This window comes from Chiroxiphia lanceolata, chromosome 5 (genome assembly GCF_009829145.1).
Source record: "Chiroxiphia lanceolata isolate bChiLan1 chromosome 5, bChiLan1.pri, whole genome shotgun sequence".
Classification (NCBI taxonomy): Eukaryota; Metazoa; Chordata; class Aves; order Passeriformes; family Pipridae; genus Chiroxiphia; species Chiroxiphia lanceolata.
Window position 1 is genome coordinate 56,390,426 of NC_045641.1, and position 71,064 is coordinate 56,461,489.

Genomic DNA, 71,064 nt, shown 5'->3' on the forward strand with positions numbered 1-71,064 from the left:
ACACTGGGTACTAAAGGGACTGCTAGGTACAGGTTTCCCAAAGGATTATTGATAGAAGGCACTCTTCTTGACTCATGATTGTTTTTTGTAGGGCACTATGTTCTGTTCACAGTCATATACAGAAACTGTGATAATTGACATTTTTTAATGCACACTCAGTAGAGAATTCAACAGTTCAGTGGAGAATTCTGTATGGCAGAGAAGGCTAGTAACACTCTTTGCCCATTGCTCTTTCACAAACACATACGGTTGTTAGGGGATGCTTTTTTCCTTAAATACTTGGAAAAAAACCCCCAAATCTTGCCACTACATGACAGCTATTTAAATTTTCTGGTTTTCCCTGATCAAACTGCAAAATTTGCTAACACTATGAAAACATCCAAATAAGGCAGCCCATCAAGGGCATGAATTTGTTATAGTGCTTCTAAAAAAAGTCAATGCTTAATCTGACTGTGATTAATATGGGTAGCCTTTTTATATAGACTCTGACTGTATTGGCAAAAATAATTTTCTGCCTTTTGGGAGAGAGTATTTGTATTTACCAATGGAGAAAAATAGATCTGATTCAGGTTTTACTAGTTTTTATGATTCTTTTCTCCATGTAAGGCTAATAAAATCATCTGAAATTGTAAAACAGAATTGAAATTAGGAAGCAGAAGTGATTTTTACACTTAACCAAAAAAAAATGGGTTTTCTATTTGTAAAGAGACTATCACTTTGGCCTAATGCCCAATATATGTTGATACAGATGGTACATTTCCCTTACCTTGCAAGAGCAGTATCCACCAAGGTCAAGGTCTTCTCTGCATTCGTATAAACAGTGACAACCGATGCTCTCCCTACAGGCATTTTGAAGAGCTCTATAATCCTGAGTGATCCTTATAGCACTCTGTCAATCCACCTGCTTCATAGGCAATGCCTTTGTGCTTTGACTGAACTAGAGGAAACCTCAGCAGATATGTGGCATCTGTTCCAGGTAGCTAAATTTCTTGTAGTCGCCTCATCCGGTAGTATCAAGGATACTCACAAACCATGCCTGGGATGACCAGTGACAGGGCAGAATAATTACTTCTGGGCAATAGGTTCACGTCCTTCCTTGGAGCCTCCTGCTTCTTTCCTCATTCCTCTCCAAAGCTGTTAGTCATGACTAATAAGAACATACAGTCACAGAAAGATCAATGGCAATGTTGGAGGGCAGCAGTGAGAAGGCTCCTTTGTGAAAAGCAGCATGATGAGTCGCAGAGTGTTTACAGTCTAGAGCAAAGAAGGGAGTAAGTATCCTCACAAGAGGTGCCTGTATCCCAAGGACATCCTGTGAACATAAATGGATGGTGTAGTTGAAAATCATGGGATATTCATTGTAGTCTTGTATATGTCCTCTGATTGAGATATCTTTACTGGGGAGATCCTCTGGAACAATGTAGAGGAGTACATAACTGTAGGACCCATAAATAACTTCCTTCCTTTCTTGAGCTTGTCCTAGCGCAGGAGAGCTTCTGGGCCATCATACTGTTTCCTAATTTATGCAGGAAGGAAAAGTCTTAGAAAAAGGTGCTTCTTACAGCCTGCTGTAATGACTAAAGATATTTTCCAGCTACTACTGCAACACAGAGATACATGCATAAGGTTTCACCACCTTCAAAGTTCCAGATTATTTTCTTTCCTGAAGATATAACCTTCAAGGTCAATGTTTATTTAACATCACTAACAAGCCTGGACATGTCTAACATAAGCCTAGTAAAATGTACCCGTCTTATCGATGTGGCATTGAATGTTAAGTTTATCTTGGAGGAAACTTTGAAACGTAAGCAACTAATAAATTTATTTTTTTTGTTAATATAGGTCACCTAATCTTACAGTTTATCAAAAGTCAGTCATTTAATGGTATGCTTGAATCTGTGTGTGGTTTGCTTTCTTTTTTTTCTTTTGATACTTTTGGTATTAGCTCAGAGTTCCTACAAATTTACTGTAAAAGATCTGTTTGACAATGAGAGAAGAAGCTGCCAGCCATGCCAATTACAGTGATTTTGTGGTGTGGGACTTTAGACCACTGGGAACTAAAGACCCATGCCAGCAAAAAAAAAAAGCTTTTCTAGGCATCTATATTTCTTTCACAATTGTATTCACATTGCCAATTCAACCTATGGCTCACTAGTATGTTATCTAAAGAAAGAGATTAGGTTTACACTAGGACTTTTCTGAGTACTTGATATTAAACAGGGGCATAGAAGAAATTTTTTAAATATTTTTTTTTTCCCTTTTTTCCTAGGAAAGTAACATCTGGAACAAATAGAGTCTTTAACTGATTATCATTAACACAATTGTGTTGTGTTCTCGAAAAGCTATTAAAACGTGTTAACATGGTTACATCATGAACTTCAGCTGGTTCTTATAACACATAATCAACTCAAACCAGACGTGTTCACATAAAGCATATTTAAAATACTGTATTGTAAAATATGATTTTGAGAACATTTTCATTAATATTAGAATTACTTACCAGTTCAAGCAGTTATTTTGAGGACAGATTTCACTACCCATGACGCACTGAACAGTATTTAATGTACATTTAAGTACAAATGTAAATGTGTTTACAGTTCTGTAGGTAGTAAGGAAGCCAGCAACCAGTTTGGACAGAAAAGACAAAACCTATTTTTTTTTTCTTTTTATCAAACCATTCTATCTCACCTGTTATTCAAACAGCACCTTTAAAAAAGAGGCACACATGATCAAAATCAAATACAGACTTCATTAGTTTTGAAATCAATTGATTAATAGTCATAATCAGTATGTGCCTATAAGAATGTTAAAAATATCTCCCAGTCTAGAACTCAAGTGGAACATGACAACTGTCTTTTCGCTGGGTATGGCATGGTGTACCAGTGCAAGACAGGAAGGAAAGAAACTGCAAGAATAATAGTGGGGACCTATTACCTGCCATTAACACCTGCTAAAGCTTTCTCTTTTGGCATCAGTGTATGCCTTCACATCTTTAGGGAGAATAATACTATTGGTTAAGCCATTTTTTTAGCAAACCTTCTTGACAGAGCTTCCCAACCAAATCCTGAGAACACCTTTGTCAGTTTGTCATAAATAGTAGTGTGATAGCCAAAGGCTATGTGCTCGTTAAGCAACAAAAGGATTTCATGTGTTTGGAATGAAGATTGCTCTAGACTTCCCAACTCACCTGACAGCCAAGAAAACCTAGTAGTAATTAGCAAGTACAAGTAATTAGTACACAGTGCATCGGCATCATATCAGATCTTCCTGTGTGCAAGGTCATGTAATGGTTTCCTCCAGGAAGACTGAGCCACATAAAAATTACAGGAGGCTGTTTCACAGGCAATATTTAGTCATCAGGGTCTCTCTGACTGCGCATGGACAGGGAAACCAAGAAGCACATCTAAGTTCTCCAGCTGAAATGCACATTTTGAGCCTTGAGTCAGGACCTGAGCATGCACCCTTCTCTGCTGTGCTTCCAAAGAAAGGTAGGACCTAGGTTACTTGCTCAATGAAGTATAGACACAGACTCCAAAACCAACATTGCTGGTAAGTAAGGCACTGATCACAACAATATAGGCCAGTTTTCCAATCTTTGGGCACTACATGCCATGTGCAGCCACAGAGCAGCAATAATATTTTTACCATTAACTAAATAATATTTAGTTAATGAGATACCACTTTTGTGGCAGGAGGAGTAAAGTAAGAAGAAAGAGAGTGATTTCCATGCTCGAAGCCCAAGAAATGGCATGTTTGCTATTCAGATGGATCTTTTACAAGACTGAAAAGTGGTCTTGGAGATGACAAATATGTGGTCACTCAAGTAGCCTTGAGTCCATCATTTTATTAACCTGTAATTACATGACCACAGAGTATTTCCCCCCAAAAATTCCTTTTTCATTCAGGGAAGAAACTGAAGGCACAGTGGGGGCTGATAACAGGGTTCAGGTACAAATGTATCTTATTTTTCCGTATCATGTGTTTGATTTTTCAACCATAAAATCCCCTTGTTTAATTTAGAAGGAAGGGGATGTTATTTTTATACAGCAGCAATGTTATAGATTCTTCTGATTAAAGGAATACTGGCAAAATAGACAGATGTTGTTCCAGTAATAAACTGAACAGTAAGTTTACATGTATTTCAATATGACTAGAAAAATATATACCTATCACAACAAAAAGTAGACATAAAAGCATCTTTTTGTTTTCATGTAAACACTATATGTTTGTAGAATAAGAATACAAGAAAATGACAAAAATTATCAGTAAAGACTGGAATAAAAGAAACAGAAACTGAATGCACCTATCAGAGTACTGTAATCTTCTATAAAGAGATTAAAAGATAATTTTAGAATTTAAAAAGGGCAACTGATTCTAATCCAGTGTGTTCCATGGACTTGATAGAGGCTATGGTTCAATGATTAGTACTGAATTTTAGGGCTTCTAATGCTAGATAAAAATATTCCAAGCATACATGACACAAAGCTTCAAACAAAACTCACTGTGCCTATTAAAATTTGCTGAAGTTTTGACAGGTTAATTTTGTACCTGAATTCTTTATGCTGGCTCACATAACAATTTCTTTCACCCCTATAATGGTATGAAGAATAAAATAACATGCCTCCTTCTGCATCCAGCATGAGAACCACATCAACACTGAATTCTGCTCTGCTTTATTAGATGAAATGTGATCTTGTGTTCACAGCTGATCTGACTCAGACTTGTGCTTCTGAATGACCTAGTACCATGCAGATCCGGTATTAATTATTATAGACACATAAACCAGATCCATTAAAAATATGAATCATTTACCAAAACAACCCCAAGGAAATACAAACATTGCAAAGTATAGGTAGATACCATGTTTGCATATATATTTTAAATCAAAAGACAAAAGAATAGAAGCAGAAATTTATAAAGAATGAGAAACCTTTAAAATCAAACACTAAGCAAAGATTTTTTTCTCCACTGATAAAATCTGCTACACAACCTGCTATGCTTTTCAAATCTCAGATTGTTTTGAAACACAGATGATGTTTGAAACCATCTCAAAACAGCACCAATATTCAGTTCTTTACCATAATGCTGATGCTGTTGCCCATAAAAAAGAAAGCTTTTAAATGGTATCATTTTTCTAAAGAAGCAACAGTAATCTTTTATATAGAAAATATCCTGTGGAAAAAAAAGCTTACAAGAAAAATAAAGATTTAGCAAACTAAAGATGTGATAGCTGTAAAAGTAGACATAGAAACAGGAAAGTCCTGTTTAAATATATAACACAAAATATGAAGTAAATATGTTCTCTTTCTCCTAATCTTTTCTGAGAGAACCTAAAATTCTAAACAATGAAATGAAATAGCTTGAGACTCTTATTTCTCTTCATCATCTATATTTCTAGCCCATGACACTTCTCACAGGACTCGCCCTTCCTTAACAAAGATAAAGCATGTTTTCTTAGTTCTTACTGGGTTTTTTTGTGTGACAAAGCATTTCATATTCATGATTTTTTATTTCATTTTCTAAAAAGATCCAAAATTCTACATAACACTGAAGGAAAAGAGGTGGAGCTATTACAGAAAGGGTACAGAGATTTAAAATTATCTTGCCAATCTTAAATGATGTTTACCACCTATTAGCACCAAAAGAAGTCAAGTCAGCACTGCAGGTGCTCATTACCACTGAAAAGCAACCCAGACAGTAGCCCCTTTGCCAGCAGGGTTTTTCCTTCTGCACAGAGGCATGGCTCAACCCATAGGCAGGTTCAGAGACTGGAAAAAATGTCATGCTAATGAGTCTGCTTGTGGAACCAGGACCCTACTCTATAAACGAGCCATGTGTACGTATTCAAACTAAGGATTATTTATTAAATAGTCCTCTTACATCCCAAGTAATACATAGCTAGCCACTGGTGTCTCCAACTTGATGGGATGCAACTCCCTTAACTGTTATATTTCACTGTTTTCAGCGATGTTACTCCTCACTTACCCAAGTTTAAATAAAAGCCTTATTTTCTTAAGCAGCAAAGACACATAAACTTTTATCATACTTCAATATTAGTATTGTACAAAGAACAATCATTCCAGAAACAGTTTTGTGAAGAAGGCCTTCGACAGGAACACTTGAGAATGGTGCAATAGAAAAAAGTAAGAAAATAAGTAAAAGGAAGCATCTGTTGGGAATTCTTCCAGCTATGCTTAACACATTTGGAAGATGACAGAGACATAATATGCGCAAGGCTAACACAGTAGCTTGTCACTTCTTATAAACATACTGAGGTGTTTTTTGGGCCATGATAATGTTTTGAAAAAAATACATGATATAGCTTGCTCTGCTTTTCCTCTACGAGTCTCAATGTACCTAGAGTAACTACTATTCCTGTTTCACAGACAGGAAAATATGGAACTGATTGGAGAAATTACTCAAGTGGCTCATGGTAATACAGTAATTCAAAGGTAGAAATTATAATAAGACCCAAGTTCAATGCAATTATATATAAGTTCTGTTAGAGATCAAAGATAAATTTTTGTTTGTTCTAATGCATTTACATGGAGGATGCCCTGAAACCCAGAACCATAGATTTGCAAAATCGGTTTCAATGGCTTAAACTGCCACCACCTTTCAGAAAAAACCTAAAAACATATCTAACAACAAAATAACATTATCAAAGCAAAGAGATAAAAATAAATGGTGTAAAATACATCAAGCTTACTAAGCAGATATCAGATATCAGAACCAGAAAATTTGTGCATGAGTCCTTCTACTTTGCTAAACATGGAGTCTCATTCTGCTATAGTTCAACAAACTTCATATTTTAAGATTAAAATACGGAAAGGAAATCAGATTTGGTCATTTGATCAGATGATACTGTTTAAAATGACAGTTGAAGAGGTGGTTGCTATGTCCTAGGGATACAGTATAGATTGAACTCTGAGCTTTAATTGACATGGTGAAGTCTATTACAGAAAAGCACTCACGAATCAGAATCAATACAGCTTTTATTTGGGGCACCTTTGTAATTCTGTGGGTTCTTTTTAGTACTTAAATTATTCAGTAGTTTCTTAATGAAAGAGCAGTTGACCAAAATCTAAAAATTATAATTAGGTGAGGTTGTTTATGGGAGGGAGCTCAGTATTTGAAGGTGCAGAACCTACCAGCTTCAGTCCACTAAACACTGCATAAATTTTATCAGATAAGCTCCTTCTGTGTAGTAAATCATGAGAGTGAAATGAATCCAGAATAGTCCCAAGACATACAGTAAGAACCAGATTAATTGTAAATTAAAGAAATTAAAAATGGCCAAAGCAGAGACTCTATTTTGTTTTAAAACATCTTATTTCATCTCCAGATAGAGTTCGCTTATAAGTTTAATAAGGAATACTTTCTGAAGTCTGTAACTCATGCAAGAACTCTTCAGGCCAAGATAAAACAGATAGGCATTTTTGCCACGTGCTCACATTGTTTGCTTTGTCTATATCCTGCTTGTGATAAAATTTCCAGTATTCAGTTCTCTTTACAGTTTTTTCTGAGTCATCAATTAAAAAAAACCAAAAACAAAATCACACATAGACATTGGCATTCCTGTGTCTAATTTATGGAAAAAGCAAAATACCATTAAACATATCTACTAGACATTATTTTATAAAAAATCTATGATCACAGATTTAGCCTTGAGATGACTCAGGAAAAAAAAAAAAAGAATATTTCTCTACATTTCACCTAAATGTGGAAGAAACAGTTAAGGAAATTAAAGGAATATCTAAGGCCATGCATTTCACTTCCTATGATCTTCCTCATCTGCCAGGAAGATATACACATATATGTAAATTGCTGCCCATCACAATTCCCACTTATTTTACCTTCTTTCTATACATGCAAGCACAGAGCTTATGCAGTCACATCTCCTAATTTTCTTCCTTTATTAATTCTGACTTTTTTACTGCTTTTAGGAATAAGAAAGAAAGCAACTTTTTTTGGACCAAAGATCATCTATTCAGGGCTTAACATTGGGAAAGTGAGAGCAAGACTACAAACAGCTAAAACTGGGAATTTCCAGTTTAATGGAAAATTCTGGTATTTTGATTATTCTGAATCAGAACAAACTATTTCAAAATTTCCCACAAAGAAGAAATTAAAAACAAAAAACACTTAAAAAATGCTTTCAGAAATGTTGAAACATTTTGTTTGAGCTTTTTAGTTTTGTTTATTTAATACTACTTCTCATATTTTGTATCTTTGTATCACATTCATAATATACTATACCTCATTTCATGCCACTTAATTAGTGAGTAATTGCCATAATATATTATCATTTTAAAAAATGTAAGTGTTTAAATTGTGAACAAATATATCCAGTAGCTGATGTATATCTCACTTGAGTAGGAAAATAAGGTCAATATTTGGCTTTGTATCATTTTTAGCAGCATTTGTTTCTAAAACTAGAATTAATATGGAGATATTCAAATTGTATTAATATTAATTATTAATATGGAGATTATCAAAATAGCAGCTACTTTTATTTGTACTATAAATTAAAATTACACAGTACTTTATTGCATCAGAGCATTCTCACCATACTCTCTGCATCCTAGTTGCGAGCAGTAAAGTCCTTGCCGCCTTTTGATCTCAGCAAAGCTATTATTCTTACTCTACAAAACGTGAAACACTCAGTAATTTCAGTTTACAAGTCCATGGATTAATTCTGACCTGTTACTAACATCGATTCTTTCTACCACTACTGCCTACAAGCAGTAATTCTGGACTGAGTTTCTCACACATCCATCCTGCTCTTGAAACACTTATGCTTTTCTTCATCAGTGAATGCGAAAGGTTTCAATTTACATGACCCTCTCTAAAATCCAATCATGAAGCTTGCACTTTCCCTGTTCACCCAAGTGAGAAACTGTTTTTCATGGCACTGCTCTCTCTCCTTGGTGTCTCTTCAACACTGGCAACGTAATGACAGCTCAGATTGTGTGCCCTCAGCCTTCCCACCGCATTTGTTACTTGGATTTCATCTAGCGACAACACTACTTAGGTCACCATGAAAAAAGGTGTTTCAGGGGTTGTTTTTTTAAAAACAAATGAATTAGTAAGATGATTTTGTTCTTGACTTCTCAACTTTTAACCTGAAAGGAATTTTCCATGATATACCTAACTAATCATTAACTTCAGCACAAATTTCATATTAATAAGATACACCCCTTCACCACTTTCTTCAAAGACAATCTTGTCTCTGCTATTTTCACATAATGAAAAACAGCTGTTCACCAGCCACCATGTTTGTTGTCTTCTTCCATGCTTTATCCCACCATGCTCTCTACCCTATCACCCTCTCAGGTGATATCTATTATAGCGCTTCTATCTTGGTTCCAGAAAACTTGTAATCCCGATGTAAAAAATGAAAAACAGCTAAAATAACTGCATATAGATAAGAGTGATCTAATACAGAAGAATGCAAGAGGCATGCACACCGATTGCCTTACTATAGTTCAGATTTTTTCAGGCATTGTGGCAATGCTCCTACCCTTTTAAAAAGGATTTAAGGAGGGACAATATATTAATTCGGATAAATTATTATTTCTAGTTATGCTATCTTCTATAAAATGGTGTTGTCCCTGGAAAAATTGAGATAGGAATTCTGTAGCTTTAGAGCATGTTAGTGATGTCATATGGATATTAAAGTGTAAAAGATGAGGATCAGGACACATAAATTCCTAAATACCTTGTTACATCTCTCACTCATTTAATATGTCTTTGTGGTTATTATATCGCTGCAGGTCATATTTAAGAAGCCAAACAAAACTATATATGCTATATTCTTTTAATGTAGAATAACTATACACATTCCAGTTAAATAATTTTTTTTGACCTGGACATCTTTTTGAGTATTTTGATGACTACCATAAACTCTGTAGTTAACAGGTGCATTTTATTCAAGGGAATGTAACTGCATAAGCACTTTAAAAAAAGAACCAAAAGAAATAAGTGAAGTATATCAGAACCTTAGGCTGGTGAGGTGCACTGAGGAAAAGTGTTCAGAATGGCAAACACGACTATCAGTTGTTTAGAGACACTATGATTCTCTGGTTACCCTGAAAGCCAAAAGTTGCATCTTCTACTGCATCCTGCTCTCGTGCCAAGAAAGGCCTGGTGAAACATAGGAGAAAGCAAGCTGTGCAGAGAGAGACAAGGGTTTGCAGCTCAGGCACTGGGGAAGTTATGAATGAGTGGTATTCCTTCTGTTATTCAGGAAGAAAAAGGCAGAAGTATGGGCACCCACCTGTAGTACAGTAAAAGCAAAAAAAAAAAAATATTGTCAGACCTTTGCTAATTTGTCATCCCACATTCTTCTGCAAGACTTGTGAAATAAGTGATACATGTACTATGAGTAGCATCAGGCTTTATCAAGCTATGTGTAGAATGGTGCCACTATGCAGTGACCTCTGAAATGCAGAGGGAAGAATAAAACAGACCAGAATATTAAAATATAGCACCTGCAGTACAAATGTGTATTAGAATACTTGAACTATTAGTATTACCTGAACTAAGCAAACTTACCTCAAAGCCCCCTGTGATTCTGCCTTTCTGTTACATTAGAAGAAATCCCTTTCAAAGATTAATCAGCTTAGCTAACCATACAGTGTTTAAAACTGCACAGAGTAGAGTATTAGCCATTCATAGAGGATACAAATAACTAAATGTGTCCTTTCTGCCTGGCAAGCACCGTATAGTTCAAGGTGGATCTGAAAACTGAGAAGAGATCTGGGCCAACATGATCTCAATTGTTATTTTCAATAATAAAGTACAGCTAGCACCTCAGCATGCAACTCTCAGTTGAGTGGAAGCAAACAGGGACAAAATGCAATGTTCTGAAACAGCTTTTATGGAAATCATGCACTGTTTGTGACATGTGTTTGGTCTCTGGAGATGCATTCTTGTTTAGTCCTCTACTTTTAAATGCCATCTTGCAAATCCAAAGGGTAACAAGTACAAACTGTATCTATAAAACAACATCACAACTTTATTCTCAATAGCTAAGTATTGAAATGCAAGCATACATTATAAATAGAAAAACAGCTGGCTTGGAGCACATTGCAAGCCACTAACACAGTTGAGGGATTTGAATGACATCATAACCCGTGAGAGCATGTTGCTGGCCAGCTGGTGTTATTTATAATATACTCATAATTGAGGAAAAATAAAAAAGGCAAAACTTAGGTATTGCAGAACTAATAAAGTTGAATTCTCTCTTTCCCAGTGTCAAGTAAATTGTTATCAAGAGTAATTTGAAGATTACTACTCAAAAGGGGGGAAATCACATTATAATTACAACAGCAGATTTAATGTACGCATCATGGAAGCCCCCCAAACTGGGCTACTTGTGCTACTATATTTATAGTACTGTAAATTCTAGGAAATTATATGATTTCCCCTGTGTGGTTGCTGAAAGATCACAAAGCTATTTTGCCCTATTTACAAGTAGCGCTTAACAATTTTGTTATTTTTAGCAAATTACAAACTGCTATTTTAGGGTTAATCACACAGAGAGTTGGAGGTTTTAATTGTTACTCAGCATATAGGCGTGCCAAGTTTAATAACGTAAAGACGCGTTAAGAAAAACATAGATAACTGAGTGCTTGCTTTTCTGTACTATATAAATAAAATACCTATGCCTCTATGCAAAAACAAAATGTGTGTATATACACAAAGGTATGCATATATACAAACATTGCCCCTAGGTATATAAGTTTTTATGTATTTGAAATGCAGACACACACACACATAAATACAAATGCACACACAGCTATCTGAAAGTTAACTAGAATACATCTTCTTATTTTTCATGGCAGCACAAGCTCTTTTTGTCTGCTAACCCCTCAGTCACTAATTCACATTTTTTTAAAGGGAAAAAAATACGCTTCTGTGCTCTAGTTTTAAAATGCAAAGGTATGATGTTATTTGTCACCATGCCCAAAAAAGTCCTTACTCGGTAACTTTGCCAGAAGAGGGAGAGAGAGAGAAGGCAAATGCTCCCCCAGCTGTTTCCTGTCTACAGTGTCTGTGTAATGTAGATAAATGTGAGGATTTTCTCTAAATCCCTCTTCTGTTTGCTAAATCTCACTGTCACTGCTAAAATCAGAGCAGATAGAGCCTGCGCAATGGAATAAAGTCCTCAATATTGAAATGTGACATTGCTCTCAACATCTCACATCTCTCTGGATTTCTTTTTTCTCATCATTACTGCTAACAAATTCATTTCCAGACTTTGCACTTTTAAGAAGCAATGGAAAAAATCAACAGTCTTTCAACACAATTAGTTAAGTGCTGCTTGTGTGATTTCTTGAAGGTAAATCTTTATTACTATTTCAAATAATTTTTTAGTTTTATTTTGCTGTGTATTGTCTGCTTCTGGTTTGAAGAGTATTGTGCACTTTTCAATAACATTATTTTAGAACTGAGAATTATTTATAAATTGCTGAACATGCAATTTTATGTGATCTGGAAAATGGCTGTATGTAATAGTTGCAATTACATAGATGACTGTAAGGGTAAACTATTGCAAATACATGTCTTAAATTTCACTTCTATTCAGAGAACTTTGTAATATTTCAGTTATGTCATTATTAAAAGGTCCAATTACATCATTGTCTATATTGTTAATGAATGCTTCTGAAAACAAGAACTTTTAGCTATTTTCTGCAGGTGCAGGGTTTTATAGGAAAAAAGGTATTATTCAAATGTTAAGTTTCTGCAGTTTTATTATACACAATTACAGAGAAAATGTTCATGCTTTCACAAGGAAACTTTCAAGGGATGTTGTCACTGCAGCAATTTTCTGGCAGCATCGTAGCATTTGCTTGTTTTTTGCTTTCATAAATTAAAAGTAAATGAGAAGTTCAGTTTGTTTTCTACATTAGAAACCAGCTGCGACTCTTGCTGACCTTGCATATTTGTACAGCTTAAGAAATTGTACATAAAGAAAATGGAAATTCCCTTACATGTTCATCTCCAAGTTCTCCCTTCTAGGGAGGGCTGTTTCAGGAAAGTTTGCATGTGAAGTTTCATGTTATGACCCTATAATGTCTGCACAATAATATAAACTGTCTTAGGTAAATTTGACTTCAGTAGGTGCATTGACCTCTGTTTCTGTCAATTGGCTCCAGTTCAACTTTCCATTATCAGCAAATTTATATCCGTCAAGAACTTTTTGTTTTTAATATTTTGCAAGGAGATTTATGCAGTTGAAAGAATTATCCTGTTTTAATTGTTTAAGGCCTAATTATTTTTTTACGATGTCTTACACTTAAAACACACTTATCTCATTCCTTAATGACCTAATTACAGGTCTGTGATTGTAATGGATGAAATCATTCCCTTAATGTATAAGTGGGCATCCCTTCCAATATACTTGAAAGATGAAGATTTTTTTTTTTTTAAAGTATTGAGCAAGGCACTAAGAGACATAAAAGTAATGTGCTAGTTCCTCAGCTGTGCATCCTGCCAAGCTTCCTTGGAATCAATGGAACATATTGATTTAGGTTAGCATGTAGCCCAGATTCTTTACTCAAAGTTAACAGTATTTAAACCTTGATCCGCTCTAGAGTATATAGGCTTTATTTATAAAATAATTACTAGTGAATACTGTTATTGCATAATAATTACATATTTCTACTATGATTTGATAATCAGGCACACCCTCTCTGTAGTAAAATGTAATTTTGAGTATATATCTTTTGATTTCTTTCTATAGAATATACTGTCCATAAATATGTTGCCCCACTCCAGGTATTTATAATTATTGCAGTTGTTCTTACATGTTACTAAAATGACTGATCATGTGAAGAATTCATATGCACAACTTTTGTCAACTGATAGTTTTTTAGGTAAAGAGGACTTACATAGTAGAATTAAGAAGTAAAAGAGATGTAGAGTGTTCATATATGACATTCCTTTGTGGTACCATTCTTCTGGACTGTTAAAAGAGGAATGCAGCAAAAGCTGGCTATTTTACTGAAAAAAAAGGAAATTCCAGCTGTGAAAATATGGTCATTCTATGCAACTAAAAGAAGTGCTTAACCAGGCTCATCTTGAACCTGTATTCAATTTCCTAATGTAATTAGATGCTTCAATAAACCCCACCCACATGGCAAAGCTTTTTCTTTTAAGCTCTCAACTTTCTAGTCAAATTGGGGATAATGTAAGTATTCTGCTTGATTGTAGAGAACCTGAAGCAATATTGGATTACAACTTTGTATTTTCTCAAGAATATTCCCCTCAGACATAAAGTGGAACTTTGATTTTATCACAAACATATTGAATCAATTAATGTTGTGTTTAATTACAATGATGAAGTAAAGTTAAAGTCTTAAACTATGTTTTGGAAAACAGTACTTAATTTATCAAATAATTGATTGAACCCTAGAAACATGTGAGTCTATTTTCTTTTCTGCAAAGTTTTTATGTGTTTGAAAGTTCTTGACTGTTGTTAAATTTGGAGATAAAGTTAGAAATTCTCTGTGGTTTATACTGTGCAGCCTTTTTGGCTTCCACTAAAGGAAAAACAGTAGATAATCTGTTTTGTCGTAGTTCAGTGCTGATATTTATCTGAAAATGCAAGCCAGCTGAGAAGTCTTGAAAAATAAAAAATTGTTAAATGTCTAAAATTTATGTTTATTTTTGGACCAAATGTTATACGAGAACAAATTGCTAAATACATAATGTTCTTGTATTTGTAATGTCTTTCAGCTTTCTGAGGCAGTGTGCTAAACAGCTTTCTGCTTTACCTCCTCAGAACTGGGAACCATCTTAAACTGCAGGTGCATCACATTTATCTTATAAATTCAAAAATATGGCAAAGGAAAAAAGAAATTGTTGTTGTTAAGATATGGAATCATTACAGGAAATAATGCCTCATGTTACCATCATTCATTTATAATCTAATCTTTTTCCATCTGACATTGCAGTCATGTCTGTGCATTCAAACTTGTTGGGTTTTGCATGGCAAAGTTGGCTAAAGACTCTTGTGAATGGGAAAATATTTATTCATTCTTTTTATAATACATCATGGGATTTAGATTTGTTCATTATTGTCATAGTGGAAATAGGGGACTCATCTAGCAAGGTACTAAGATCCCTTGCCAAGAAAATAAGAATTCTTAAAAGTTATTGACTAGAGAAGACTCAATACCCCACTGGATTAGATCCCAATTGATCAGACAATAGACAATTTCATCAGTTTTTCAAAAGTTCAGTGAAGAAATAAGATTAAATGGTTCCTGAAACCCTGAAAGAAACTTCAGGGAAGATTAATCATTTTACTTCAATTACTTTGTACTAGTTTGCTAATACAAAGCAGTTTTAAGCCAATTTTAACTGTATGTGGAAGACAGATTTGTAACTTACCTGACTGCAATACTAATGTTAACCTTGAAAGAGAATGAAATTAAATTCAGATTTACACCTTTTGAAACTAGAATTTTTGGCAAGAGATCTAAGTAAGTTCAGAGTATGCATTAAGCACATTCTTCAGTGTCCTGCTACTATAGGTAAATAGCTCTTCCCAGTATTAAAAAAAAACAAACACAAACTCATCTTCTTTGATATGTTGGGTAAGATCTTTGGACATAAATTGATACTAAAGGAAGTGGATAAATGGAATGGTGCAAGTTTACACCCATTGAGATTTGGCCTTTCTTCAATCATAAGTACAGAAAAAAGATAATTCTTTTCTCATTTACATTTGGTTATAAACTATCACCACCGTGTATACCTGACTAAGAGGATATAATGGAGGTCAATGAAGCATGGCTTCATTTCTCGAATGCTTCCAGATATTTACCTGTTAGTAACAGGAGACTGTAAGAGTCACTGGTTGTGGTCCTCTACTATGGAAGGTCCCACATCAATTCCAATAACACTGGCAAGCTGTACCTTAAAACTTTTTTTGGTTTGTCCTGATATTTTCCTTTTTAAGGTAGCTGGAGAATCATGGAGTCCTAATAAAGAACTCTCTTCCTGTTAGGCCAAATCTCCTTCCATTCAGTTTACAGCCATTTATTCCTGTGCCAGTGCTTGCTTTTAGTTTAAATAGCTCTTCTCCATCATATGCCACCCCCATTTCCCACAGTACATTGGCAGGCAAATCTCGTATTCCCTCAGCTTATCTGCCTAAGACAAACCAATTCAAAGTTCTCTTCCTTACTTCTATCATTCCAAGCTTCCCTTTGCCTGTCTATTGCACTCTCCCATATCCTCCTCTTGCAGGAGCAACCATAAATTGTAGTCACTACAGGGTTCCCTAAACTTACATGTGAATGTGAACCAAGAATGTTCACCAGAGGAAATATTCAGTTCACAAAATACATGGACTGGAACACATAGACCATTGCAAAATTATGATGAGACATTTCCTGATAGTACATTTATTGTCCAAGAAATTATAGTACATATTCATGCTCAGCTCACAAGGGTGCAGGAGTTATTTTCTTTAAGACTCTGTTGGGAAATTCTGACACTGCTTTTGCTTCCTTGGCAGGTGAAGATGCACACTGTGTCCTACACCCATCTCTTCTACCTTGGGCTGTGTTTGCTCACCTTAACCAGTTCTGTTGCTGCTGGCCCAGAAACACTCTGTGGTGCTGAGCTGGTTGATGCTCTTCAGTTCGTGTGTGGAGACAGAGGCTTTTACTTTAGTAAGTCAACCTTTTCTTTCATTCAACTGCTAAACTTTTCCATGTAATCCATTGGAGTCTTCTACTCCTCTAAATGGGCTTAGCTATGATTACCGAGGCTGCCGACTGTGACTAGTATCCTTTATCTCAGAGACACTCAAGATTTCAATTACCATGAAGTCTCAGTAAAGAATAAAGTTGTGCCTGTGTTCAACCTCTCTGAGTTTCTGATGAATTTTGCTTTTCAAACTTGTTATTGTTTTTAACCACTTTCCAGCTGCTGCTATTCCACCTGCTATATTACTGTTTCGCACTGACCTATCACTGAAATTAAATGAATGAAAGCACATACTAGACCCAAGATATTCATGAGGCAGAGGTGCATGTACCTGTTATGTCAGACTACTAGTAAACAGTTTAAATACACATTGTATCATATTAAAAACACATTAGCTTCAACATCTGGTTTGAAAAAAAGTAAAGTTGGACAGCAACAAGCAGAAAGTTACCACGTCCAAGGATCCACATGCTTCATCAGTTAAATACAGGTGGAGGAAAATTCATGCATGGTGAGATAATAAAGACTAACACCAATACAGGCAACAGATAAAATTAACTCTGCGATCGTGTGGATCAAGAAATATTCACCTTGTCAGTAATAGAAATCTATTTCTGATTTTCAGCTATTTGTTACTCAAATAACAAAGTTAATGAAACTTTTAGCTAGGAATATACATTCATTCTGAATGCATTCATTAACATACTTGTTCAAAACATCCTAGAATTTTTGTTCTTATAGCCTCTGAAGCTAGCATTTACTTTTAATAACAGTACATGCTTCTCTGATGTTCTTTTCTGAGGTTACCCATCCCTCATGTCTAGTAATAATTCTTGTCTTCTAAGCTATCATTTTTGGGTTTTTGATCATACCCACCCTATTCCTATTAATTTCTATTCATGGAGTTATTGCTTTCAATATTTACTCCTTGCTTGCAATAAAACCAGAAGTTCAGATTCTTGCACTTCTAAATTATAAAAAAACATAATTTCCTCAACATATAAATTGTAGACATTTTCACATTTTCACTATCTTCTTGGTACATTCTATTATAGTTCACTTTTGAAACTGGGCACCTTGGTTTTGTATATGCAAAGTAATTCACTATTCACAAAAGAACCTTTCTTTTCTGTATTTAACACTTCAGTTATTGTCAATGAGCATCTATTCTAGGCTGCTGTTGAACTTAGTATTCTGGTGCTAAGCATAATATTGAAACTACTGGAATCTCCCATAAAGGAATTTACATTTTCTACCAACTCTTTAGGTGTTCATTTATACATCAAAATTTGTTATATTTATCACCAGCTCCATTACACTTAAGGGGTTATTTGAGTGCCCTACAAATACTTTATGGTTGGAATGAATGTAAAGGAAGACTGACACCTCTCACTCCTGTTTCTGCACCAGTAAACAATGAGATGTATACTACATCCTTAGAAGAGTATAGCAGTTTTTCTTTTACTCTGTATGTATCTTAGATGTTTCTCTCCCAGCAAAGTCTTTGCTGCTTGTTCAGAGAGCTATCATTCCTTTTTACCACTAGAGTAGCTGTTACTGCCAAGCTGTCAGACCTACTGTTATGCGTACTTTGTGTTCCTCAAGGTAAGAGGTTATGTGAAATGCCAACCATTAGCAATAAATCTCTTTGTTTTCAATCTCGGTTATTCTAAGGTTTCACAATCTGTTTCAAATCTCTACCCTAAGCTAAGTCATCCCTACTTTAAAATACCTGAATGGGTTTCCAAAGTTTCAAAGGAGATCATTACTCTTGCAGTCTTGATTTTTTTTATCTGCTGTCAGTTAAGACTTTCTCTTAAGTTTTCTCTGTTTTTTCTCAAATTCTGAGTTTCCACTTGAAATAATGTAACTTGACACCATAAATGTTGACCCTGTTTTATATGGAAAAGTGTGGAAGATTTTACTTACGAATGACCACTTTTAGGAAAGTCTTGCAAAGTTGTAATCAACATACTGCAGTTGCATCATTCAATAGGAATTTTATGAAGCTGATATGTATGTGGCCCCTTGGATGCTAAGTAATGTGTGTCCTCTACCTGAATACTTCTGATTCACAAGGAAGCAATTTAGTCTGTTTTAGCCTTCTCCTTCAATCTAAAACACAGAACTGGAAAATGTAAGCCCAGTAACACTGGTAAAGCAAATAGCAAATGTACTACCAAAGCTAGTGAATATTTTTCTTTTGTTGTAAAGAGTATGTCAATTAAAGTAGTATTTTAAGCCTTCCTTTCTTATATTCTGGTTCCTTTAAATAAAGTATAATCAATGGTAGTGTTTGCCTTTAACTTGCACAGGAAATAGCTGTGAGGGAAGCTTTTTCTTCCATCATTCTGTATTTCACTAGAGACTCCAAATATAAAGAATACCTTTTGGCTGAGGTGCAACTCCTGGTTCAGATTCAAGGTCAAAGCTTCTGACTATTCCTTGGGAGCTGTGGGTGGAAATGAAGATAGAAATAACTGTATTACTTTCTGTTGAAATTCTGTACTTCACAACCACAAGGCTATATCTATGGCTAGGACTGGAACACAAAAATTTCCTTTATATAGTCTACTTTGCCCAACTTTCTAGCTATAAAAGGAAACTCTTTACAGCTTCTCAGGAGATGCCCCAGCTGCTTACCACACACAAAGGAAAGTATTGACTTCAAGAGGAAGTCAAATGTGGTTTCTACCACTCTTTCTTCATGAGATAGACTGTCAAGGAGCATTTTTAAAGTTTTTTTAGGGGAGAACATTGCACAAACCCCAAAATAGAGAATTTGCTTTTTTCCTTGGTCACACTTAATTCCAACAGGCAGTGGCCACTCCTCAGACAGCTGTTTTTTTCTCCCATGATTCACCAGAGAAAAGCAGTTTGTTGCCACCTTTTATCTAGGAACATCTCTCTAAGAGAATTTCTGCCGCTCAGGTTCCTGTGTGCTAGGTTTTGTTGGGAGAAGCCAACAGAGAGCCTGGTCACCGCTACACAGGTGGCTACACTTAAACACAGCTTTTCTCAATTAATGTTTCTCTAGTCTCAAAACCTCTGGATTCAACAGTCATGAAGCAAAGTGGGACGACTTCAACCTTCATTTGAATTTTAATGTCTAGGAAGGTCTACCATGTTACACTTATTACAAAACAATGCTGAGAGCAGAGAATGTTGGAAAAACTAAAAGGACAAATAACAGGAAACTTACAGAAGTGATAACCCAGGAGGGGGTAAATTTTGCCTGAATAGTCTAGTCTTATAACAGGAATTTACTTTGTAGATTAGTCAAAAAATTATTTATTTGTGCGTGTCGAATTTGCTGGACAATCATTTAATTCTTTCTCATACTCTTTCTTGAGGACTATTACTACCACGAGAAAGGAAAGCTCACGTAGTTTCCTCTGAGAAAATGCTATATTCTTTTTGATCTAGTTTCTTCTCCTTTGAAAATACACCTTTTCCAATAAATACATAGCAATCTGGCTAATAATACATATGAGTGCCAATAAAGAAACAGGTTTTTTATTTCCTTAGACATTTTCAGTCTTCTAACTTTTAAAGCCCAGTTAGATGGCAACATCTATTTGAAACCATGACAATCAACTTCATGAATTAAAACTCTATCTTTTTTTCTGTTAAAAACACTGCTTTGGTCTTATATTGAATCTTCTGAAGTATCACTTGCATAGAAAAGAAGGAGCAGAATTAAGATACCTGAGACAATGAAGTTCCTCTGATATTCTTCAGAGAATGGAGAATGATCTAACACATGCTTCCATATGTGAAACAGTGAATGCCATAAAAGACGGGTCTTTTCTGGTATCCAACTTAATGTTCCCTGTGTCAACTGCTTTTGGAGAATTATTGCAGATTTTTTCTACACTTTTGTCCAATAAGACAACCAAAATTTTGTGTTGTCCTTTGGAAAATCCCCAGCTGTGCATAGTGTAAGACTATTAGTTTATAATCATCAGAAAATCAGAATAAGAACGTGAACATAATTTTGGGTAATGAGAGCTGTCATCAGATCTCATTGCTTTGTAGAACTAAGGTGTATGTGGAGGAATTACTGCCTTAGAAAAGAGGAAATAAGTGGTATAGCAATAGGCAATTACATTTTGTTTCTTCCGTTTCCCTTTAGTTAAGAGCTTCTTGTTTACTTCAGAAAATCTGCTTTTAAGACGTTATTAAAGTTTCTAGGCCTGTCAAACCTATCAACATAATTACAAGAGATGGCATGGCACTCAGTTCTTTAAGTACTCCATACCTGTAGGAGCTATGAGTCATTAGCTCCTCTCTGCATCCCTGATTGAAAGGAGCATTAGTGTTAGAAGCCCAGCAGAGGCATGCTGAAAAGCTGCCATGGACACACACAGACTGTGGTGTCAGTGACAGTCTTACAAATCTTTGCAAAAAACTGCTGGTCATCTTGGCTATGTTCACACAGCAAGATCTAAGAGTGTTTTTAAGTTCCTTGGTCTGGCTGCATGCCCCATTCATGTCCAAATACTGTATCCATGGAAGATTTGGGTGTGTCAATCTTTATCCCCAGGTTCCTTACTTTCCTTATAGGAAAACTAACCTGGAAAGGAGCTCTAGCCAAGTCTGAAGAGTCAGTGCTCAGGGAATTAGAACTATAGGCACATTTACTAATACATACCTCTGTAAGAAAGACAGCTCTGTCCTCTGGAATGGTATCACTGTATAGCCAAGTAGCTGACACATAAGTTTGATGTGTGCTTTGTTGTCCCTGGTAGTAAACATTGAGGAAGTTCTCTGAAAATACGCCAGTCTTTGAAAGAATTTTCTTATTTTTTACAACATTAACAAAGGATAGGGAGTGTTCATAAAGTCTAACTCTAGTTTAGTGAGGTTAATCTTCTTAAATTACCTCTTTAATAACAGAGTGAGAGGGTCTGCCTTCTTTCTCCATGGATCACACAGTGAGTCTTGGAGGATTTATCCTCTAAAACACACTAAATTTAGACCCTGCTAGCAGGTCTTCTCTGCAGCTAGTTCCTCAGGTCACCAAGGATTTAATAATTTTTCAACCTTTTCATTAAGCGGGACTGTAGTGGTGATGATTTTAATGAAGTGACTGGAAGCAAATAATTGATCAAAATTTCAGCAAGAAACAACTCTGCAAAAAGCGTCTCCTACCAAAACCAAAGTACAGTTTCGCCAGAAGTTCGATTTATATGTGTCTTTATTAGCTGTTAGATGTTAGAGATGCTAGTGCTTTTTATGATGTTTACCTTTTTTTTTATGCACTAGACCAAGTTCCAGATTTGGTTTCAAATAATGGGAAGCTGTTATTTGACATTTGATTCCCTAACTGCTATATGTGTATTTAATACATTGTTTAGTCTCATGTTGGATAAAGTCACTCAAAGAAGCACTTGGCAAGATCAGCATGAATTCTTGGCATAGCTGCCCCTCTTACTTTTCCACTGAATCTTAAATACCAAGAAAAACCCTTCGCTGACTTCAATTCATACACTTTATGCAATTGGCCAAAACCTTTGTATATAGACCTCTGCATTTGTTCTGGTATTAATGATGCATTTGCAATGCTTGATCAACAGTAACAAAAGTCACAAAGCAAATTATACAGTTTAGCAGAACTACACACTCTCTTAATTAAAACCTTTTGCACTGACTACTTGTGCATCTAGGGCGATCTATACGGAGTGCTCATTCAAAGATGGAAGTTCATACAGCCATTTCTCTAGGGTTTATTCAGCACTTTAGCTCTCATGCATGCTTCAAACCTCTCACATCACTGAAAATCAAATAGAGACTTAGAACCATTTTCTTCTCAGATCTTTGCTAAAAAAGGATGGATCTGAACTTGTTTACTAAACCATACCCAAATGTCAATATTTAGGTGTGGTACAAGCTTAATTGTTAAAAAATATGACAACAAATGCAAGGGATAACCAACAGTTAAGTAATTTCTCAGTCTAGAAATCAAGACAAAAGAAATATCACACGTGTATACTTATTGAATAATGTATGCTAAATTTATCCCTGGTAATAACCACAGGAACTTCACTGTCAAGAGGAAGAAAAAGCCATTAATTCATACTTTCTTTGTGGTGCATTTAATGCAAAACTACTACGAAAGATAAAGCTCAAGTACTGGATCTAATTGTTAAGTAATGACAGACACATTTCATGTTTGCATTAGTGAATGAGGTTCTAAGAATAGGAATTTTAACATATATGTAGTATTTGGAGGGGCCAGAGGGTCACTCCAACTTATGGACAGTTAAATTCCTACAAAAATAAGATCCAAGTCTGAGATACTTGCTGTGGTTTCTGATTGAATACCATGTGCAGACAAATTTCATGTATTTTCAATGTTCTTGCTCATACAAGATAGAACGGAAGGTGTTCACTTACCTCATGTTAATTCCTTTCCTAGTGAAAACTGGAATAGATTCCTGTCATCAAAGAAATAATTTAGAGCTCAACTCTCTCTTTCTTTTTTTTTTTTTTTTAAATATTTCCCATCTTACTTTTGAAATGCAGCTGCAATCCCAGTCTTCCCATTTCTGCAAATTAACTCTTCTAGAGTAATAGGATGCTTCCAAACAGCAGAACCTTCTGCTTCCTTATGTGCCCATAAAAGTGTGGAAGTGGGGAAAGAGTGCCCTCTTAAAGCACTTCTGTTAGGAAGTTATGACTCGCACACAAACCTGAAATTATGGGGTTTTTATATGGAACTGTTTGTTTATGGTGTTTGTGTCTCTGTGTGTTGGGCAGAAATTTACACAAGGTTGAGTCTGCAGAAAAAAGAAGACATTGTCTCAAACCATTCTGACTTAACCCAGCTCACTGAACAAAACTTATGCATGTCTTCTTTCTGAAAACAAATATTCTAAGAATACTTATTTACTATTTCTATCTCCAAAAAAGTAAACACTTAATGCCCCTAAATCCCATAAACAGCAAGTTGTAAGTAAAACTATTGAAAATTGTTTTGATGTCAAAAGAATGTTAATTAACAGCCATATCCTACTAAGGCAATGGATAAAACTTAAGTTACACACAAAAAGTGTGTAACTTAAGTTACACACACATTTCATGTGTCTGTATTCTAAAGATTATTTTAAAATATATGGCTCATGCAAAGGTGTAAAAAGCCTAAGTGTTGTGGGGAAAAATGTAGAGAAGATGCCATTCTGGCTGTGGATCTGAAAAGATGAGTACATTGCTAATTATGTTTGATAGCTGTGTCGTACCACGTATAATAAATTCAATTTACAAAAGAGAGATATTTTTCAGACTTGTCTGAAATATACTGAAGGTTTCTTTTGACTCAGCCCCATCAAAATGACTAGGCATGAGTTTCTACACTTATAATGAAATTTTTACAGCTTCCTTTTGTAAGTCTCCATTGATTACTTCAGGTTACATAAAAACTAATAAGGACATCTATTTTAGGTTACCACAGCAGATTTAAGTTGTATACGTTTCACACCTTGAAACTTCTGTGGACAAGTAAGATGTAATAATTTGTTTCTACATCCCCTGAATTCCTGAATTACTAGTCAACAGGTCTTCCATGAAAAAAAACTTAGTTTTTCCTACGTATTTCAAGTTTTATGTTTCTTTCCATTAAAGTTTCCAGCCTTTCACAGACATATTTAGTTTGGCAGGAAGAATCTGGTGACTCATAGACTGAAGAAATTTGAGAGCAAGCTACTGAAAATGTATCTAATTTCTTCTTGTGTAATTTGGGAGCAAGCTACTGATAGTATGTCTAATTTTCCTAGTTTAATCAGATGTATTATTGGCAAATACATGTCCTGAATAAAAGCCATGTTTATTTCTGAAATATATAGCTAAGATTAAATGCAAAACCACCATATATTTGCTTTTAGAACACTTCTGGGTTTTTTCTAATTGTTTCTGTCATTTTACTCTAAATCAATGGCCTTGATTGAAAAACAGAGGTATTAGTGAAACAACCCTACTTATATTTTGTAAATCAGTAATATCAAAGTGTTCCTTATGATGTTTTTGGTGGGTTTTTGTTGGATTTTTTTCTTCTTGTTTCAAAGAAGGATAGGGGTCCAGGAAGAATAGGATGCTCTTATATCTCCATGATTTGTATAGAGAAGGAGAGACGTATTAGAAAAGTTCTCCTTTGTATTTTACATTATTGACTATGTTGTTCCTTTCATGTCTGTTCAGACAAAAGATTTTTAAATTCAGATCTTTCTAGACATACATCTTTTTCATTTATCTACATACCTTCTGAATGGTAAAGACTAAAGAGATTGATCCAGAATAAGGAACTTCTGGTTCAGACTAGTTCCATCTGCTTTTGGACACTTAAATGAGGATTCTGAATCAGCAACCTACTCAGATTCATCCTGCAGTCAGTGAGAGGACTAACAAACTTTCAGAGCTCTCATTAAGTTATGAATATCCTGTAGGAGAAACCTTTCCTTCTCCACTAAATTAAACAACATTTCAGATCAAAGCAAAACCAAGCTTATTTTAGCTACCATGGTATTATACAGTTAAGCAAAACCTAGAATGTGCCTTGTCCAGGTAACACCAGTTAGAGCTGCTCCTTTGGCCTTTAAGAACTCCCAGGCCTTAGTCTAAGCGTGAATCCTGTTGGAGAGTGCACTCCACCCTGAGACAGGAAAAGTACAAGGGAAAAGCTTATCTATCTTTTTTTTCTTGATATAATAGATAGAATATACTCTTCATATTAAGTAAAACTCCTTCATGTTTTATTCCTGCATAATAAGACAAGGTGTACTTACCCACGCATAAGTAAGGAAGCAATTTTTTACACTGTTGTCCACACGAGTTCATTTCTATTCCTATGAATATTCATTTCCCAGCAGGTTTTCAAGAAATTGAGACAATAATAATAATATTTAAAACCTAGAGTGACATCTAAATATCAGATGTCATTAAAGAACCATTTTCTCTGTTAAAATGCTGTGCATTCCATCATGGTACCATTGTGGAGAAAAGACACAAAATGATGCTCAAGCACAGTTTTGAGACACTCATTGATACAACAGGCATAGTGTTTTCAGATACTCAGGCAAGGAAACATTCAAGGTCAGTTTGGACAGGGCTCTGAGCAACCCCATCTAGCTGAAGATGTCCTTGCTCACTGCAGGGGGTTGGACTAGGTGATCTTTAAAGGTGTCATGCAACTCAAACTATTCTATGAATTTGAAGATTTAAAAAATAGTTGCTGCTGACCTAATGAGCTCATCCATTAAAGCAGTAATCTGACTGAATTAAGAAAGAACACCACCTGTGGTTGTAAACCATTCAATGAGTTGAAACATCACGAAGCACCTTTACCTCCTCACTTCAGCTCCCCACTTCATCTAAGGCAATAAAGAAAAAGCACAGATCCACTTCAAAGATAACCACATTTTATGATCTTCTCTAATGTGATTGCTTTGCAAGGAACAGTAACCACAGTAGTTAAAATTTCCAAACCATCTATGGGGGGAGGAACTGTACTTTAGGTTGTTCAGATATTGATAAATCTTTTCAATAACTGTATTATTTTGAAGTAGAGTACAGCACTAAAACCAAGAAAGTATTAATTATGTTTTCTATTAATAAATACGTATATAATTTAGTTTATTTCAAGGTACTCTTAATGTTGTGCACTGTACCATTCCCAGCTGATTTGGTTTGAGGGAAATGGGATAGAAATGAGGCTGGTGTTTCCACAACATCCTCTGACTTCAGTTATGTGTTTACTTCTGCATTTAAAAGGCATGAAGGATGATCTCGTATGAGATACATGAATGATTTTCATACACTTAAGGAGTTCCACCACTATTTCAGGAATTACATGCAGAGATTTAATATAGTTATCTCAAGACACAAACATTTAAAAAAATGGAATGGTCAAGATAAACTGTTCATTCAAGAAAATGGGAAGATATTTTCTAGAATTTGATCCTTACCTTTCTTTTTTTAAACAATAGCATGAAATTCTACAGCTTCATCTCTAATGGCATTAAGTCAACTATCCTAGTTTTTCTTTCAAAGTCATTTTATTTCAGTTTCGAAAGCACTAGGACTTGATGCAATAAAATACAACTATTTCCTGTTATCACTAAGATGAAGAGTAATAAAATGAGTAGAATTCATAAGTGCTGATATTCTTTTTGTCTGCTGTTCTTTTCAAATAGAAATTTCTATTCTGATGTGAAACAGATGAAGTTCAGATCACTGAAAAAAGAACATTTTTTTTTAATAAATAACACTTGACACCTACTAACCCCCTGATCAAGAATCAAATAACCTGCAAAAGACTTCAAATGCAAAATAATCATATTTGAATTATGAAACAAGGGGGAATGCCATGTCGATTTCTTTTTAGAAGACAATATTTTTTTAAAATGTATCTCTACACTCTCGTACAGCAGAGGATAGAGACAGTGGCATGGAAAAGTTGATATGTAGCATAATAAAGAAGGGACAAAGATGATGCCAAACCAGGGGAAAATAGCAATGTTAATAATCCAGGCTGGGCCTGTCCAGTTTATTCACTTCATAATCCAAAATTGGGAGTCCATGGATACTCAAAGTTATCTGTTAACTTCCATTGGCTTTGGCTCAGTTCATTGAGGATAGTGGAAGTTAGTCTGAGGAAATCTATTCCATGAGTTCTCTACTCATGGAAGAGTACTCTACTCACTAAAGAAAACATTGATCATTGATTTTCCTAGGTCTTTTGGCCATAAGTATCATTGCACCACAAATATTTTCCCTTGACTGAATTCCCACTGCTTTCTAACCAGTCACCTGTTTTTCCTAAGAAATACCAGCTGAACTTCTGATATTTTTCTTTCTGTGTTATAAATATAGCAAAAAAACTCTCTTTTGAGCAATCAATAGATACTATTTGTTTCTGATTTGAAAAGGGTACTCGTACATCAAAAAAACATTTTTAACATTACTCAAACCACCCTGAAACGTCTCTAGTGTAATTTTAAAGTTCATCTACTATTCATGGGAGAAAATTATCATCGAGTCCAACTCCTGACCCTGCACAGGACAGCCCAAAGAATCACACCATGTGCCTGAGAGCATTGTCCAAACACTTCTTGAACTCAAACAGGCCTGATACTGTGATCATTTCCCTGGGGAGCCTATTGCAGTGCTCAACCACCCCCTGGGTGAAAAACCTTTCCCTAATATCCAGCCTAAACATCCCCTGACCCAGCTTCATGCCATTTTCTCAAGTCCTGTCATAAGAGTGAAGAGATCAGTGCCTGCCCCTCCGGTTCCCCTCGTGAGAATATCGAAGATCACAACGAGGTCTCTCCTCAGTCTCCTCTTCTCCAGACTGAACAAACTAAATGTCCTCAGCCGCTCCTCATATAGCTTCCCCTCCAAACCCTTCACATTTTCATAACCCTCTTTTATATGCTCTTTAATAGCTTAAGGTTTTTTATCATTTTTGTGGTGCCCAAAACTGCACACAGTACTCAAGGTGAGGCCACCCCAGTGCAGAGCAGAGCGGGACAATCCCCTCCCTCGACCCACTCACGATGCTTTGCCTGATGCTCCCCAGGACACGGTTGGCCCTCCTGGCTGCCAGGGCACTGCTGACTCATATTCAACTTGATATCAATCAGGACCCCCCAGGTCCCTTTCCACAGTGCTGCTTTCCAGCCTCTCATTCCCCAGTCTGTACATATACAACCAGGGCTGCCCCATAGCAGGTGCAAAATCTGGCACTTGCCCTTGATAAACTTCATGTGTTTGGTGATTGACCATCTCTGTAATTTGTTGACGTTCATACATAACTGTTTGTCGAAGTGCCTAAATGAATCTAAATTTTGTGGCAGGTAGATGGCTACATCTAAGAAATTGAAAACTGTTTGGACGTGTTACTCTATTTTCAAAAATTAGCACAAATCTCATGAATAGCCAGTGAGACCTTGGAGGCTCCTAAAGGCATATCAGTCAGACTTTCAATGTTTTTTAGGCACTAGTGAGGCAGATGGACAGTCAAGAGATTTTTCAAAAGCAGTCATATATCTTATTTCCACTAAAATCTATGATAGGTGATCCTAGGCAGGTGGTTTGTTTTGTTTTGTTATTCTAATCCTTCTAGGCATATGCTTGTGTTTTTAGTTGCCTCAGCATCTTTGGAAACTCCAGTCAGGGTCCTTAGCTACTTGTCTAAATTTTGCTTATGGACCTTATTGACTACTTTTGAAAAAGCTATCACTATTAAAAGCTCTTCAAAATAAGAATTGGCATAATGAGTTGGCTTCCTCTCTGACGTTAAACATACTAATACGCTTAGTATGAAATCTTCTTATTTCTAGCATAAATATGTGAGGCATCAGATGAAAGCTAATAATTTCCCAAGTGAGCTAAAAATAATGATGGCTGAATTTGAATAAATATTCTAAGAGGCATTCTGGAACAGACAGTGGTTAATAAGTACTGTAAATGCTACCTTTCTACTAACCTCATTTGCAAGATGCCAAAGCATAGGCATGCACCACAAACAATACTGGATGAACATCGAACATGAGAAAAATTATAATCATGGCAGGAAGTTGGAGACAATGCATATCTCATTGTTTTCTTTGTCTTCTAACCAGGAAAATTTAATTTAAATTCTCTCAAACTTCTTTACGATGTCTTATTTTGGAGTTTCATGTACTTGTGACTTAGACCTTGTCTCCCCTGCAATGAGACTATCTGACACACTTAAATTTACTGCAATAATTCAGAATATATACTTGCAATATAAAGAGTACATTTTATTGAAAGATATTACTTTGTGTAACAACAAATAACGAAGGAATATATGAATTAAACTAATTTTTAAATGTGCTGCATTGCAAACAGAAGAGTTTAATGAAAGAACTGGTGACTGAAGATATGTCTGATGAACTCGTTAAAATTAGGGACTATTAGCCTTAATTTTGGTCACAGGCCAATGAGTTTTATATTATAATGGAATTCATCAGTAAATGAATAAAAGTCTTAAAAAAAATTGTATCAATAGTTATGCAGAATACACACTTTTTGGGAGAAGGAAAAGAAAATCATTCAAATATTTATTCTGCCTTCACTATGTAATGGGTGGTCTCCTGCCTTATTGACTTCCAAGATCTAAGCACTGTAGAAAATAAGAATTAATATTTTCCTCATAAACTCCTCTAAAGTGCTCATCATAGAAGTATTTGATTCCAGCCTTTGGACAAATGCATTATATGCAACAGTATCCCAGGAAATCATCTGTTTCTCTGAGTATTTGTAATTTTTTTTGTTCGAGTGATTTCATATCCAACTGGAGATGGCAAGGACTTTTTTTTCCAAAATAATTTTAACGTTTCTGCTAGTACTTTGCATGTTAAGTATAGAATACCAATGTCAATTAATTTAACCTAGAGATACAGTGAAGTAGTGCCTTCCCTTTATACAGGTAAAAATTAAGAAAAAAGCAAAACCAGCTCCAAAGCATGCAGCTGCAAGTGTGCCCCTACCTCAAAAGCAGCTTCAGCATATATCCTATCCTACCTGAAAAAACAAAGCACTTTTGCCAAAAGAGCTGGAAACAAAAGCAGTGTCATCCTCCTCTCTTTTTGTTCAAATCTAAACACCTTTCCAAAGGATCATTAGCCTCTTTCTGCTTTCGTTGGAGCAACAGAAATTGCCTCCTTCTTGTGAGCTGCAGGAATTCAAGAGCAGCTGCTGTGCAGGACAGCAGCAAAGCACTGACCGAGAATATAGCTTGCTGTCAAGTGGCTTGTCATAAACAGCAGTCAATGCAGAAACATTTAAAATTCTAAATTCTTGAAATCTCTTGGTCGAGATCTGATTTTAGATGACAAGGTTAAAAACAATTAAGAAAGAAGATAAAAACATTAATTTTCCTTTTCAGCCAATGAAGGAACCCACAGAAGGTGGTACAGAAAATCCTAGATCAGTTCACAAAAAGTTAATCAAGTACTGTAATTGTGTTAGCACCTCTCAGAGTTCAGAAAATCACAGAATGGAAGGGACCTCTGGAGATCATCCAGTCCAACTCCCCTGCCAAGGCAGGGCCACCTGGAGCAGGTGACAGAGGAACATGTGCAGGTGGGTTTTGCATGTCTCCAGAGAGGGAAACTCCACAACCTCCCCGGGGAGCCTGTTCCAGTGCTCTAACACCTTCAATGTAAAGAAGTTCTTCCTCATGTTGAGGTCAAACTTGTGCTTTTTTTACGGCCATTGCTGCTCATCCTGTCGCTGGGCACCACCGAAAAGAATCTGGCGCCATCCCCTTGGCACCCGCTTTTGAGATATTTAAATGCGTTAATGAGATCCCTCTCAGTCTTCTCTACACTAAACAGGCCCAGCTCCTGCAGTCTCTCCTCATAAGAGAAATGCTCCAGACCTCTAATCATCTTTGTTGCCCTCCACTGGACCCTCTCCACTAGACCCTTGTCTTTCTTGTACTGAAGAGCCCAGAACTGGACACAGCACTGCAGCTGTGGCCTCACTAGGGCTTGAGTAAAGGGGCAGGATCACCTCCCTTGACCTGTTGGCCACACTATTGCCAAAGCACCCCAGGATTCTATTTGCCCTCCTGGCTGAAAGGACACACTGTCAGCTCAGAGTTGCATGCAAAACCTTCAGCAATGTCCTATTCTCTGTAATGACATGAATTAGGCTAATCCATATAAACTACCTGCTGGATGAGAATTCATTCAAGTGATTTTATGATGTGAGTGCTAGCAGAGACCACCAGAGCATTTCTAAACAGTCATTATAAAAACATAATGTTTTTCACACAACAATCCTTTGCAATGGACAGTAATCTACTAAATAAAAAGCCACTTTGTATGTCACCTGGTTTCCTTCTTCCTTTCCCTATTCTGCATCACTACATTATACACAACATTTGGAAAACTGTTGTTTCTGAACAACCTAAACAGATAAATATGATTTTTTTTTGGTCAAGTCCATCCTAGCCAGCCTCAGTTTGTCTTTTTTTTTCAGACAAAGGAATTGATAGGACATCACTGCCATAATGCCTGTATAGATTGACAATATTTTGATAAAGTTTTTGTTTTGGTGTTTCCCTATAGTCTCAGGAGATGGAAAGATGCCTTGGAAAACTAAAACCTAATTTGTATCAAAAGCAGATTGTTTTCGTGCTGAAACAACTATAAGCACAGAAAACTTCTGGCTGAAGCAGGCAGCTGAAAACTGAAAGTCCCATAATTTCTTATTTTGAGCCAGTACTGAAAACCCACCTTTTCTGTGAACCACCTCTACCTCTTAGGTTTGTGTTATGTCCTTATGCTATGTTGAAAGAAGTCATAATGCTGTTTTAAAGTACACATTGAATTCTTTTTAGACACATTTAAACTATAGTAATTCAGCTGATGGCTGCTTGATTTCAGTGCAGCCAGTGAGAAAGCAAACAATCCAATGACCCCTAGTTCACTGAGATTGCTGGAAAATGAAAACAAGGGATTTGGAAGGCCAGTGCTTCAACACATAAAGAAATATATTGAATACTTCAAAAGATATAAAATTCTTAGAACTGTTGGACAGGCTTCTGTGTGTGAACTTTCCTGTCCAAGTGGCATTGCTAAATACCATGGCACCAATCAGAGGGCTGACATCATATTGTTGTGTAACTCATAACCATAGCAATGTCACTTCTTAAAATGCATTATATGTGCATTCAACTGCTTAAAATCTCAGCTGTGTCAGCTGTTAAAAAGTACAAATCAGGAGATTTATTTTGAAATATGAGCTCTTTGAATTTTTTTTTTAACAGAAAATGTAAAGCTTGTTAAGCCAATGTTAGCACTGGAAGTTTGGATTCAGATAACAGACACAGTAAGAACATGTTTCATCACCAATCTAATTCACAGTGATATAGTCTAGTAAGAGAGCTAATACTGATAATTTTAATGGACAACAATAAACGTGAGCTTTTACATTACAAATGGGCCAAAATGCACCGGAATGTATGCAGTCAGTAAAAAAAACCTAGAACAACCAAATTGCTGAGTAAATGGTCTAACTACCAGCCCAAGTTAACTTAGTATAGGTTGGGCCCAACAACCATAAGCAATGGAGAACAACATGTAACAGAAACTGGGAACTTAATCCTCCACTCATTTTTTTTAAACCCTAAGCGCCCTTCCAGAGAATCATTTGCCTCTTCTGCTCTCACTGGAGCCACAGAAATTGCCTCATTCTTGCAAGCTGCAGAAATTCCAGAGCTGCTGAGCAGGGCAGCAGCAAAACACTGACCAAGAATAGTTCTTATTGCCAAGTGGCTGGTGATAAACAGAGTTCAGTATTGCCAGGTACTAGTAAAGGGAATGACACGTACCCTTTGCCTCAGGTGACATGGTGTGGAGTAGCTGCTATTATCTATTACCCGTCCTTTTATAATATCAGTATGTTGGAGCTGTGAGCCAGAGGCACTAATGATGGTGCCTTTATGTGACCACAGTCATCAGTAGTGGTGTAATGCAGCCTTTACCCTCTTGATAATCCATCAAGGAGACTAGCACTGTCATTATGATGCATAAAAATACCAAATAAAGGCTCACTGTGCCCCATAGGCTGCCCTGCATTCAGTGAGTTTTGAGACTGCTTTCAGAAGATAAGGCTCCATAAAACATCATCGTCTGGGATAGAAAGTATTACAGCTTCTTTGGTAACGATAAAAAGACCTGAATTTCTCTGGTAACAAATAACAAGACCACCATCTTGCCTTTCAACACCTGGCAATTATAACTGCTACTTTAAGTGCACAGGAATTCCTGACACACATTACTCCCAGAATCAAAGCCACAGTCACTTGATTTCTCGATATGCTGTATAAGAGGATCTTGTTGCTAACCAATTCCTCATACATACAGAAAATTTAATTATAAATTTTGCATCCATAAAAAGAAATGGTGAGATATTGAAATCCAGAAATTAGACTTTCTAATATGAGAAGCCTAATTGGTGTAAACCATCTCTCATCTTTTAGATTTCAGAGGACAGACCAAGTGTTTCTTTAGGCAGACAATGGATAGAGAGTAAAGCAGCTGGGAGGGCTATGACTATTTCTGGCTGTGGGAATAACTTGTTTACCTAACCTTGAACCAACTAATTTTATCTGTATTTGTTTTACTTTCACCATGTGTGAAAATTAGGTAATGATATTTGTTCACCTTTTAAAAATGCTTTTGAAATCCTCTGATTTAGGTAACAATTCAGATCCAACTAATTATTATTTTTTAGACGCTTACCCACATATAACTCAATCACTGCAAGGGTTAAAGTTTTAAGCAAAATGCCACATTGCAGTAAGGATGATAAATTATAGGTAATAGTCTATCAAACTTAGGAAGACAGTTCAGTAAATACAATAAAAATAGATCTGTTTACATAAGGGATAAAAATTGGCTACTACTTTCAAACTAGAAGTTAATATATGCCATATTACTGCAGAGAATCCCACAAACTGTTTTTAAACAATACTATAACAGTTACATAAAACTTAATGGCAAGTTAAGTAGATCACCCCAGCAGGCCCTCTGCTTACTGCAAGGATATGGCACAGAGTTCATAGGTTACTTGAGACTCATTCTCCCAGCCAAACGAGTCAAACAATAACACTTTTAGGCACTGAAACACTTTTCTTTGGTTTTCAGCAGAAGCAGATGTAGAGTTGACTGCACAAAGAACAAAAAGAATACTTTGAAAAGAGAGCGACAGCAAAAACATAAGCTCAGCTTGCAGTTTACCTGTAATCATACTTGCCTTTCCCCTTGACACTAGCTTTCTAATATTACCCTCTTCATCTGAGGATCAGTGCAAAGCTTCAATAAATTTGAAGCCCATTTTTTCATGTGTGCTTCAGATTCCTTTGCTAAACAAATTGGTGCAGTGGTTTAATCTTCATTTTACTTTGGGGTGTGAATTCTGAGTCATCATCATTTAATTTTCTCCAAGCCTCCAGCTCGTGTTTTCTGTTTTATTTCCTGGATGTGTCATAACAACTCAATTGTACCACCCTAGTAAAATGGTAAAGCCTAGCACACATCTGCCAGCAACAAAATACTGTGCTCTCACTCTGATTCCCCACACATTCCACTTTTCACACTTCCTTTGCATCGTTTCAATGAAGTGGTAGAGCCTAGTAAGCAATTTCTTTTATTCTTCACAACATTCTGCCAATAAGTCAAAGGACTGAAAAGACACTTTTGCCTTGCGTGCTCTTTTCTAGCCCCATTTCTATCAATATTCCCACAAGGTTAATTTCCTGAAGTCAGTGACTTCTATGTAGAGGTAGGATATCTCTCTGGAGGATTCTGCATCAATACTGTGCTGATGAGTGATAAAGGCATTATTTTTCAGAATTGCTAAGTAATTTTGACTTGGAAAAATCAGTTGAGAAAAGACTTACTTTTTGAAATTTAATAGAAATTCTGTTCAAAAGTTTCCAGTATTCTTAACGCAGAAACAATAAAAAAGAAATCCTTTAGTCTGACCTTTGAGATATCCATCATGAATTTAAGAGGCAATACAGTATATTTCTTTTAAAAACAGTCATTATACAACAGAATTGCTTACAGAAGAAAAGGAGGTGAGAATTAGCAGTAAAAGAAGGGTGCTACAAGAAATGCAGAAAAATTTCGTCTGGAAAGAGGTGAAAACTATGAATCAGAAGAAAGTGTAATTTAAGAGAGAGGAGCCTTTAAAAGTTGCTAACAAAGTTCTGTATTTGGCAGCTACCTTACCTGAACTAGGACTTTGACTCCTTTGAGGGTGAATCATCTTTGAACCAGGTTTCAAGGACAGTTCTCCTCTCACAAACGCACAGCACATGCAGTTTTGTCAAATTTTTGTTGCCAGATCTGGGCTGGGCAGTGACTGCACTGTGTGGCAGCAATTGCATGTCAGTGGATAGCTACATAGATATCAATTTTGCAGTCCTGTTTAGCATAGACTGTGAAGCATCTCCACAGAAATACCCATATCAGCTCATCGAACCACAGAGCAGCCACATCTAGTTTAACTTCAGTCTCAGTGGAGTCCAAGAAAAAAATACTTTTAAGAGAAACCTCACTTTGACAGCAGGTTCAGTTATGGCAGCAGTAACAAATGATAGCAGCTGTTCTAAAGAGCAGGAGGGTTAGATAGCACGGTGACAACTCCTTGAAATTATCATGAGTGGAGCATAACAACAAAAACACTTGCAGCAGCCCAACTCTTCAGAAAACTGAACCAGTAAATACTTATGGTGGACTGATAAATACCTACATCTACCTTGACTGACTTGGAATTTTGAAATTTGCAATCTCTAGGTGACCTTCCACATGCAGAACATAAGTGTACATATCTGAACCAAAGTAATTTCCAAGGGGGGATGGAACTAGATAATCTTTAAGGTCCCTTCCAACCCAGGCCATTCTACGATTCCGTGATTCCTTTTTCCTCCTTCCCAAATTCAACCTTCGCATGATGAAAGCACAAGGGTTATTCAGTAAAACAGGCATACACTTCAGAGAAGAGGGGGTTACATTTGAGCAGGGGCAAAACCATATGGCTTCTAATCTATTTGTCAGAAATTACTCAATGATTTTAGCTACATCTTTCTCTATCCACCTCCTTTACAAGAAGAAATCAAAAAACCTTAAGAACTTATCAAATATGCACAATTCGCAAAACCTGAAGCCCAGACAGTTAAGGTTTGGTTAAGTTATAATAGCATTAAGGCAGAGATTAATATTAGAAAGTGTCAGGCAATCTGAAGATTAGGTGTCATTACCTGTTCCAACAATCAGTGGCAATATTACCGTGCCAAAAAATCAGAACTTATACATATGATTACCAAACTTTGTGTTCTGCTGCTCAGTTGATGATACTGTTATGGGATATTTAGTTTGCTTTTGCAGAAGTATTTAATTCTCACTTATATGCACTTTGTGCAATAAGTCAGGATGAATTGTTCTTTAGGGACTGGGCTGCCTCCCATTGATTCCAGCCTGAGCTATACCAGATGCCATATAGCCCATCCAGAAGAGCTAACCCTTAATCTTTCTTCTTCTACATCCACTAACTACAACTTCATATAATTGTGCCAGAGCATTGAGACAATAATGAATGAATGGTCCACGAAGAACTCTGGAGAGGCTTCAGCAATTTCTATAAGGAAATGAGTCAAAATTAATCCGAGCAAGATGCAGAATATGGTACAATTATATATATACAATATCTGTTTTCTTCTGATTTAAAGGAAAGAACAAGTGTCCTGTCACTGATATTTTATCTTGATCCAGCATGGTGTCTAATGTGAAAATTTACAGTGTGAATGAAATAATAAATTAAAAACATCTGTTCTATTAGGGAACAAATCAAGTACTCAATAATTACTACCAGCTTCAACACTAAAATTTTAACAACATGTTTAAATTTTTTAAGACTGCATATTTTAGCAATTTTACAGCATATCACTTTGAAAGACCTTGTGGATACTTGCCAGATGTGATACAGTGGTAGAGGAGCTCTACAGCAGTGAGCTTATTTATCCTTAAATCACCCCACTCTTTTTCTCTCAAACAAGAGAAAAGATTTCTGAATTTCCTAATGATCTTGCAAGATAAACGTTGAAAATTAATAGAGCTAGAAATTACTATATTAAAAGCAGTATTATATTCTTTAAATCTAGTGCTAAGAACATAAACCTTTCCTAAGTCCTACTTATCAGTTCAATGACGTCATCCTGGAGTAGGAGGAAGGATAATCTTCCTTGTTGCTGCATTACTGAAGAACGGCAAAGAGTTGTAACAAATATGCTGCCCGTCGTGCATGTATGTTTAAATACAACCAATACTGAACAGTCTTTTACATAGGATGGAACATGTTGTGGATTTAAAAAGTCATGTATTGTTTTCTATATTTCTGATATCTTTTCTCCGTACAACACAGGAACATGTCCCAAGCATTTTTCAGTGGTTCCTCTCCACTCTTTGCCTTTACCAGCTGTCACTCCAGTGATATTTCCCAAGCCTGAAGCTGACAAAGAGCAGGGCAGAGCTTAAGTGCTGAAGCTGTGGAGAACAGTAGCAATACTTTAAAATATCAACATAACTCAGCGTTTTGGGAACAATTTCTTATATTGTTACTTGAATGGACACTGTTTACTATACAGTCTCTCACACTGAAGAGAGTTCAGTTATTTGAGAAAATTAAAAGGTTACTGAACTACAGCACACAGCTATTTTGTCAGATAATTTCATGATTTTCTACCATAATACTTCATGTAAACTAGACATTTAGAAAGCCTACTCTGATTAATACTAAGAAATTTCTGTATAAGGAATTAGGAAAGCTATTACTATTGTGAAAAAGAGGACAAAGTAGAGAGTACAAGACAGGTATTTGGGAATTGTTTTACTTCTGATTTGCACATCTTCTTTACCAATTTATCTTTCAAATTTCAGAGCTGTATCTAGAGGTCAAAATGATCTGTCATTCTGGTCTAAAAAATGGTCAAGAATAGTTATCACATGGTGATGGCCTTCTTCCAACAATTAAGCTTTCTTCTAATTTTCTAGTTCTTGTCTGTGATTTGAGCCACTATAGTCCATGATCCAAATACTGGCAGGAAGAACTACTGCAACATGGAGAGCTAGCACAAGCATTTTCTTCAACCTGTAAAAACACTGGCCCCACTACTGAAATTAAATCGACTCAGCCACTCCAACAGCAGAAAGAGGAGCCGACATTATTTTCAATAGCCTCCAACAATCTTACCTAGTGGCCATAATTTTAAGAAACATTGAATGTAAGATGGCTTGATTACAACATTTATTATTCTCATGAGTATCCTTAAACTGAACAGGGAGCATATCTTAACCTCTCTTTGTTCAGAAATAGTTCCGTAATGTTTCTGTTTTTCCCATCTTATGTGATAAGGAGGGAAGATTATTGCAGGCCACTCTGACACTGTTCATGAGGTGAAAGTATTACAATACACAGAAGCAATTTCTGTGAAGAGAAGACACAGTGAGCCTGTTATGTCCCGTAATGCAGGCAAACCCTTGCACTGCAGACTGTTTCTGCTGCTCTGATTTGTAGGTGCTGCCACACTGCTAACCAAGTGTGAAGGAGCCCTCTAGTGTGAAGAAGAAATGGACCTACTACCCATATTTTACATAAAAATAACACGGGAAAACAATTACTACAAACAATGCCGCTGTCAGTCTCCAGACACTTCAGCAGAACGCACTGCCCAGGAGATTCAACAATCATAAAACCTCCTGGATCTCAACCCTGAAGCAAAAAAATATGTGTGTGTATTATAGACGTGACGATGTGATTTCAGGCATAATGTATGACCAGCCATAAAGACAGTTGTTATTGAAAAAGGAATCAAAAAACTTGGGAATGATGTAGAAATAAACTGCAGCCCCTGTCAGATAAATATTTTGCTTAAATTTTTCAGTAGACCTTGACCTTAAGAACAATTTATAAGATGCATTTAAAGGACAGAAAGCCTTTTTGTAAACCTTATATATTATGGTAAATTTCATCAATTATCACGGAATCATTCAAATCTTGTAGACACATAGCCAGTTTACCCTATAATATAAACATATCCAGGAAATTCCAGTGCTCAAATCTATTTGCTACTGATAGAACTTCATTACAACAGCTCCATCACTCTATTTTGTATAATACAGGGGAAAAACAAAATCTATGTATTTCACACCAGTTTGTAATTCATGTAATATTCACATAATATATACTGTTGATGAGACAAAAAGCCGTTGGAGAGGCAGTACGTACCTCTGTGGTACCTGTAGCATGCCATGAACTTGCTGCAGAGTAGCTGCTGGCAAAAGATTTACAAGCAAGTAGAGAGCAACAGATAAAGAGAGAAAGATATTCCACCCCACAAAGATCCATAATATGCAGCTATTTCCTGCATAAGAAACTTTTGTTTTATGCTTTGTATCACTAAGATTAGAAAAAAAACTACCAAGGATGTTGTTTATTTTATTGTCACCAATTCTAAATGAGATGAATTTATCTGATCTAAACCAATACTGTTCTGAAATTGTATAGAGAAAATGATACACAATAGTTTATTTTTTCGTGTTTTGTATCTTTAGAGTGATCACAGTTGATTGCATAGCAGTTTTATGATGTTGAATGGAAAGTCAACACAATTATGAAGTTTAAATTGACAACAACTTATTTAATGCCCTGCTGTCTAACTGCTGGAGGGCTAAACAAAGAATAACTAGAATGCTGAAATGACTTTAGGAAGTTCATTAGAAAAGTTATGAAGTAGTATCAGAAGAAGTCAAGAAGGAATCCATGAGAGGCATAAGCAACTGGCAGATGACGAGAAATTGCAAATAATTAAGCCAAATCACAAGAGATGCAGTTTAGGTAATTATTTAGAAACAAAGAAGTGGAAACTCAGACCCATTTTAGACAAGCAGAATTGTGAAAGTGACTTCATTGTACTTCCATTCAGGATTTTATCCAGGATGCAGACCTGAAACTTTTCTAAATTTCACAAATGGGGAAAATGAGTTCTGCAAAATTAAAGCATTATCCCGGTAAAGGCCCTTAGATGGGAAATCTTACGTGAACAATCACTCTCACTAAACTTGATGAAATTCTCACTCCTGGAGAGGCTGCGCCACAGCCTCCTTGGATTATTTTGGCACCTCCTTTTCTGCCAGGAAAGAGGAGTTCAGAGGAATGTAAAACAAAAAACAAGGGGAAAAAAAAATTAATCCAACTTTCCCAAACCACAGAAAGTTCAATTTCATTTGGTATACATTTTGCCCAAAGGTTTAGTGAGAGCAATATTTTATTCAAAAAGAGATATTTTATCCAAACAATCATTCTCAGTTGAAAGAACTCTAAGAAGTTTTACTACAAAAGGCTTAAGAGAAACAAGCATTGTGCTGCTGGCATCTACGCCCACACTGAAAGTGTATAAATACTAATAGTGCAGGAGGCTGCAAGTATTATTTTTTTTATTTTTTCAATAACATTTGAGTGGATAATGAAAAAGTTAATTGGGATATGCTATTAAAAGAAAAACTCTTCAACTGCACATCAATAGTATCGGAATATGACTTAATTGGGCATTTTCCTCCTCCTTTAGTTGTACCAAATTATATAGAAGAAGGAAAGAAGAAAAATTACAAGGATTTTGGCATTAGGTTTTTTTGTGCAGAAATATAGTTTACTAACTTGTTTGATTCAGTTTATGTGTATCAATGTTAGATTTAATTGTAGAATTAACTACAATTAACTATATAAGGATAGTTATTTGAAAATATTTATTATCTCATTAAGTCAAGTTTTGGGTACCAACAGAGCATGTCTGAACATAATTTTCCTTTTTACATCTTAACTCTTAATTTAAATACTTGATTCTCAATTCCAAATATTTAAGTAACTTGTAACTACAGAACTAAATATCTAAAGACTCACAACAAAAGATATTTGAAAAGGCTTTAATACTGATGCCTATGTCCAAGACACAACTCAGAATCCATGCTTTCAGATGATCAAAAGATTTCTTCAAAGTCCTCCAGGCTATGAGATTTATTAGCATCTAAAGGAATAAAAATTGAATGATAGGTGTTGAAGACTTCAGAACTAAAAATGGCTATGATTTCTAATAACCAATACAGGAATAAAAGAGATTCTTTAGAAATGTATTTCATAGAAACTACTTGGTACTCCTTTCTCATTTTTTGTGACAACATGTAAGCCCTCCACTGGCCAAGAACACTTAAGACAAGTACTTTCTTCCATAATATTTTTTTTCTTTGTTTTTTTTAATAACCACCATAGAGCAGGGATAGGTTTAGACTGATGAAATGGATGACATGATGTGAAAAACCATTGTCCCAGTATTGGGAAGAATGATTTTGCAGACAAAGCACATTGAACAGTTATGTTTTACAGAGTCACCATTAAGCTTACATATTACTACACAAATAAGAAAAATGAAAAAGTCTACACCACTGCAAGCATATTTATTCATCCTCCTGCTTTTCTGCTGAACTGGATTCCCGTGGTTAAATAATTGTGGATGTTGTAGCTCAAAAAAGCCAATGAGCACCTGGAATTTAAAGGTCAGGTTAACTTCAACATTGTTGTAGCGCTTTTAACATTTATAGTATTCCTGTATGACCCACAGAAGAAACCAAGTGAAACAAAAGAACTGGAAGATTGCAAAATAAAAGAAGCCATTGAAAAACTTCTTTAACTGATGTGGAGGTTTCAATCATTAATCAAGCCTAAACGAGTTGGAAAGGAAATAATAAAAGAAAGGAACAATTCTGGTTACTTGTGAAAAACTTCTCTTTAAAAGGAAATGAACTTTTAAAACCTTTGAACTTCCCTGAAAAGCCATTGAAACTAAGTAAGTGAGAACTCAAAAAAAAAAATCTACTCAGAAACCACATTCTCTTTTAAAAACTGTGACTGTAGAGGGCATTGTCAGCCCCCTAAAGGGATTACTTCCTATTTGCTTCATAAACCAGCTCTACTGCCTACGAGCACTTCCATTTTCAAGAATCCTACAGAAACTGTAGTTTGGGTATTTAAGTGTTATACTGGAACTAATTTCTCCCTGCACTATGCCAGTATTCCTTTATAATCCCCCTACATGTCTTCAGTAACCACAAGGCGAACTGGAAGGACAAGGAGAGCAAGTGTTATTTCATTTGTTATTCAGCACTGACATATTTTTCTTTATGTTCCTGTCACTAGAATTGATTCTCCTAGCTCCTATTGTAATATTAAATCACTAAAGAATGGAACTACAACTGGTAGAAAACCAGTGTAAGTGAAAGATGAATCAATCGTAACAGTCTGTTTTAGCTAGGTTAGTTCTGGTTTTGTTTCCAGGCACAAGTCACTGTCTCTCATCTCAATGACCTCATCCTCACTCCCTAATGACTATGTACTCCACTGGAAAGTTTCACTTTTCTTTTATCTCCTTTGACAAATTTAACAAGAGCATCATGACCGCAAATGAATGTTTCATTTCAAGATTAGATTTTTACATGCTGTACTGACTCAAATATAAGATTAAGAAAAGACAGGTATATAGTTAAAGTATTGGCCTGGTGCTTATGTTGATGTAGGTTCAGTTCCTGGCACTGACACAGCCTTCTCCTGTGCAAATAATTGATAGTTAGATTCCATAAATATTACTCAAATTAAGTACTATCTTTCTCTGCAAAGACCTCTTGTAATTTAGGAGACTGTACTGTTTAACATCAGAGAAGATAAAAGAATCTGTCTCAATCTTTCTGTCTTAATTCCCTTTCTGAATGCAGTGGTTAATTTGTCCTTTCTAATCAGGAATCTCGCAAGTCAATCTTCACAAGTAAAAGTATCCCAATATGGCAAAAGTAACAAACAGTCAAAAATATTTTTTCTGGGAAATAATTAAAATCTAAAATGTTGGCCTTAAGAAAACTACATGCTGAACTTTCACCAAAAGCATTAAGTCACCTCACCATGCTTGAAGTAATTTCTGAAGTAATTAAAGTAGTGTCATTCTGACTTTTACAGAAAGGTTCAATAACTGGAAAGTCTAAACAGGATTCAGGCAATACTTCACAGGTGCAAAGCCGAATCTTGTTTATTCCTTATGCTCTGTTGCTGCATCCTTGTACAAGGTTGGATGCTTTTTGCCAACAAAGCCCTCAGCAATGATGTCAGATCTTACTAAACAGAGCTCAGAGCACATTTTAGTAAATCCACTAAAGTTAATGGGTGTAGACAACTATGAAACTGTTGTGAGGAGTGAGCTAAGCCCTTACAGCCTTACCTTATTTTTCTCTCCTACTTTCTTTTCTATTTTAACTCTTATTGAATCATAGAATCATTACGATTGGAAAAGACCTTCAAGATCAAGTATAACCTTTGACCAAATACCACCACGGCCACTAAACCATAAGGGCTTACATGTTTTTGAACACTTCCAGGGGTGGTGATTCCACCACTTCCCTGGGCAGCCTGTCCAATGTTTAACCACTCTTTCAGTGAAGAAATTTTTCCTAATAGCCAACCTGAACCTCCCTCGGCGCAACTTGAGGCTGTTTCCCCTTTTCCTGTCACTTTTTACTTGGGAGAAGAGACTGACCCCCATCTCACCACAATGTCTTTTCAGGTAGTTTTAGAGAGCAATGAGGTGTCACCTGAGCCTCCTTTTCTCCAGACTAAAGAGCTCTCTCAGCTGCTCCTCATCAGATTTTTGCTCCGGACTCTTCACCAGCTCCATCACCCCTCTCTGGACATGTTTTTCTCATAGTAAGGGGCCCAAAACTGCACACAGTACTCCAGGTGTGACCTCACCAAAACAGAGTACAGAGGGACTGTCACTGCCCTGGTCCTGCTAGCCACATTACTTCTGATACAGGCCAGGATGCCACTGGTCTTCTTGTCCACCTGGGCACACCTGGGCTTGTTTTCAGCCATCTTGCAGCCAGTACTCATTTCTAATAACAGAATGAAAATTATCCACTGCTATAGTAGGTGACAGGGGCCTGTGCTCACCTGCTTACCCTCCTGTAAGGGCTACTGCTGTATAAATAAAAATAAAAATTGTAATGTATGTCAATATGTGCACTCCTGGGTAGTGGGAAAGGTATTAGACAGAACGTATAACAGGCATTCACACTTTCCGCCTTTAATCAGACGATTGTGTCAAAATGCAGCAGCAAGTGTACCATGTTTGTTATTTGTTATTTGCTTTCCCTTCTCAGTGTACAGCTGAGAAAGAGTAACTATAGAGCTAAAATTCCGGGTCACACAGTGGAAAGCAAAGTACCGCTTGTTGTATGGTCAGTGGTATTAACCACATAGCAGTCATTCTACTTCACATTGTACATCAGTACTCCTTTCTTCTTACCTCCTTCAAGGAATCTCACCACATCCATTCCCTCCAATCTCGCTAGATGCCACTAAGATGGCATTTTACTCACTGAACTGTAAGGTTGGAAGAGAAGGCAAGTGTCTGTTTGTTATTAGCATGTTGCAAAGCCTAATAAGTTCAATGTAAGGTTTTCCATTTATTTTGATATACCTTGGGTCAGGTTATATATAAGTAACTTCTGGCATCTGATTCATCAAGACACAATCCTGACTGCACTAAAAGATTTCCCACTGACTTCAGTGATGCTAGGACTTCACCCAGTTATGGCATTTGCATTGTTATTTATTTGGTAATCTAAATAAAAGGCAGCTTTACATTGGCTATGGGATAAGAGGGATATGAAAGGTTCTATCAGGACTCCTCCTCCCACCGCACACAATGGTAAGCAGTAATTATTTACTATGAGAACATATACAAGAAGAAGAGAGAATGTATTCTCATTATGGGCAAATGCCTGTATTACCATTGTCCTCCTTGATGCAATATAGGGGGTAATATTTAAATGTAACAATGACCTACTGGCTTCTAATTATCTTGTCCTAAACCCTGATAAACCTGGTATTCTTGCAATAGTGAATTTCCTTTCAGCAAAGCATTTCCCTTGCCAAAGTATATATTTTTTGGCAGCATCAGGCACTTTCCAGCCCTGGAATCTGACGTAGGCTTGTAAATTGTGCTAGGTCGGCAAGGTTTTCACCCTCTAGAGCACTGAATTGGTGTAAAATAATACATTATATTGTTTCCCATTCTTTGTCCAATTTTTTTTTCCTCAAAAGAGTTCTAAACTCTGAAATTCCTGTTTCGTATCCCAGTGCAACACTCAAACCTGTAGGTCTTTCTCTTCACACATTGCAAATGGCTTAGGAACTACTGTGTGAAGCATAAGGGCTCTATCACATGCTTAGTGTGCTTGATGGCCTCCAAAGCAGCCATTCCATAAAAAAGGCGGAGTACAGCACACCTATATGTGAGAGGAAATTGTTACAAGTGCTGTATTTTAGAAATAAGTTGGGGGAAGAGGAGAATTTTTTCCCAATTAAATACACAGTGAAGAAAAAGAATGCTTCTGTAAGCATATTTCTAGAGGAAAAAAATACCTTATTCAACTACGTGACAGACTAAATAAACACAAAGAAATTACAAATTAAGACACCTGGAATAAAGCTACACTTGTCTCACTGGCTTTAAAGAAGTGAAATAGTTATTTTACTGTCCATTTGAAATATGAAAGGGTTATCATTTTTTCATAAGGGGAAGCTTAGAAATTGTACTTATTCAGGCAAAACACTCTGTGAATTCTTGGTAGATTTCTCTTATAGATCAATACTGAGTGCCTGTGTTTTCCCAGTCTTACTTGCTTATGATTTCAGTGCAATGAGCAAACTTCTTCTTACTTTGGACTCAATAATTAATGCAACCCAGTATTCCACAAAGCAGTAGCTCTAGTGCAATATCTCAATATTAACAAATGCATACGCTTTCATAAAGATTTTACTTGTGAATACTGATAAAGCTTATCCTCTATTCTCATGCATATTAAATTAGATTTCAGAGCTAGGGCATCCATTCATTGAGCATTTATAAATGCTAATATATGCTCATTTTGATGAATACAAACAAAAATCAGTCTAAGCATAATTATTTTTTGGCATTAACAAAACATTGACGGAAAATGGAAACTAAATATTAAATATTGTCGCTTCAAAATGCATGCAACTTATTTACATGAAAATCAGATTGCCTACTTCGCACGTTTAAACCTTGAGGTATTTCTGTTAAGGGACTTTACAACACTCTGCAAGATTTGTTATTTTCTTGTTTGTTTGTTTGTTTTAACAGTTCATAGAAGTATCAAAACCCAGGCATTTCCTGCTGATTGAACATTGACTCATAATTTTCCAAATACAGATTAGAAATTCCAGAGCACTCTCAAGAAGTATCACCAATATAACATTAAATCATTTGTCTAAGATTACAAGGAGATGAAAAGTGATATCAACAATCTCTTGTTTTGCATATGCATGCATTTATAATGCAAAAATACACAGAAACAGTAGCCTGACATACAGAATACAGTCAAAGAGGTATGGAGATACATAATTAAATAGTACACTGGCTGGTGTGCTTTTTAGAACAATTTGTTGTTATATTTAATTGTTAAATTGGAAATGAAAGACAAAGGCTTTGTACTCCACCAGAGGCATATATTTTGTGGTTTAGGACAAATCATTTTCGATGGAATTCATTTTCTTCGAAGAACTAGAAGGAGTTGTGTATGCACGCTAAGACTCAATCAAGTAGCTTTACCTGTGGTCCATGAAAGAAGACTGCCTCTTTCAGAGGACAAGGATACGTTTAATTTTAAGTAAAGCATTCAATACAGAAATCAGTCACCCTGTAGGCACACCTCCTTGTTGAGTTCACTATCTTAAAAGAGATCCCTAATTTTCAGGTAGCAAAGATGAGCAAGATGAGTCTCAAATTCAGCATCCCTAGTCTTCTGTGCCACTATAAGGCAGACAACACATGCAACTCAAAAAACACTCTAACCAACAGCTCCCAGTCTGGATCTAGCAGACAGGATGAGTTTGTTCAGCTCCTGCATTGTAATATAGCACCACAAACACTCAATCTTGTTGTTCAGGTCACAGAAAAATTCTGTTTGTCCAACATCCTGCCTTATAGCATGCTCACATACATCCCAATACCGTAAGCTGCTATCAATGTTTCAAAATTGTACGAGTTATATTACCCTGATGTTTTGACGGAAACATTGTGAGTTTCTTGCTACAAGACTAGAGCAAAAATAATGGCCTTTTAGAATACTTTAAAAGCAGTTACAGCTGATGATTGACTCTGATAGCAGGTTAGGTCACTGTTTTTCAGATTTATGATGTATTTCTGAATTACAGTCTACATGGCTTTCTCGAGTTCTATGCTTGGCTAAAAAAGACACTACACACAACAAATACGAAGAGTCACATGAAAGTTCCTGGACACATATCCCCAGCTCTTCCTAGAGTCCCCTAAAGAGTAGATTAAGCTTTGTGTTTATCCTGGGCTATTTCTTATGTAATTTCTAATGTTAATACTACAATAGTAGATTATGATTCTACATAGAATGCCTAGATAACTTGATATATGATAGTTCTATAGTCCACCTATAGGACTAAGGTATTTTGGAGGGATGGGGAGAAACAGAGAAATCGAGGGTAAACAAGTCCTGTTGAATTACTCCACTGACTTTGCATTATTTAAAGGGAAGTGCTGTTAGTACAGAAGTCAGCTGTTTAACTACTGCAACCCTGTACCTTGGCCTGCTTTCAGGGGACTTCAGAATAGTGTGATTAGACTTTGTATTTGCTTGTCGCACATTGAAAGAAACATTCACATATTTGATAGTGTAGATTAAACAAGTGCCAAATATTCTATTAAGTAAACTTTGACCTACATGATATGAAATTCTCTTCAGTTGGCAACTGACAAAAAAGGAAAGAAACCTCCAAGGAAACCAGTGTACATCAGCAAAAAGGAATGTTTAAGACTGTTGTGTGTCCACAGGCAGCACTTTGAAGGTTGAGTAAATACGAGGACCTTTTTGATAACGGTTGGAAGGCAGCACTCAAATTATGTCAGAGAGATGAGAAAGAACTATATGGGTTCGCAGTATAGTGACACAGAAAGTCCAGTCCATACTGTAGGCAATATTATTAAAAAAATAAAAAGGGAAGAAAAATCATATTAAAAATGAAGAACCACCAGCCATTTATTTACCAATACCAATTGGTCTAGAAATTATCTTAAGTGCTCAGTTACATCAGTCCCTATGTAGAAGAGCACTCAGGCATGTGCTCACTGTTTAACACGTGCATTAGTCCAACACACTATATAGGAGCTTGAACATTTGCCTAGATCTAAATTCATATTTTGGTAATTTGATGAACTGAGACCATCTGATCCTGTGGTCCTTCCAGAAGCAGATAGGCCAAATAACGATAACATCTGTAGAAGTGGTAGTATCTTCTTCTAATTCTTTATCTCACCTTTCGCTGTAATAGCATCTTTGCAAGCAGCAGCACTTAAGAGGACAGCAGCAATTTAAAATCTATTGGTTTAAAACTACTTTACGTATCAGATACTTCTCAATCATGATTGAGAATCATGATTACTGAAAAAGAAATTTTTTTCTATTATTGCTTAGGTCTTTTGAAAACCTAGGGAAACATTTTTTTAAAGAGAAAAAAATCTAACTTCACAGGACTAATGTTATCTTTTTATGAAGGATGAGCATTTAGTATGCTATGTGATACATGAATATTTAAGCCTATAAGTTCATAGCTGACCACATCAGTGATGTGTTAGTGATTCCATTCCAATGTTGTTACATGTACCATGCAGGCTTTTTAAAGGGCTATTAGACATTATATAATCCTTCATAAAATTATTATTCTGTTAGAAAGAAAAGTAACTCATAGATGTTTTTGGTCTGGCTACACTAAAAATGATTTTGAAGTGCACTGAGATTTGCACCAGAAAGATTCTAGGATTTAGGATTTGTATTAACTATTTATGTATATAATAGTGAGGAGAAATGTTGCCGCTGATTACTAAATAAGGCAGGCAGTGCTTCGTAGGTTATTAAACGTACTTTATCAACTTTATAGATTATAAAGGTCCTACACATTTATAAATGGTTAAATTCAGACACTGAAAGGTAAAATAACTTGAACCGAAGCTTTTAGGGTGTATCTGCTTATGAAAAACTGGCAGATTAAGAAAAGAAAGGGAAGCTTTACTAATCAGTTCTTTGTACCTATAGTTCAGCTGGATCTATTGGGAAGAGTTATACCTGCATATCCAAGAACAGAATTTGCCCTACCTTTCTTTAAATGGGAGCAAGACAAAATGCGGCACAGCTCTGGGTATACTGCAAACTAATGACACTCCACACGTTATCTTGACTGCTAAATTTTAAAAGTATCGGGCTAAAACAACCGGATTAACAGAATACAGAAATAATCTTTAGCAAAAAGCTTGTAATTTATAAGTCAGTGAGGGAAAATAGTTTCAGAAAAAAACACAAAATGCTGCATCTTAATATTTATAATACTTTTCAGTGATACACATAAAGCAACACACACACAAACAAACGAAAATATTACTGTAATTTGTTCCTGGCTTGCTCTTCTCTTTAGTCTTATGAAACAAATGATTTAGCAGGCAATGTACAATATAGAGGTCCTCAGTGGATTGTAATATACTAAGTAAGCATGTTTTTCTTTTCGTTTAATTTATAGTCCCAGGAAAGAAAAAAAAAAAAGACGTTTAAAAACCTGTTGTCTGAGTTTACAAAGCTCATAGGGATAGTTAGTTCTTAACTAGCTGTATTGCTGGCTAAAATGTGACATAATTTACCACTAGAGGTCTTTTCATTTACTGATGTTCTAAAGCCTCAAGGGTTCTTCATCAATGGGTACATGTTTTAATCACAGGGTACTGCAAAATGCAGTGTCGTCTTTTCAAATTGACAGCTGCAGGACAAGTACCTGGACGTCAACCTGGAATTTGCTGTATAAGCATTTGTTGCAATAATTTCCCAAAGAGAAACTGAATTTTTGCCTTTATGCCTTATCTAGCTTGAGTAATTCTTAAAATGTGAACTCCTGCCAAACTCTGTGAATAACAGATTTTTGGTCTCAGTGATAAAACTGAAGGGAAAAAGAAAAAAAAAGAGGCATGAAAAGAAATTGGTAGAGTTGACTGAATTACTTCATTTTTTGGCTCTTGATACAATTTTCTTTCCTTTTTTTTTTTCCATATTTTTCAGTTCTTAACTAATGTGAATCATTCTGTAAAAGGAAACATTTAATGCTGAAAATGTCAAAACAAAACACTTAATCTTTTCAGAATTTTAGTACGTGAAATCAAATTCCAGTAGAATTTAAAATAGATATAGAAAGTAAGCAGCTACTTACTTTTTGTGAATTTACTGTTCCTTCATTTCTAGTTAGTCATAACAGGGCAAGTACACATCCAACTGGGTTGCATACAAACAAGCCCAGGAAACAGTGGGACTTCAATGTCTGTGTAGTATAGCAGAGAAATTAGCAGTTACTAAGGAAATCATAAACCACTGGGGAAAAAAAAAGACAAAAATATGTGTGTGAGAGTTGTATGGATGAACATGTTGGTCTTTACTGGAGCTGAGTGAAAAAGGGAAAATATTTGCCAATTAAGTAGTTTCTACAGATGCCTGGTGCAAAACACAGGAAAACCATGTTATGTCAGTCCCATTTCCTGTCTTGTACAAGTCTATGGAATATAAAATCTTCTGCTTTTATCTGTTCCATCAACCATCTTCCTATTTTTGCTGCACTTCATCCGTTACTGTGTTACCTTATTTCCTGCTTCCCACTAGCTTTTGAGCTTGCAGATCTTACAACCTGTGCAGTTTTATACAGTATTTATATTTCCCCTTTGGAACACATTCTGGCTTCACATAGTACCTCGGTGCAGCCTTTTTTACTAGGAAATATTTGTCTACAACATAGTCATGATCCATGATCTTTACCCATCAGCTACCTCAGTTGGCTCAGCAATCAGTTTTCATCCTAAAGCTAAAGGGCAAATTTCCTTTGTAAATGCCAGATTTCAGATTCCTCCCTCTCCATTTTCAATGCTAAGACAGCTCAGGAACATATTTTAATAATAATTTTCTAACAATGCATAAATTTGCTCAAATGCTTAAATAGTGAACACCCATAGACAGAGATAAAAGCTGGCTGTTTCCAGGAATTTCTTTAAAAGGTGCATCTGAGAACAGGGTCTTAGAATAGATACACACAGACAGGCTCTACAATGGTCATTGGTGATTCAGTTAAAATAATGCAACTTGATGATATGACTGCTTCTGAGAGCTTTGCATTTTCTTTCTAACAGAAAAACTTTCCATTTGTGTTTTGAATAGGTAAGCCTACAGGGTATGGATCCAGCAGTAGACGCTTACACCACAAGGGGATAGTGGATGAATGCTGCTTCCAGAGTTGTGACCTGAGGAGGCTGGAGATGTATTGTGCTCCAATAAAGCCACCTAAATCTGCACGGTCTGTACGTGCTCAGCGCCACACTGATATGCCAAAAGCACAAAAGGTAGGCCAGGCTGGGAAAAATTCACAACTACTAACAAATAAACCAACCAAACCAATAAAATACCAAAGAAGAAAACCCTATGTATTTTAGGGAAGGAAAATTCTATCAGGGTTGGTAACATAGAAGACAATTGATGTGTTCTGCCTACTAGATTTAGTGGAGTTTGAAAAATAGTTTCCATGGTAGGAAATGAGTAGGAAATGGTATGTTTCATCTCATCTCTTAGAACACTGAATAAAACATGGAATTGCTAAGCTAGTAGTTGTGAGGCTTTATCCTGCTATAGGGTGGTAAGTGATAAGTACTCACGTCATCCAATCCGAAATAGCACCTAAGACTTCTTTCAAAAGAGAAATCAAACACTGAATGTTTAACAACTCATCTATCCAGAATCTCTTCACTCATCCTTCTCTTTCAGGGAGAGGTAGAGTGAGTGCTTAAGAAGGAAAATACAGCTCTTCTGCTATTTATCTTACGTGTAAATGAACAATTTTTTTTCTTTCTTCATTATTTTGGATTTTTTTTTCATTTATCAGAAATAAATTAAATGGATACTCACTGTAATCATTACATACTTCATTTTAAGTATTTAAAGTTTAATACATATATTCTCCAAGCACTTCAAATATTAATTGATATTTTTTATATAGTTGTGGAGTTCAGAGTATCCAGATTTTTGTTCCTGTGATACTAGATATACTGTATATATATGTATCAACACAGCCTATAGTTCAGAAAACTCGTCTTAGACTAGGCTACAATTGAGTTCATGTACAACCCTCTCTCCTGTTTGAGTTCTGAACATCTGTTTTACATGTTATTTGTCTTCTACTTTAAGTCTCTATTGATTTATTTTATTGCTGCTTGACCCTGCCTGTCATACACATATGTTGGCCCCATTCCTGCAGTTATCTGAAAATTTTTGCCTATAAGAAATGGAACTGCATGAAAACCTAATGTTTCATAGGAAGTAAAGAAACCTGTACTGCATGTTAATTTCCTTAATATCATCTTTATGAAAAGAACAACTGTAATCATTCCAGCATCCATTCTTTTCCGTAAGTCAATTCACAGAATGGAATCCTTTCACTTCTTCCTCAAGAGTTTTCAAACTTTTAAAGCGGTGTCTGTGTGACATTTCCTTAGCCTTAGCCTTTAGTATCTCAAAGGGCACACAGGGCAATGAGTGAAGACTTCTTCAGGTAGAGCTCAACTGTAGACAAGAAAATGCTGTGGTTTATTCCTATCTGGGCACACATAAACTTAAGGCTTGCTGGAAAAGAAGAAAACAGTCCTGGCCAATAATCTGTGTTCTCCTTCCCATACTTGTTGCTAAGGTGATTGGTAAAACATTCAAGTAAAGGAGACAAGATACCTGCCAGCTCTCTAATGGATCTCCACACCACTTTCCTTGGAGGACTGAGGAATGATGTCATACTTTAGGCAGCCGTCCTCTTCCCAGTTCAAAACTCAAGCAGGAGAACACTTTTCTTCCTCCAGTGTCAGGGGAGGTGGTGCTCAAGAGGGGTACTGGAAGTAGAAAAAAAATAGAGTATGTAACTGAGTAACTGAGAAAGTCTAGCTGCAGAAGAAATCATCCTGGAAATTAAAAACTGAAAGAATCAAGAGGTGAAAAGGGTAGTAAAAGGACAATGAGGAGCACAAGAAAAGAAAGGCGAGGGAATTAGATCAAAGAAGTTGAGATGCAAAACATTGAAAAACTGAATGAACCAAGGTGCATCTCACAGAAAATATGAGATTTTGAAAAAAAGGGAGAAAAAAATAAAATTAGAGAAAAATTAATATTAAACAAAACAACATCTTTAAAGAAACTGTATGTGAAAAGGAGAAGAAAGTTGAACAGCAGAAAAAAAAGTCATAAATGCTTCTTGATAGGAACTTGGCAATAAAATAACAGAAATCTGATGAGGAAAACAAACTGAAATTTTCATTATTATTTGTGGATGGAGAAAATTAGTTTGAGGAAACAAAAATGCAGAAGTAGTAAGAGAAACTATTATTCATATTTTTGATAGATAATAGGAAAATACAGAGAAGGGAAGATAAGCAGAATCCATTAGGAAAAAGTCAGGTACATATTCTCATGTAATTTTCTTTCTTTCTCTTTCCTTTTTGCAGTCAGTTGTATATGCCTCCATTAAGAAAGGCAATTATGTTCATACTTCCTTTAAATAGCATCTCCCAATACGAATGTATTTAGCTAGTTTATAGTGTTGATATGTCACTGATTTTAATTAAAAAATAGTTATGTTAAAGTCAAATTATTTTTCAGTTAAGTAATTTTTTTCTGCTTTGGAATATTTTTCTCTCTTAATATTATGTTATATATGAGATATATATCTTATACATAGAAAATGAATATATGTATGTGAGATAATATGACCTTTTTAAAATTTTCTTATTAAATGCAAGATTTAAGATAGGATTAAGTGGAATATATATTGTGCAGTTACTCTCAGATTTCATAGACAATCAGTTCCTTATGCCTTTCATATATCTGATATAGTCTTTATTTAGCATCTCCTCATAACTTTCTAAATGACAAATCCAGGATTTGGGTTTTGGTTTAAGCAGAGCAATGGTTTCACCTATTTTTACACAAAGTTTATATTTAGACTTTTAAAGTGCAAAACAAGAGCAAGAAGGGAAGTTAAAGTCCTGTGTTTCATGTCATGGCCCCATCTAGTTTTTCTTCCATTCATCTTTCTCTTCTGAAAAATGATAATAAAAGTTTACTCAAAGAGTGAACTAACTATTAACAGCAATTTGGAAAATTAGTGAGTAGAACTTTGAAAAACAACTCTCCTAGCAAAGAAGTAACTGAGCAATTTCCACGACTGCATATGTGAGGGAAGACTGTGACCTTTCTAAATGAAGCAGTGTCACAGAACCAATGTCACAAAGTTCTTATTCATTTACCTTGAAAATTACTACATAAATGTGAATACTGATAAGGTTGATTTTAAAAATTAATAAAAGAGAATCATACAGTCATTTAGGTTGGAAAAGACCTCTAGGATCATTGAGTTCATTAACCCAGCACTGCCAACTCCACCACTAAACCACGTCTCTAAGCATCACATCTACACATCTTTTAAATACCTGCGCAACTTCCTTAGGTAGCCTGTTTCAGTGCTTGACAACCTTTTCTGTGAAGAAATTTTTCCTATCATCCAATCTAAACCATTCCTGGCACAACTTGAACTTGCTCACGAAGACAGTGCCATGCCATCCTCTTTCATCCTATGCAAAAGGAGAAAAGAGGTGCACATCTGGATATGATTTTGTTCTTCCTCTGATTTTCAGTCCTTATTCTTATTTAGGCCCACATGTGAAAAATACACATGAATATATATACCAACAAAGTATGAATAGGAAGCAGATTCTCCCAAAAATACTTTTCCAACTTTATCTAATCTTCAAAATTTAAATAAATACTGAGTGAGACTAAGAGAGAAAGAGAAAAGATATTAATATTTTTCATTTAAGAAAATACCTTTAGGAAAACAGAAAAAGTATTGCATTATTTCTCATTAATTTTTCTAAGACTGGTAGATTCTTTTGTAATTGCCTGAGTATCAATTCACAGATACATTTACAGGCCAAAGTATGCACGATGGCACCAATCCTACTTTCTCTTGCAGCCATGCCACATTACTAAGCCAATGAGGGAACTTTTTGGTGTAACAGATAGAAGGACTTGGACTCTTCAGAGAATTATTTTCTCCCATTGCTTACTTTCCAGTCCTGTTTTTATATTACTGATCACACTGCCCACAGAACCGAAAAGATTTCAAAGAGCCCCCAGAGAGTTCATAGCTAAGGTATCGTGCCTGTTACTACAAACACTAGACTTTCCATTTATTACCAGTAGAGCAAGAGAATTTTCAATGCCAATATGAGGTTTGAATGTCTGTCCTAATAGGATAAGAATGTTGCTGCATGCTTCCCGATATCCTTCCATCTCAGTAAAATGACCATTACCACGACTGAGGTAGTTGTTACCCTTCTGTCTTTTCTCCAAAGATCCATGCTGTAGGTGAAGGGTTAGAAGTCTGTGCTTCTCTTTTCATGAGCTGATTTATATAAAGTTCACATTTTGCATCTCTCATCTTAAAATGGTGATTTTATTCATCTGGGTCTGAATATCAGCTCAGAGGATCTGACAATAAAACAAGCATCACAGATGCAATTTTATCTCTAACTACCTTTTCCTCAAAGACTTGAGAAGTGAGGCAAACTTTGATATACCAGTACAAATGCAGGTCTGAGAACCTGATTCAAGCATTCACAACTTTGTTTTTTTGTTCTGTTTTGTTTTTCCCAACAGTCTCATCATTGCATACATGTGTGTTACGCAAGTCAAAGCATTTTCTGGCATGCATGTTACTGCTGCTACCACCAGTGGCACTTATTTGTAGTTATTCATCAAAATGCTGAATCTGGAGAAGAAAATGTTCTGAAAGTAACCTGCCATCTTCCTTCAATTTCAAAACTAGTTTGTGTATCATGACAGCTTTTTTTTACCTACATGTCAGCATTAAAAGCTATAACTGAAACCCTGCTGCATCTTAGTATCTGCTTTATTTGGTCGATAAAGCCATTTTAAAGTCAGACAACAGCAGTGGTGGAGATCATTTATATTTTCAATTGAGAAAAATATAGGTAATTTTCAATCTAAATACACTTTGAAAGTCACTGCAATGCAAAATGGCTGTTCTTTCATTATAAGACTCTCACTGTCCATTTTATAGATCATGAGTCCTTTCAGTCCTTAAGAATGTATGACTGTTTGCAAATATAATGTAACATATAATTTTTCCTATATGTTGGTAAACTATCTTCAAAGAGGAGCACCTAGGGTCAGCACCGAGGAGAATGTTTTATTTTGTTGCAGTGCAGAAAAAAGGTGGGCAGATGAGTAAAGAAATTCCCATTTTCCTAGTTCATTGCAACTGAACATTTGCAGAATAAGACAGGATCCTTCATATTGGCAGACTCCTGTGAAACGCTACAATGGTGATTTTCATGAAAATCAGTGAAAATTGAAGGGCTGACCCAAATGAGTACTTAAGAGTGAAAACTAACATACAACTTAGGGAAAACTAAAGACAGCAAAGGTAGTTTTGGAAAAGCTGGAACAGAAATATGCAACCAAAAGCAGAAAATATGTTAATATGTACGGATAAGCAGAATTCTGTTGACATTTCTGATTCCATATTTGTTTGATGCTAAGGAAGCCATTCTACAGCAATATTAGCAAAACTGGATGAAGACAAGCCAGTATCCTTCTGAACTTTTCACAGGAAAAGAGACTAGATGATTAATCTAGTCTACAATGGCAGATTCCTAAAAGAGACATTTCTTCATCATGAATACTTTGCTATCAACAAGTTTGGTTTGTCAGTGATAAGTCTTAACTTGGCTTAATGGGTTTTTTTACTTGTGAAGGGTATAGTTAATTTAACAATTACTAGTACTGCTTCTCCTTTCTGCACCCGGGGCCGGGCCCGAGTGCCTGGCCCCACTCAGCCTTGGCCGTATTGATCATCATCACTGGTCTACTCTGGCCTCCAATCAGGAGGTCTGGAGACACACCATCTATAATACCACTTTTTAAACTCTAGAGGCTACATTTCCTTATTTTTAGGGCTTTAATAGCAACTACTGCAGTGGTAGAGCTGCATACACATTCTACACATTTTACAGAGATAGAATTTGATTTCTGATGAGGATTATAAATATAGAGAGTCACTTAAAAATTCTGCCTTTATTCTGATACAGAATGAATGAAGCTTTGGGCCCAGCTAATATTTACCAGCATGGCAAATAAGGAAATCAAACTGAAATGTATACGTCACACCCATCACTGCTGCTGGAAACTGGCCTGTGCTTGGACTGACAGTGAACTGAGGGCATTATTCATTCCAAAGCTCTCTTGATTTGCCCGGCACATCCCCCTGTCTGTTTTGAAAATATAAATTATTTGACTGTAGCTCCTACACTGAACCCACACTTTTTATCCTCCTCAAGGCCTTATCCAACAAAATCCAACATATGTAATATGTCATTTATGCAATATGCAGTTAGCAGAGCAATTTTGAAAACACTGGGTACCGAAGCCCAAGAGGCTCCACGAATCCTGCAGTTACAACTCCCAAGTTCCTCGGCCCCAACACATCCTGCTTTTGCAAATGTCCTTGTGAAAGAAGATCTTTGGTACCTACCATATGTCTAAGTGCATCCAGGTTCCAGTATGCAGATGTTTCCTCTGCCAAGATCAAAAATGACAGCAATCATTTATGTCTAAGAGAACTGGAAATTTAGGGTACAGAAGTTCTGTATTGTTAAGTGCCCTGTAGATAATTGAACTACTGATTAAAACACAAGAGAAGGTTCTCCACAGACTATTCCTTGTGAACTGGCAGAAGGAGGTCTAACAATTCCAGTGTTCTGGGTAATTGTTTTCCCACTGTTATAAGTTTCGTGGTCATACAAAGTATTGAAACCTATCTGTAATATTTTTTTCTTTCTAAACCCCCAGGAAGTGCATTTGAAGAATACAAGTAGAGGGAACACAGGAAACAGAAACTACAGAATGTAAGAACATGCCATCCACAAGAATGAAGAATGAATGTGCCATCTGCAGGATACTTTGCTGTAAATAAATTATTTGTTAAACATTGGAAGACTTAAAAAAACCTTTGTTTTAAAAAGCTTGATGCAATCTCAACCAATGGGCATTCTCCCAGTGAACAATGCAACTAAACATTCCAATATTAAGTCTTTAGAGAACAGAACATTTTAACCAGCCCAGAGCTAAAATTTCTGTGGTTGATATATTACTGTTTGTTAACCTTTTTTAAATGTCCTGCACAAAAACTCTTAAAGTCCTGTGCCCCTCAAATGCCTACAAATTTATGGGCCTTTGACGGATCCAATTGCACTAAATTAACCTATGAACATTGGCTGCTGGAGTCATTCATCAGCCTTGTCTAAGTGGTGTTTTTTTTATTTGCACTTCTATACAAGCAAGAGGCTGTTTGTTTTACAGTGTCTGATAACATTGTTTGTCTACCCCTTCATATTTGCACAGTTTGACATTCCCAGTAACAGCAGCAGTAAGGTAACATATACAGTTTTAAACATCCATTAATTCCATCTGTGGCATTTCAACAGAATATGGGTTATAGACGCATTTGTTTTAAGACAGTTTTTTTCTTCCTTCTCTTGCAAACATGCAATTTATTGCAATTTGTGAGACAAAAGATTTTTTTAAAGCAGTTAAAGCATACATAGGCTCTCAAACCAGTAATGATTCTTCCAGGTAATTATTTTGCAACAGTATAGGTAACTTCTTTCTTCCTCCATATAATGCAGTATGTAAAATTTAGCATATCAATAATACACATATATCAAACAGTATGTAAAAATCTCTGTTTTATAGTACAACGGTGCTATTTTATAGTTTGTTACATGAAAGGGTCTGGCCAAAACGGTAATAGGTAAAAGCAAATGTGGAAGGACAAAGCCAAAGATTAAATAACAAAATAGTCTCAAAACTATTCAGCTTAAATCAACTGAAATGGCTTCAGATTTCAATATGGTAATAACTTTCCCATCTCCAAAAGAAAATTCACATACTTGTTTCCTTTTAGATGTTTGAATGGTGGTGTTCTCACCTACGGTTATGTGGAACACAAATTCATAGATGTCTAGTCCCAGAGAAAACAATTTGAAAAACAGTTCTCAAATGACTTCAAAAGGTAGTCCATCAGTACGTAAATCTTCCAGAAATATCATCATTCTATTCAAACATAATAGAGAGCTACTCAAGTTCCCCTCCATTTTAATTCTTCCCACAATCAGATGTGACCTAACTGACCGTTTATTGGGCTTCTGCATCTCTCTGTAAATCAGAAAAGCTGATCTAATCACCAAATTACAGTGTAGAAAGAGTCCTCAAGAAGAGATTAACCATAAAATCCTTACATCCTTACTTACAATCCTCTGTTACATAACTTTGATAGGCACTGCACTGGTTCTACCTTAAATAACACTGTGTCCTATGCTCCATTTTTTTACATCAACTGAGAGCCAGATTGGCCATGCAGTGAAGATAGCCAACAGTGACCAAGGTGAGCAATAAACTTCTCTGTGAGAGAAGGGAAGACTAGATGGGGGGGGGGGGGGGGGGGGGGGGGAATGCTCTGTTCCACCCTGTCCAAGAACTCCAAAGTGGTTCCACTCGGCTTCTTCCCCTCACCTCCCTGTATGTGGTAAGCTCAGGCATGGGATGATGTATCTCTTGGTCAGGCACAAAGGGAGCCTGGACAATACAGTTTGAAGGGAGCAGTTAGGGAGATGTTAGATTAGACCTACAGAGGAAGCATTCCTTTTCAAAGGCTCAAATCTGCCTTCCTTTCTACCACATCCAGGGGAGTAGATAACTGAAGTATTGACTAAAACACAAGAAAAGGTTCTCTGCAGACTGCATATATACAGCTCCTCAATAGTTCCTTGTGAAACAAGGTAGGTCTTAAAAGTCTAACAAATTATGATAGTTCCTTTTTATTCCCATAGAAAATCTGTGGTTTGTATTTTTAACAAGTGCAATGTATTCCTATGCAATTCTTTAAACCCTCCGCTTTCTGTGAGATGGATGTCTATATGCACAATAAGCTGCCATAGCAATGTAAAAGTAGAACAGTAAATGAATAAAAAGAATATGTCACAGCTGACACTGACTGAGATAGTTATGTTGAAAAAGGAAGAAAGTAAAGAGAAACAGGTGTGAAAACTAACCTAAATTATTTACCACCAATTCAATAAACAGAGTTAGGAATTCTGATACCTGCCACAGCATCTAGAAGCATTTTTTTGACGGGGGGATGGAGAGGGAAGTACTTTTACTTTAATGACTGTAAGAATTCTGAAATACAGTCTAAGAATAAGCATTATTTTGATGTCACAGACTTAATACATATTTCTATTTCATGTCCCATGATCCTTTTTGTCTCCTATATCCTCTGAAGTTCTAAAGGGAGGAAAGAAGAAAGATGTGAATGTAAAAAGCAATTTGCAGATAGCTGTGGTGGCAAGTTTCTTTGCAGATAACTCTTTTACTGATGCACTGTTAACACAACTGAATAACTGTACATCATTTTGCATCAATTCCTGTGAATTAATTCAAATTTTTTGTCTTATCTTGAGATTCACACACATTCATGCCACTATATTTCTCCTTTTGAGAAATTATAATTAGAAAATGTCACTCAGACACAGCAGTATCTAACATCACAACCTGACAACTGTCTAAACAAATTAGAACAATTCTTGGAAGAAACTAAAATAAATAATGAATAGCTACAAACTTCAAAGGCAACGCTTTGCTTTACTAGTGAATAAATGGTATCACAAAATGGAAAGTAGCTCCAGCCCCATAGAGGCGAGAAATGCATGGATGGGAAATGCATTTTGTATAAGAAATATCCAGTCATATGGCCAGGAGCACATGATATACCAGCTAGTGTGAAAGATAAAGGGCTGCATTAGCTTAATAATCTTAATAAATCCTCTACTTAAAGAAGTTGAAGCATGAGCCAAAACATCTCCCTCCCAAAAGTACAAAGCAGTCTGACTTGAAAAACTTCTAATTAGAGAAATTGAAAGGTTCAGCTGGATTTTCAAAAGCACTCCAGATATTTAGGAACAGGGCTGCCACTGGATACCATTGATTCTCATAAATCACTTAAATGGTACAGAAAAGCCCACTTCCCATCCTTCCCTATCATCTAAGTCCCATGAGAGAGGTAACAGATTTTTGCATTCTAGAGTAGACTTAAAACTCCAATTATTACATAGAATGTCAGTGAAATGCAGAAGAAAAAAAAAGTTAATTAAGCCTCATTATTTTCAGTCAGTTCAAAAAGCACTGCAGATTTAAACCCACTGAAGTTAATACATCTCTTTCATCAAGGTAGCAAAATTTGAGCCTTATCTCCATAGTAAATACAATCATTAAGAGTTTAAATAGAAAATGAATTAATTCTTTATTTTACTCAAAATGTGCTTACAAACCTACACTTATACTTCTGTGATAGACTTGTATGAGGCTTATTTGTGCCATTCAGTCAAGAGAGAGAAGAAAATCAAACTATGGGTTATTGCATCCAGTCCTTGTAGACACATCAAAATAGGTCCCTTTTTTCCAAGGCAGCTTACAGTGTCGATTCCTTTCGTAAGATTAAAGGGTAAATTAGTGATGGACTTTCTTTCTAGAAGTGAATTTCACACACAATTAGTAGCTATGTTCAGTTGCCACGTGAGCTTGTTGTTCCCTCAGTATCAATGGTTAAAATTGATTAATGAGGACTTTAGGCCAAGCACTGTGTCTTCTTGGCTCTCCATTTAATAATCAAGTGCAGGAAATGACAAGATCAGAAAAGTGTACACATATTTGCTTTACCTGTTACTGATTTGGCCAACAATGCCAAAGTGGTGCTATTGTTTTGTTTAAGAAAGTACTTGACTAAAATATAAAAGAAAGCATAAATATTTTTTTAATGTATGAAAATGACAATTATATAGGTATGGTTATTAAAATAGAAATAAAACTAGCCATAACTTTTCAACTTTTTGTCACTTAGAAAACGGCAAAAAAATCTTGTATCAATGGAGGTGGGCAGGAATAAGAGTCAAATTCCCCAAAAAATTCATAGACTTTAAATGCAATTCTGAATCTTTATTACAAGTGAGCAATACAGATGAAGAAAAGCATCAGAAGTCAGGGAACAATGGATATGACTGAAAGCCTGTACAGATCAATGAGAGTCCTGTATCATACCAAAGATTTTTAAGCCACACTCTAGCCTGGAATCAGTGGAGAGTTTGGCTTAGTCAGCGGCATGATATGATCGAGATTTTCATTGAGAATATATTTTAATTTTTACCTGATTACTTTCTCACTCATGGCATGACCCCTGAAAGTTAATATTCTTTAAAAAGCCCCAAAAGGCACAAACACATCTGATTTTAAAAGGGAATAATAAAAATAAAGAAAATATTCCTAAGAGGAAACCGATGCTTTTTTTAAAATTCTCACTAGTTTAAATTGTGAAAAAAAGTTGAAATATATGGCTAAGAGTCTGTGAATTTTTTTTTTTATTACTTTATGTGGTCACTATGAACATCCTAATGTGCAAAATTTCACATTTCATTGCTTTGTTTTGAAATTATGGTAAGTTAAGCCCAAATAGAGATTCTTGGAACCTATAGGCCAGATAGAATACTTACGTTCTGATGAAGGTATAATCAATATATTTAAAATGTTTTATTTTTAGTCTGAAAAGGAATAGTAATAATTTATTTGGGGACTCTACCTATACCGGTCCCTCTTTTAAGGATACTGTTCAGTGCAAATAAGTCTTCCAAACACCTAACTTCTATTCAAACCCAATATTTATTCCTCCCTCCCCCCAGCAAACCTAGTTAAAACACTATTACAACATAATTTTATTGTTTGTCTCTTTGTTTGGGGGGGGCGTTTTGTTTTGATTCACTTTGTTTTGATTCCAGGGGGAGAGGTAAGGAGGAGGAGATGAGGCTTTCAAGTGATTGAGATTTTTTTCCTCTCGGGCACAATCCACGTAAAATAAAGAATTTTTCTTAATGAGGTTACTAATTATCTAATTTGTGTGTGGAAGTACCATTAAGTAAAACAACTTAAGATTAAAGTTATCTTGAAAGAAGGAAAAAAAAATTAACACAAAGTTTTTACCCATTCTAATCCTACACTATATACACTTTGCTTCTCACAGCATTGGAATATTCTACTGGACTATAAGTGTCCAAATACACAGTATCTGATATATATAAACTTTTGATATTTTACATGAAGGGTGTTATGGGAATGTCTGAAGCTTGATTACATGTAGTACAGTATAGAGATACCATTCTAGCAGAAACCAAAATGAGGACCTCCCTGATGCTTACATTAGGAAATCTTATACTAGTTGCATAAAGGGTGTGTGTATCTGTATATATATACACACATATATAGACACATGTATGTATATATGTGTGTATATATGCATATTGTTATAATGTGTGCATGTCTATGTGCATGTGTGTGTGCATGTGTATAGTATGCTTTTCTTCTTTTTCCTGTCAAGTAAAATTTAAAATTTTTGCTTTTTACTCTTCAGATCTCATGGATTATATTCAGTAATCCAACTGGAATCTCATTTTAGAAGAACATTGTATAATATGGGTGTCACAATTTAGATCCTGTCTTTGTTTTTCACACCTAAAGAAATGGCTGATATTTAAACCGTAAGACACTTCTTTGCTGTCATCAGGCAAACATATTTATCTGTTTAAATACAGATATAAAATACTAACTCTGAGAGCCATATTATGAAAACATAAATTTTTTTCTTTTATTTCATTTTTCTCCAAATTACTTTTGTTAAGGGAGATTTTTTAAGTGTAAGCATCTCTTCAAAGCAAGAATAATGAGTAATATAAACAGAGCAGAATGAAAATTTCTGTCATCACCTCAACTATTAATTTGTTAATTATATGGTTTTTGTAAGAATAATTCATGTCTCTCTACAGCACTCTTAACTATTTCAGAAGTGGAAAAGACTTAGCACTGTAAATTCTTATATCCCAAATTATTTATAATAATTCTTGATTTTCTGTGCTCTTCAGTAACTTTTTATTTTGCCAGCTTGGCTCACATAAGTCATAAAAAGCATCAACATGATACTTCTGCTGCTAAACATTCTTTCCCACAAGTATTTAACATACTTACATCCACCTGAAATATTTACATGTTCACACTTGATTGATGCTCTTAAGAAACAAAACGAATACAGTTGGTATTTTAAAGGTATGAACCATTTTTTAACTAAATCAAAGACATTTCATCTTATTGTATTTTCCATCTATTTAGTATCATCTCGTTCCTCTAAAGCAACAACAAAATACCTACAGAACAAAAAGGACTTTATCATGACAGATAGGATCATGCTTCATGTACTCATGTTAAAGAAAAAGGTTTAACCAGATAACTATATATACAACTGATTAAATGAAATTCATATTTTTAGTGAAATATTTAACGTTGTAAATTTTAAAATCAAATGAATGTTTCACTCTTCCTGGTTTACTGCCATTAACCTGGCTTGTGGTATGAAAAAAAGCTCACTTTAACAATGGTCAGAGACAAAGGATCCAAGACCAACAGACTGAAGTGTTACCAGTAAAGAGGTGTCATTTCCTTATTTTGTGCACAGAGATGAATTCTAGCCTAATTTTTTTTCAGTTTAGAATTCCAAATGAAATTGATATAAATACTGCATAAGAATTACGATACTCTATTATTTCCACTGAGAGACAAGTTCGAATAAAGCACATGCAAAACATGCAAACGACACTGCATGATACAGTATATAAATCATACTTTTTCATTTATTGCAATTTCTAAGGAGTTAGTTCAACAGAATTCTATAGAAATTCTGTACACTGTGAAAAAATAATTGTCAAAAGTGTATAATGATAATAGTTACCTGATTAAACTGAACCTCATCAAACATGAGTCATAAAATGCTCCACTGAAAGCATCAGAACAGCTTTACCTGTACTCTGGCACTTCATGTTGCATTTATCAAAATGTGATGGTTCTGTTTCAGAGTTTCTTAATCCTTGGTGTCTTTGGGTTGAATATTAAACATATTTTTCAAACCTAAGGATTTTAGGAAACAAAGTTAAAGTAGAAGAAGCAGCACCACCTGCTGCAATAGTCATGGTGTGACTCTCGGGCATGGTCCTGTGCAGGGCTATGAGTTGGACTCTGAACCTTGTGGGTCCCTTCCAACTCAACGTATTCTGTGATTCGGAGATCAAATCATATATGATCTTTCTCTCTTTCAAAAGTATCCGCAAAGCCACTCAGAGTGCTAAATGAAGAGATCAATAGCACTTGGTTTTCAGGAGGACAGCCTTTCCAATAAGAATAACTATCCTCCCTTTCTTCAGTGTTGTAGTTCAATTGGTATCCTGACTAATACTGGAGTTCCGTAATGCAAAGCATGAATGTGGATACATGAATTTCTGATTTCACTACTGAATAATGCTACTATTAACATTTCAAGTCATTATAACCAAACAGTGACAAGTGTTAAATGTTCATTTGCTAAAAACCATTTAAACTCTCTATTAAAGTTCTAACTGGATTTATTCTTTCTTTTTTATTTTCTTGTGCTTACTCATAATACAATGTCACTACTTGATGACAAATAATATTTCATACTGTGTATGTAACATCATTGTGTTGCAGAATCCCCCAAATACCTCAACAATGTCTTTGTTGCGCTATTCTCCCCATTTAGCACTTATAAGCTTTTCTAGTAACAACCAATAAATCAAAAAAATGGAGCTGATATGTACAAATATAAAAAAAATTCAAGAAGTTTTGATAGTTTGCAGTTCATGTAATGCCATCTTGACCATTCTCTTCCCCTCTCTCTATGAGCTGTCTAGAACAGTAAACTTTGCTCCATAAATAATAGTGTATTCATGCTTTTAAAGGCTTTTATATGCATTTATGGTAGGTAAAGGTTGGAAGAGGTAGTTGACTGATTTTCACTTTTATCTACTTTGATTTCAGTAAAGGGCTTTGTCACTCTGTATACATAAAGGCTAATGCACCCTTTGGTTTGTAGAATGTACTGAAATGTTTGCAACCCTCTTGGTATCAGGTCCAAAATGTGAAGCATTACTGTTAAGAGGGTATCTTTCTAATGTATTTGTATGTATAGTTTACACCTCTGTGAGGTCTAATAAAGGATTATGGTTAATAAAAAATGCGTTGAAAATTCCTCATCCATATAGATTTTGCAGCAATTTGCACTCTTCCTTTCTCTTCCCTGGTAATACATTTCAATTCTCAGAATATACCAAAATCAGGACGTACCTTAACAGGATGAGCAGGCTTCATTCATCCTAAAGTAGAACTGACATAGGAAGTTAACTAGGGGCTCCAGAGCCTCAATGAAATGAAGTATCAGCAGATGAAATTATGGAACCTATAGATAAAATTAATAGAAATGAATGACCAAGAGCCAACTGTATTCACCCCCAGGTGAAGATAACTGAACTCTGGTATACAGCCACTCACTCAAAAGCTCCTTGCTAAATTAGAACTAGATAATAGCTAATGTATACAGACTATTTCAAAAATATTCAAGGAACAATGAAGGAACTACAAACTGCTATGCCTTGTATCTCTTCTATTCTGTTCTCAAGAACAGAATATGTGGGTATGTGAATAAATATTATATGATAAATATGGTATCTTGCAGGAAAAGGAGGATGGCTGTTGTGAAGTCAAGCCTCAGAAACGTGTTGGGAGTTCTCTAGAAGAAGGGATAAGCACATAGTCAAGGAAGATCAGCGTGGTCCTAAATTTCCTAAATTTTTGTAAATTAGGTCCCTAACCCAAAGTTCTTTAAAAAACTAAACTAACAAGGAATGAGAGGCAAACTCTTCACACCTCCACACTGCTGATTAAAAAGCAGAAGAGATAAATCAGCAAGAATGGCCAGTTGGTAGTGGAGGGGCACTGCATGTGAAATCTTGCTACAGTCTGTTCTAGCACTTATACTGTTCAACCTTTTCCTAAATGAGCAGGAGAAGGAGTGGAAGGTAAAAGCAACCAAGTTTATAGGTGATATTAAGGCAATCAGAGGCTTGAGGACAGCCTTACCACCGAAAAAACAGAAAGAAAAGGTATCTGGCTGAGGAAGCCCCTAAATTGTACATCAGTGGAGGGTAGGAGTTTTATTACATGTTACTTTGTTTTAGCATTGTTCCTTAAATATTGATTTTGGCTATAGGGCAAAACAGTTTCCTGGACTGATTTCCCCATCTTATCTTTACTCTGACTTCTTGTATTTTTATCCTGCTGGCACGGTAGACCTTCTAGACTCTAAAAGCACAATCTCTAAGTGCATAATCCCTGAAGTAATATCCTTCACACAAATTTCTCTGTATTTAAATATTCACAGGCAATAATGTGTAAACCCACACCGTCTTATTATAATACTTGAGCAATTTATGGAGATTTCAGTTTAAAAATAATCACTCAACAATAGTAGACACATTTTCATTCTTACTTTCTCATGATGAGATGCAATTAACAGAGACCACAACTTGTGGTTTTGGCAATGTGGCCAAGGAAAATTTAAAAAATCCATTAATTTGTAATCTTAATCACTATTTTAAAAAGTTTTTATCATATTGCACACAGTGTCATATTGCATTTTATCACCATTGCATACATTACTACAAATTTTTAATTCTGCGTAAATGACATCTACTCGTTAATAAATATGCCTGTATGGTAACACAAGCAAAATAAGAACACTCCACAGGGATTGAGGAAATGTCTAAGAAATTACTAATAGTTCAGAAAAAATAACTTCAGTGGTCACCTTCTTTCTTCAACTGTGCACTTCCTCAGATACAGAGAATTTAATTTATAGGAGCTTTTGATTTAAGAGTTGCTGCAGATTAACCAAGCCTGGATATTGACTTTGAAATTATCTTCTTTATTGCCTAACTTGGAACAGTTTTTGGACCACAACTAAAGACAAAAATCAGTCTAGAAATCCATTGCTACCTGAAGGCCAGAGGACTTGTGGAAACTTAGTAAAATTAGGACTATCAACATAAGCTGTTAATTATGTCATGGAAGATGTTCTTATTTTATTAGTGCAAAGTTTACACTCTGTATGGAGAACTAAACTGAATTTTTTTTTTTACGTTCAGTTACGTGTGGTTTTGTCCTGTATTTTCATACTGCTTTACACTTGGTTAAAAATACCCTCTATTGACACATTATTGTCTTAATTTTGGGTTGCATCCTTATATTTTTACTTATATCTCTTGTACATACCTTTTAGATAAAGTTGATTAGTGCTGATTTTAAGCCAGTCGTTCATCTTTGCTAAAAGGAGTTACCTCTGAGAAGTATGTCTTACCAAGCAAGAGGGTGACAGAGCTATTAACATTCATAACAGTTTTCACATGTTGCGTGATGCATCAGAAGTACACACATTTTCTGCTGGTTTTCTGCAAAGAAGTCATTTGTCATCTCTGTATTTTGACAACTAAAACGCTGAGAAGAAATTGAACAGAACAGGAAGAAAAGTGTTAGTCAAACTGAGATAAAACAAAGATTAAAGCAGGATTTGCAGATTACCACTGGGCTGGTTTTGTTTGTTTAGGGAGCGCTTGGACTTAAAATTTAATAAAACAACCATTTAGATTAAAATGCACTGTCTTTGGATCAGACTCCAAGCTCTCCAGGACTCACTTCTCAGCGTGTGCTCTCTCTACTAAGTAATGTTTTCACTCTTTTTGTTTGCTTTTTCCTTCTGTTCCATATATCACCTAATCTCGCTACATCACAACCCAATGTTGTAGGAAAAGCAGCAAATGCCTTCCCATTCCTTGTAACAAAAAAAGCTGGTAAGTCTACTTATTTGGGCATGCTGTCAAGAAGGGAGAGAAAAAGGTTTGAATGCCATCAGGCTAAACATGAGAATCAAAACAGATCTCCCACTGACTCTATGCATAATTAGTATGCAATTAGCTTAAAATAGGGTGTGGGGGGGGAAGGTGACAGCCACAATGCCAGCACTGTTTGGGTGCCCAGTACCACACCACAAAGCACGTCCTCAGCCTCTCATGGTACGGCTCTGGGCACAGAACACACTACACAACTGTAATCACTTGAAGATCTTTTAGGTTCACAAGCAGATGGAGCAGGGAAAATCAGTTATTTCCACCATTAGCAGACCACGGAGAATCTGCCAGTTTTTGTTCAGTTTCGGTCTAGGCATTGGTATTTCAGATATAATTTCCCTTAATTCTTTCAAATAATTTATGTTTCTGTCACATCCATCATTTGTATTCTAGTACACATTACAGAGAATCAATCTGGTACCTGTGTCTGGATTCATATAGATTTTATTAAAATTACCTGACTGCAGAATCCCTACCAGAATCAGTATTCGTACTGTGCAAGGCAGAGTTTTTTTCATTTCACGTTCTTCAAATCCCTGCTTTTCAAAAAATTCTTCGTATTATTGCCTTTTCTGTAGATCTTCATCTGGATATTGTTATCATTGTTGGTACTTCCCAGCTTCAAATATTTTTTGTACACTCCTAGAGCCAAATCAGTCAGTAAATTTCTTGGTAATTTAACATGCTGAAAACAACCCTGTACTGCTTCAAGCACATTCCCTTGTTGTTTTAGTAATCGATAAATAAGCAATTGACTTCAGACAAAATGCTTCAAGTAGCTTTTTCTGCAAGTACAACTTACTATCAAACACAATTCCTGCTGTTCTTATCCTGTTTAAACACCATTTATAATTTTTTACCCATCTTTCAATCTTCATTTAAATACTACATGTTCTCTGCTATGTCAGCCAGAAAAACTGTACTAGTTAATATGAAAACTTATTCGTTTTAAGCAACAGTGCAGTAACAGAATTAGCAGAATAGAAATGCCATCCAAGTCTTTGGCCAAGACTCAGTAAGGTATTTGAATCAGTACATGAATACATACAATCGGTAGGCCCATTTACAATGTTTCTCAATAATAAAAGTGATATTATTATAATTATTAAAATTCTAAGTCCAGATGTATTTTTCTATGTAATTTAATTCTATTAATATAGATATGCTGTTATATTTTTCTTTTTTAATTCATTATATGCCTTTTGCTGTTCAGCAGAAAGCTGTGCAATGAGTTTTATACTTTTTTAATTTCACTCTATTCTTTTTACTTGCTTCACTGACATTCTACAGCAATATTTAATAAGTTGTACATTTAAACCTTGTTTTATTTAAGGATTTTAAATTACTATATGCCTTTCAGATAAATAACAAATTATAAACTTCAGGCTTCCTATATTTCATATAGCTCAGACTCTTTCCCCCGTCAGAGTACAAAACCCTTGATTTGATTTTGTTCTGCTAGTTACTTTTTTCATATGGGTTCTCTTCTTTTCTCCATTCTTTTACTTTTTTATATTCCCTTGTCCATTGCTAGAAAAAAAAAAAAACAACAAACAAATGAACAAAAAACCAAACAAATCCACATATTCTTTCTTTGATTTTTGAAAGAA

The 71,064-nt window shown here is 35.7% G+C and overlaps 1 protein-coding gene across 2 annotated transcripts; it reads left to right on the forward strand.

Moving 5' to 3' along the window:
* The first annotated feature begins 12,020 nt into the window (after positions 1–12,020).
* IGF1 (insulin like growth factor 1) lies at positions 12,021–58,822 on the forward strand. Of its 2 annotated transcripts, XM_032689054.1 has the most exons (5): positions 12,021–12,346; positions 14,746–14,816; positions 16,535–16,691; positions 51,657–51,838; positions 58,404–58,544. In XM_032689054.1, the coding sequence occupies exons 3-5, from the start codon at positions 16,541–16,543 to the stop codon at positions 58,461–58,463; spliced, it is 393 nt and encodes a 130-aa protein (XP_032544945.1). In that variant the 5' UTR covers positions 12,021–12,346; positions 14,746–14,816; positions 16,535–16,540; the 3' UTR covers positions 58,464–58,544. The 2 variants fall into 2 exon arrangements, with proteins under 2 accessions (XP_032544945.1, XP_032544944.1); XM_032689053.1 differs by lacking the exon at positions 14,746–14,816 and having other exon boundaries at positions 12,038–12,346; positions 58,404–58,822.
* The last annotated feature ends 12,242 nt before the right edge of the window (positions 58,823–71,064 follow it).

What these genes read in the sequence shown, in the direction of transcription:
- IGF1 (XM_032689053.1), top strand. Translation starts at nt 12,284, where the DNA reads ATGGAAAAAATCAACAGTCTTTCAACACAATTAGTTAAGTGCTGCTTG. An exon ending in GCTTGTGTGATTTCTTGAAG is followed by an intron (nt 12,347 to 16,534) that starts GTAAATCTTTAT and finishes CTTCCTTGGCAG; the next exon opens with GTGAAGATGCACACTGTGTC. An exon ending in AGACAGAGGCTTTTACTTTA is followed by an intron (nt 16,692 to 51,656) that starts GTAAGTCAACCT and finishes TGTTTTGAATAG; the next exon opens with GTAAGCCTACAGGGTATGGA.